This window comes from Phascolarctos cinereus, unplaced genomic scaffold (genome assembly GCF_003287225.1).
Source record: "Phascolarctos cinereus isolate Bilbo 61053 unplaced genomic scaffold, phaCin_HiC Scaffold_2;HRSCAF=192, whole genome shotgun sequence".
NCBI classification, from domain to species: domain Eukaryota; kingdom Metazoa; phylum Chordata; class Mammalia; order Diprotodontia; family Phascolarctidae; genus Phascolarctos; species Phascolarctos cinereus.
Window position 1 is genome coordinate 135,091,190 of NW_027555625.1, and position 51,309 is coordinate 135,142,498.

The following is a 51,309-nucleotide window of genomic DNA, read 5'->3' on the forward strand; positions in this document are numbered from 1 at the left end:
TTGAACTGTGTGATCTCTAACATGCCTTCCATCTCTAAACCCATGTATGACACTAAGAATGTCCCATCAAAGGAAGTTCTTAATGGTAATATACAATGACTGTCATTACACATTATTATACATAATTGACGGTTTTGATGGCTACTGTTAAAAAAACCTTAAAGTACTTTTTTTATTTTTAATAGGATTTCCTGTAAAGGTATTAACACCATTTTACAGTTGTGAACCCTAAATTACACATTTATATGATTTGCTAAGGGTCTTGGAGTTCATGACAAGTCCAGATCTGAGAATTTAGTTCTAATTCCTATTCTAATACTGCCTTGCTGGCTTGTACTTGCACTGTTAATCAGACTAACAGTGGAGATTAATGCCCTCTTGAAAGATGCTGTCGTGGAGGGCCTCAGCATTGCTAGCTGTCTTTTGAAATTCACTGAAGTAAATACCTAGGGGGTAGCTATCAATCAGTAAGCATTTTTAAACTTTACGAGGTTCTGGGTACCATCTAAGCTCTCAGGATACAAAGCAAAATCTCCTCCCAAGTAGCTTACATTCTAATGGGGGACATAATGTTTAAATCAGGGTGTGCAAGATAGAGGATAGAAGGTAACCCTTAGAGGCTTTGGCACTAACAGCTAGGGGGACCAGGAAAGACCCCTTTGATGGAAGACATGATGCTTGAGTTGAGTCCTAAAGGAACCTGGGGATTCTCAAAGTCAGAGGTGGAGGCAGGGAGTAGGGAGACATTCTAGGCATGAGGAGTAGCCAGTGAGTGCAAAGGCACAGTCAGGGTTGGGAGATAGATGGAGTATCCTGGGTGAGGAGGCCACTGAGGTTGGATCATGGAGTGGGTGGAAAGGATAGGAGAAGACTGCAAAGTTAGGAAGGGCCAGGTTGTGACGAGTTTTAAATGCCAAACAAAGGATTTTCAGTTCAATCCTGGAGGGAGTAGGGAGACGTGTTAATCAAGTAGGGGCTGGCATGGACGGATCTGCATTGAACGGTAGTCATACTGCTGTACACTGGTAACAGATTTTTCTTGGTAATTGCACGCTTTCCATACCTGGTCTTTCCATCTTAGTAGCTTTTAAATGGGCCAGAGTATTTTGAAAGAAATAAATGTTAACTATAAGAAGAAAAAAAAAAGAGGAAGAAATGTTAACTGTAATACAACTATTTGTTACAGTACTAGCACTTTATTTCTCTGACCAGTAGGTGGTGACTTAATGCCAGCAACAAGCAAATGATTGAAAATATTTTGTATTTTAAAGGGAGCTTAACTTCAAGCTTTGAAACTTCCTCAAAATGGTAACACTAGGGAGCTTTGTTAAATCCAATTCTTTGACTCAAAGTTGAATGAGAAGGAGAAAGCCTATGACATGCTTTGATAGGCAGGCCTAGGATTACGGGCCAGCTTGTCATCTATGGGTCTCTCTTTCCCTTTTGTTCAATGAGACTCCTAGCACCATTGGCAGAAAATCATACTTATTCACTGGTTGTGGCAGCTTTCTTCTTTAGAAGCCATGTGTTAGCTAGTGATAGCTAGGAAGAAATGTTTGATTCCCTCCTCCGCCTTTTCCCTCTCAACCCCCTTTGGATGTTTCATCCTGAATCATCCTGCCCAAAGCTGCTCTAAACAAGAGTGTTGCTAACAGATCACATCATGCTGTTTGAGTACATTTTAGCGTAACTCACATGACCCCTCCTTGCTGGGCTCCGTGTCTGCCCTATAACTGAGTCAGTGACCTTTTCTGAGCTATTGTCTTTACATAGTCTGTGGTTTCCAGGACTTCACTCAAAGGAATGCTGGAGTCTTTTAACTTTGCATTTCCATCCCAGGAGGCCATACTTCTTCAGTTCATTTCATTAACCAAAGTGTCGGAACAAAGCCTGCCCCATGCATGGTGAGGTGGGGGTGGGGGTGGGGACTGCTCGAATTCTTGCCAGATGCAGTGGCCTGGGATTCTTGCCACACTGCTCTCTTCAATCTATGTTTTTCTTAAGTGCCTCAGTTGTATGTCTGGCACTGATTCAGGGAAAGTTAAAACCTAGCTGTCCTAAAGTCAAAAATCTATGACTCAAGTTTCTATGGTCTGCATGTATTTAACTGGCTTTGGGGACGAGTCCAAATTTTTAGAGGAGTTCTTTTTCCTAAATTGTGCCCCAAGGCTTTAAACAACATATATCTTCTTCTCTCTCTCTCTCTCTCTCTCTCTCTCTGTCTCTCTCTCTCTCTCTCTCTGTCTCTCTGTCTCTCTCTCTCTCTCTCTCTCTCTCTCTCTCTCTCTCTCTCTCTCTCTGTAGCTGAACCTGCTTTTCTACCAAGAAAATGCTGAACTGAACAATTCTGACAATATCTGAAGAGATAGTAGAAAACCGTCACCTTCCTCCTCTCCTTTCTCTCTCTGCAGCTGTGTCCGCATACATTCAACAGCTAGTCCGGGATCATCAGTTTTATTCTTGGATACAGGGTGTTGTTGACTCCAGAGACAACAGGCTACACTGAGGAGGAGGAGGAAGAGAAGGATGAGGGCTAGGCTGCGTCCGTGAGCAAAGGCAAACTGGAAATAAGGCGAGCAGAGAGTAGAAAGAGTTATCCCTTCTGTATAGTGGGGGTTAGGAGCGTGGAAAGCCCAACTCCCCCCTCACTCTGATCTGAAAATTCATGTAAAAATTTTTGGCCCTCCCTTCATACCAGAGAATAAATCTGAATTATTAAAAGATAAAATATGGTGATATTATGCAATATTATACATATATTTTATGCATTTCAGAGTTTCTAAACTTTATCTATGTCATCTGCTGGCCTTCGCAGGTCATTTGTGGCTTCTGCAAAACTCTCCCCAAATTCCCATTTAATTTCTTATGCCAACCCATGGTATATCAAAACCACAGCGGGAAAAATCACAATGTAAAAGGGATAACTGTACTTGGGTACAATATTCCAGGTATTGTTTTTTTCTGGTGGAAGTTTCATTTCATCTCCTCTGACCTGGGCCAACATTAGGGCTATTGATGTGTCATCAAGGTTATGCTTAGGTGTGAGACAGACTGAAGTTACAAAAGCTTGCTAAAGGTGTGATGATAATTGGACAGGCAGGTAGATACCACCACCCCATGCCGGGCAACTGAATACACAGTACTGTTTGTCAACAATGTGAAAAATATATCTTTTTATTATATTGAAGAAATATGGTACAGAGTTGTGTCACTAATGAATACAAGGAAAAAATATGGATCGATAGCTATAAATATGCTGAAGAGAACAGTCCCTAAAATGATACAAATTCTGCCCAACTAAACAAAGCCGATTAAAAAGTAGTAACACATGAGAAGATCTACAGTGTACCCAGAAGCCAGGAATGTCATTCAGCAGTTGTCAAATGGGGAAAAGAAACCATGGGGATGATGGGATTGTTTGGAGGGTTCTTCAGTATTTGAGAAAACCAGAACCCTGTACTGGCCAATCAGTCAGTCCCAGTGGGGCATTCCTTGCATCCCATGGCACACTCTCTTAAACTAATGATCTCCTCTCATTATGGTGATATTGGTTTTATCTTTGTGGTCTCATTTTTCTAATCTCATGCCTGACTTTTTTTCCTTCTCCCCATCTTCCCGTTTGCTTGTCTGTCTGTCTGTCCCTAGGTGGTGGTATTTCCCCAGGGTGATTGCAATGCATCTTTCTGTGTATCCTCCTGACAGATTACAAATTAAAACCAAACCTTAATTCCTGATAACTTCCAAAGTAGAAAAGTACCTTAAAAATATATGCTCACTCCATCTCCCTTTTCCTCTCCTATTTTCACTGTCTGACAGTTTATGGAGAAATCTGATTTAAAAAAAAAGCTGCCCCTTAGTTTTTTCAGTGCTTCATCTGAGAGGGAAGTAGGTGGGAGACCATTAGATTATGAGGATGATTGCAGTTTTTTAAAAATTGTTCACAGCCTCCTCTTGTCCTCGATCCACTTGAGGTAATTGATAACCTTGGTGTATACACCTGGAACATCTTTCTCTCCACATCCTATGCCCCAGCTGATGATGCCAATCAGATGCATACGATTGTCCTTCATACACACAAGAGGACCTCCTGAATCACCCTGCAATGGGAGGACAAATTAATCAATATTTTTGCCATCCAGATGAGTACTGCCACCGTGTCTGGAGATCGCAAGCAGTATTGTAGAGACCCGAATAGTTCTTAATAATAATAATAATAATAATAACAATAATAGACAATTGCCTTTATTCTTTTGTAGTTAATTTACTGAAAATATACTTTCATTTTTTTGCAAAGTCCTGGAGACTCTGCCTAAATAGCTAAATTGTTACTAAGTGAAGGTTAGGGTAAATCAGACCCCAACCCATCCATTTTAGACTTGATATAGAAAAATGGTTGAGGTAAAATATTTCCATTTCAACATATAATATCTATATAGTTTGTATATCTATATAGCATAGTATATATATAATATTGATGTTATATCATATACATTGTATATAGTATGTGCCAGACACTGTGATAAGCGCTTTACAAATATCTCATTTGATTCTCACAACAATGCTGGGAGGTAGGTTCTATTATTATGTCCATTTTACAGCTGAGGAAACAGAGGCAAACAGAGGTTAAGTTGCCCAAGGACACGCAGCTAGTAAGTGTCTGAGGCTGAATTCAAACTCTGGACTTCTTGACTCCATCCCTGTGCTGTCTCCACTGTGCCACTTAGCTTTCCCCCACCTAAAAAAGTGTCTTAAAATACAACATATATGTTTTAAGTGCTTACTATGTGTAAAGCACTCTTTTGGTCCTGTAACATGTATTTTCTTTTAACTATGACAAATCAGCAGTGTTCAAACAGATAAGCATTTATTGAGTTCTCCAGCTTATGGGAAAATGCAAGGAATCCTTCTTCCTTGATCTGCTGGATTGGAGCCTTTGTGGACAATCCCATTTAGCATGCTTGATCAGTCAGTTAGCAAACTGTTCAAGTACTTTATGTGCCAGGCCCGGAACTAAGCATTGAGTATACAAAGAAAGGGGCAGCTAGTTGACAATGGGTAGAAGGCTGGGCCTGGAATCAGGAAGTCCTGAGTTTGAATTCAGCCTCAGACATTTACTACTTGTGTGACCCTGGGCAAGTCACTTAACCCTGTCTGCCTCAGTTTCCTGATCTGTAAAATGAGCTGGAGAAAGAAATGGCAAAACCACCCCAAAATCTCTGCCCAGAAAACCCTAAATGGGGTCACGAGGAGTCCAACACAACTGAACAATAAGAAGAAAATACAAAGAAAGGCAAAGCCACAATCCTGCCCCTCCAGAAGCTCACATTCTCTCACATTAGTACCTACCTCCTCAGGGTTGTTGTAAGGTTCAAATGAGACAATAGCCGTAAAGTGCTTAGCCCATAAACCTATATAAATGTTAGTTATCATCATCATCATCATCATCATCATCATCATTATTATAGTTGGGGAGGCAGTGTGCAAACTCTGGTACCTACAAGATGTATGCAGGATAAATCCGAGTCTCGAGGCATGGTACTAAGGGGGGCAGGAATGGGAAAGTCCCCCTGAAGAAGGTGAGAGTAAAGTTGGGTCTTGAAGGAAGTGAGGGAAGCCAGAGACAGAGGTGAAGAGGAAGAACATTCCAGACATGGAGGACAGATGGTAAAGAGTCGCAGATGCAGGAGACAGAGTGTCTGTCATGTGAGAGGAACAGCAAGAACGCCAGTGTCTGAATCTTACAGTCCGTGGAGGGGAGTAAAGTCTAAGAACTCTGGAAAGCTAGGAAGGGTCCAGGGTGCAGGCCCCACTCCAGAAGTTGGGAGCAGAGGGCTCTCTGATCAGCCCCATTACTTAAGAAATCATTGCATGATTCCTCCTTTGAAAACCATTCAAAGAAAATAAAATGCCTATTTCCAGTGCGACCTTGGGCACATCATCTAACTTCATTAAAGTCTTAATTTCCTCATCTATAAAAGGAAGCAGTTGGATTAGACGGCCAGAATTGCTTTCTGTGCTGTTAAGAAGCATAATTGGGATTTAAACCCAGGTATTTTGTCTCCCAAGTCCAGGACTTGCTCTACTGGAAGCCAGCAAAGTGAAATGGAGTCAGATGAAATAGGTTTTAAACCCGAGCTCTGTCTGTGAAACTTTGGAAGGAAAGAAGGAAGCAAATGTTAAAAATGCACCTACTATGTGCCAGGCCTGGTGGGGCCAAGCGCTTTACAAATATTATCTCATTTGGTCCTCACAACCACCTTAGGAGTAGGTGTTGTTATTATCTTCATTTTGCAATTGAGGAAACAGGAGAACAGAGGTTAAGTGACTTGCTCAGGGTCACAAAGCTAGCAAGTATCCAAGTTCCAATTCGAATTCAGGTCTCCCTGACTCTAGTCTTGGTGTTCTATCCACCTCTAATTGCCCAAGGCAGTTAAAACTACCTCCCTCAGCCTCAGTTTCTCATCTGTAAAAGGAGAGGGTTGGACTAGGAAACTTGTATGTCCTTTGCAGCTCTGAGCCTGCGATCCTATCATTGGGACTTAGAGGGGGCCTTGTTTTACAGATGAGGAAACATCTAGAAAGGAGGGAATTGGCCCCGGTCTCACAGGGAGTAAATAACAGAGCCGGCATTCAGTCTCCAGGCCTCTGAATACAAATTGGAGATCTTTCCCTATGGAGTACATACCTATGCAGCCGGCAGGCCTGGTTGGTGCCCAGCACCGTGTTACTGTAGAATGTCAGCGCTCAATCACACATGAAAGGCAGCCCACAGACCTCCTGGACAGCTTGTCTTTTTTAGAGTTTCACTTGGTCGATTGTGCAATTTCGCTGCCATTGTTCCTAAACACATAGTTTCTCTAGGACAGATTTTATAATCTTCCATAGCCTATTTCCAGCCTCCTAAATTCCTCGAAGCTCTGTGAAGAACTATGGACCTCCTCTAGTCATTGGCACAGTGCTCTGAACGTGGTTGGCGCGTAATCAGTCAACAACCACTTATTAACTGCCCCCTGTGCGAGTTTTTGTCTTTACAAAAATGAAATATTCCTTATTATTCTACCAAGTAAAACAACATGTGAGAGTAAGCTAGGTGGTACATTAGATAGAGTGCTGAGCCTAAAGCCAAGAAGACCTGAGTTCAAATGTGACTTGAGACACTTATTAGCTGTGTGGTTCTAGACAAGTTTGTCTGCCTCAGTTTCCTCCCCTGTTAAAAATAGCACCCACCTCTCAGGGTTATTGCACAGATCAAATAAGATAATACTTGTAAAGTATTCTAGGCAAGTCTCTGCCTCAGTTTCCGCACCTGTAAAATGGGGCTAATAATTGTACCTATCTCTTAGGGTTGTTGTTCAGATCAAATAAGATAATATCTGTAAAGTACTTAGTACAGGGCCTGGCACACAGTCAGCATTTAATTAATGCTGGTTCCCTTTTCCTTAATAAATCCTGGTTCCAGTAGTAATGGCTAGCATTTATATCGCAACACGATGGTGCGATGGATAGAGTCTAGGACTTAGAGTCAGGAAGACCCCAGGTAGAATCTGGTCCTAGACACTTACTAGCTGTGTGACCCTAGACAATTCATTTAACCACTGTATGCCTCAGTTTCCTCATTTGTAAAATGAGCCTGAATATAGCGCCTATGTGAAGATCAAATGAGATCATGTTTATCAAGTGCTTGGCAAACTTTAAAGTGCTATATAAGTACTATTATTACTTTAATAAATTTTTGTCTATGTCTCCTGTTTTTTTACATCATCATGGTTATCCCCAGTATCCCTCACTCATGATAACCGGCAAGCACTTTAAGATTTACAAAGCAGTTTACATGTTATCTTATTTAATCTTCACAACAAACCTATTATCATCCCCATTTTTCAGGTGGAGAGCCTGAGGCCAAAAGAATGTCCAGGTCATACAACAAATGTTGCAGGCAGGATTGAACTCAGGTCTTTCTGACTCCAAGGCCAACATGTTATCCACGACACCACCTAGCTGCCCCCAGGTGAATACAAAATAGGATTTGGTGGGGAAGGGTCCCATCAGTTCAGGGAGATCAGGTGAGGCTTCCCATAAGAACTGGTACCACACTGAGCTTTGAAGGAGGCAAAGGCAAGGAGTCCATGCTGACACATTTTTATTCTCCTTCCTTTCCTGATTTTTCTCATTTCAGTCATTTCTGACTTTTTGTGATCCCATTTGGGGTTTTCTTGGCAATGATAGTGGAGTGGTTTGCCATTTCCTTCTCCAGCTCATTCTAGAGATAAGGAAACCTCGGCAAACAGGGTTAAATGACTTGTCACACAGCTAGGAAGGGTCTGAGGCCACATTTGAACTCAGGTCTTCCTGACTCCAGGCCTAGCACTGTATCCACTGCACCACCTCACTGCTCCTTCTCAGAGGAGATACCCATTCCCCAGGAATTTCTCATAGAACTTTCATAATATTAGAGCTAGAAGAAATCTTAGAGATCATCTAGGCCAATCCTCTCATTTTACAAATGAAATGACAAATAATAGCTATAACCACAGGTAACATTTATATAGCGCTTACTCTATTCCCGGCCCATTTTACAATTATTATCTCATTTGATCCTCACAACTAAATAAACAGGAGGACCAGCAATTGAACCAGCTGGAAACTAAGCTTTCACCCCGTGTCTCTGACGCCCGAGTTCAGCCTCTTCGCCCTGGCCCACACTGCCTGTTTGTGTTTCATTTGTCATTGCAACAGTCAATTCACTGAATGAGCTTGCAGGAAATCCAGCAAGGCAGGAGGGGTTTCCTTCCCAGAAATTAAGGAAATTTCTTACAATTTATTTAGTTTAGGACTCTTTGGTCTTTCCCTACCACTAGTCTCAAGGACGCTCACCTATCCTCCCTGAGGTTTACATTGGCTTCTTGAGATTAAATGCATTTATTCCATCCTGACTGGAGTTTTTCTTGGCTAAAACCTTTTCCTCTACCACAATAATCCGAGTGATGGAGAAGACCCTATTTACCTGGCAGGCATCGTGTAAGTTTCCTTCCTTCCCTCCACTTCTCGTGTCCCCGGCACAGAGCATGTTCTCTGTGACTGTTTTATTAAACAGGTGCCTCGACGTGCAGCGGCTGGACGGGTACAGGCGGACGTGGCCCTCCTTCAGTCTCTCAGAGTAGAAGGGAGAAGCTGTAAGAGAGACAAATGGTTTCATGGTTTCTGGTACAACCTTGGTTCCTTTTTATAGAAATGGCATGGGATGTTTCTCAATCCTTACCATCTGTAGAGTGCTAGACATCTCCTATAATTACTCTTTTATTTTATTGTGAACTTAATTATCAACGTAAACACTTCATTATATGAGCAAAAGCAAAAAAGAAGATTCTAAATACATTGTTCAGACATACTGACTCTTTGTGACCCCGTGGATCACAGCACACCAATACCGTCCATGGGGTGTTCTTGGCATTTCCTTCCCCAATGAATAAAAGCAAACAAAGGTTAAGTGACTTGTCCACAGTCACATAGCCAGTAAGTGTCTGAGGCTGGATTGTCTGAGGCCTTCCTGCCTTCAGGCCCCGTGCTCTACCCCACTGCAAAACTTAGCTGCTTCTTGTAAAAAATGTACACTTTGGTTTTTAAAAGTGAGTGCTAAAATTATCAAAGTTGTAACAGAATTGCCGTTTGTGTTCGCTTTCCGAACGTGTTTGTTTTCTTCTGTGTATTTTTTAAAAATGTTTTATTCATGCTTTTTTTAATCTCTATCCTTCTCACTGACCTCCCCCAACCCCCACTCCCAGTAGGAGCCCTTCCTTTTAACACATTAGTCAAGCAAACATATCAGCACATTCAATATTTCCGAAATTATGTCTCATCTTGTACCTCTAGTCCATCTCTTCTCTGCCAAGAGGTGAGAGGCATGCTAAAATTACTCTTCACACAGCACTTTCATATCCATTCTCTCTTCTGATCTGCCAGATTACTCCATGAGATAGGTAAGCACAGCATCATTGTACTAAGGTACAAGTAAGGTACAGAGAACTGATACCTTGCCTAAAGTCACAGGGAAGGATGGAGTGGACAGGGGCTAGAACCCAAATCTCCTGCCTCCTTGTCTTCTGGGTTCACTACCCTATAGCATCTCATGGTATTCTGCAGACTTGTTATGGTTAGAAACTCCCTATGAGCAGTGGGTGTTACACTTACTCTCCTCGTGTTTGCCATAGCCAGACAGCTCACATTCTGTCCAGTCAGCCATTTGCAGGCCTGCATCAGGAAGGCAGACAGTCCGGACTGACTTGGTTTCCTGGGCACATTGTAATGAGTCAGCTTTAGGTTTCAGCTGCAAGAGAGCTGAGAAAAGAAACAAGGAAGAATGTGCTAAGTCCTATGTGCAAAGTCACACACACACACACACACACACACACACACACACACACACATTTCCATTTTCAGAACAGTAATGTAAAGGGTGAGGAACTAGAGAGGGTGAACATACATGTGTTGACAAGGGCCAGATTTCAGAGATGGAAAATTTAGAGAAGGTCCATCTTACCAATGTCATTGTCAAAAGTCTCTAAAACAAATTTTTCATGGATGATGTACTTTTCCACTTCAAACATTTGTTCATCCTCTTCTTTCTTCTCCCGGTAGGTCCTGCCTAGAACCACCCTAATTTCATGGACTTTGTACCTGTTGAAGAAAAGGGTCCTTAGATGACGATTGTCACAAAAACTTCTCAGGTGACCCTGTGAGTAGGAAAGTGGTATTAAGTGCCTACTTTGTATACTGGAGCAGCTAGGTTGTGCAGGGGATAGAGTCCTGGAGTCAGGAAGACTCATCTTCCTGAGTTCAAATCTAGCCTCAGAAACTTACTAGCTGTGTGACCCTAGGCAAGTCACTTGTTGGCCTCAGTTTCCTCATCCATAAAATGAGCTGGAGAAGGGAATGGCAAACCATTTCAGGATCTTTGTCAAGATAACCCCAAAATGGGGTCACAAAGGGTTGGACATGACTGAACCAACTAAACCATAACAACACCATGTGTGCTTGGTGCTAGTGTTACAAAGACAAAAATGAAAGTCATTACCCTCAAGGATCTTACACTCTACTGGGGTGAGACAACCTGTATACAAATATGTAAATGTGAAGTATATTCAAAGATACAAGGTAACACAGGATAATTTCAAGAGGAAAAGATAAAACAATTTCATAATTAGAGCCATCAGGAAAAAAAACCCATGTAGGGGGTTGTACCTGAGCTGTCCTTTGAAAGAAGCTAGGGGGTTTTATGAGATTGAAGTGAGGAGGTCTTATATTTCAGATATGAGGGACCATTTGTGCCAAGACAAGAAGGCAAGAGAAAATAAATGCTCTTTTTTTCCTTTTGCAAATCGTAATTTTTTTCTTGCAAACTGTTTCTTCCTTGACAACATGACTAATACGGAAACAGGTTTTACATGATTGCACATACATAACTTATATCAAACTGCTTACCATCTTCCAGAGGGGAAAGAAGAGAGGGAATGAGGGAGGGCAGGGAAAGAGAGAAAATTTGGAACTCAAAATTTTATTTTAAAAAAAATGCTAAAATTGTCTTTGTATGTAATTGGAAAAAAATATTATTTAAAATTAAATTGGCAAATATTTAGCAAAATAAACAGTGTTTAAAAAAAAAGAAAAATGCTTGTTGACTTGCAATGGAATCCTGTATACAAAGAAGAGTAAACAAGCCATTTTGGAGCAGAAAATGTGTAAAGGGGAGCAATAGGAAATAAGATTAGAAAGGCAGGTGGGAGGTGGGAGTCGGATCGATTGGAAAGGGATTTAAATACCAGACTAAAGTGTTTGTATTTTATCCAATGGGCAATGAGGAGCTATTGAAGATTTTTAAATAGAGAATGCCACTGAGCAGCAGTTGTGTGGAAGGTATAGTGGAGACGGGAGCACCGGAAGGCAAGAGACCCACTAGAAGGCTAGCTAATGTTAATGCAGGCCTGAACTAGGATGGAGGCCATGGGAGTGGAAAGAAGGGGACAGTTGTGAGGGTTGTGGAGGTTGTGGAGGGAGGATTGATAGGTTTTGGCAACTACTTGAATATGAGAGTTGAGGAAGAGAGGAGTCAGATGCTTCCAAAGTTGTGAACCTTGGTAACTAGAAAGATAGTGGTACCATGATCAGAAACAGAGAAATTTGGAGGGATGGGTCTGTGAGGGAAAATGAATTCTGTTTCGGACACACTGAGGTTGATATGCCCAAGGGACATCCAAGTGGAGATGTCCAGCAGGTAGGTGGAGCAGGCAGTTGGTAAGATATGGGACTGGACTTCAGCTTCATGGACCACGGGAGAGGGACAAGAAGATCCGATCATGGTAGCCTAGGATCCTTTAAGTGTTCAACCCTTCGGGTGAAACATAGCAAAACCTTCACTGTCCCATAGGACAGAAGCTTCCTTGGAGAGTTGGTCCCTTTAGAGAACATCAGACCGTGAATTCAGTAGGAGCCCTGGTGTGCTTGCTTTATTCCTTAATACAACTGTGTGCATCCTTTCCTGGCTCAACAGCCTATGTATGTTATCACCAGATTGTAATGCAAGAGCATGTCCCATGATCTGGGAATGGTTCAGGAAGAAGAAAAAAAATCAACTTATAACTCAGTCTGCCTAACCTCAATGCTACTTTTATCATTTGCTTTTATTCTTACATCCTATGATGGAGTCAGGGAAGAAGAGTCAGTATGCAGCAGTCTAAGAGCTCTATCCTTTTAACTTCTTTTATTTAAAATTTTGAAAAAAATATTTATTGATTGATGCTTTTTGTTTTACACATCATAATCATTTCCAGCTCTACCCCTACACACACACACACACACACACACACATACACACACACACACATACACACACACACGCACACATGCATTGAACCTTCCTTTTTAATAACAATGATTTTAAAATGCTAAGCAAAAATGACCAACAGAGCAGCTATTATCTGTTAGACGATGTTCTGTACCTATGATCTCGACCCCTCTAAGAGGAGGAAAGTGTGTTTTACCACCTAATCTCTAGAACCAAGATTGGTCATTGCAAAAATCATCATTTAGCAACTTCTTATGCTTATTTATATTTCTCAGTTGCTTTTATAAATTGTGCATTTGAACAGCTGTTTCTTTATCTACAAAATGAGCTTATAGACTAGTTTCTAAAGTTCCTTCTAGCTCTCAGTCCTATGTTTATATGAATCACTTTGCAGTCTCTGAATGCCAATCCACCCTTGAAAACCATGTGCATAGAGGGGGCTCGGCTGTGAACTTCCAAGTACAATAAAAATTAAAATATAAAAACTGAAGCAATGGAGGTATACTCCTAGTACCTGCACAATTAGAATTAACTCCCTAGACTGTTACCACTCATCTTTCTTTCTTTTCTTTTATTATTTTAGAAAAGAACCTAGAAAAAAGGGGAAAAAATTCATTTTTGCTGATGTGAATAGACGGGGTTGGACTACCTGCAAGGGATAATGAGAAATCGCCCAATGGTCTGACATCTTGAGCAGTTTCAAGAGATTTGACCCAAGCTTTGGTAGCTTCATTCTCCCACTCTATAATTTCCCCCACCTCCACTACTCTTCAAGTTTGTTTGAAAACTCCAAAGATTGTACAGTTGACACTGATTACTGAAGTGTCTGGAAATTTCCCAACCTCCCCAAGACCAGTCATAATCTGGGACCATTCCAGACTAAGAAGTGGAATAATTGTCTGGCTTTGTACTCCCGGGGCTAGCCCAGAACTAGACCATCTTCAGGCACTGGATCTGGTTGAGCTGTAGAAACTTATCATGGCATGGTTGAGAGGAGGCCTTAGAGGCAAGAAGACCTGGGTTCATGTCCCACTTACGACTCATCCTGGCTGTGTGTCTGGGCAAGTCACTTAGCTTCTCAGTGCTCTTAGACAATTCGCTAAGACTATACTTTAGGGAACAGTTTTCCAGCTGAAGTGGTAGAGGGAGCTTCCTCACCAGGAATTCCCTACACATCCATGAAATCATAGGTCCAGACCAATAAAAGAAAATTGAGAATGACTGCAGACAAATTGCCATTCCCTTAGATGAGTGTTGCCCTGGATGTCAGACTTTCTATAAGAGTTTCCTCTGATTTCAGTGTCTAGGGGAGAATAACTTGTGGGTTTTCCTCATTCTTACCTCTCCTGAAAGCAGTGGGCTGCAGAGAGAACCCAGCAGGAGTCAATCAGTATTCCTCCACACAGAAAATGTGTTTTCCCAGGGGATCTCCGGTCCCTGGTCGTGATGGCAGCCTGCCAAGGATGAGAGGTGATGTCAGCGAAGAAGCCTCCTTTAATTCGAAATTGGCTTTCTTTATACTGCCGCAGGCCACAAGTAGCTGGGAAAAAGCAAAATACAAATAAAAGGGAGGAGGTCAGACTTTACAGAGGTCTGCAAGGGTTCTTGAGAAGCCATTTTGGTTCCCAATTTTAGTCTTCTGAACTCTGGCAAAATAGATAGTTTCTATGAGCATACAAAATGATGGAGAAGACCACAGGAAACATGTTATTCACCTAGCATACAATGCCCTCTCCTCGCCCCTCTCCTCTCCTCTCTCTTCTCTTCTCTCTTCTGTCCTCTCCTCTCCTCTCTTTTCTCTCTTCTCCCTTCCTCTATCCTCTTTTCTCTCCTCTGTCTTCTTCTCTCCTCCCTTTTCCCCTCCCATCTACTCTCTCTTCTCCTCTCCCCTCCTCTTTTTTCCTTTCCTCTCCTCTCCAAATTTACCCATCTGTCATGACACAACATGATTACCACCTGTTCCACAACCATCTCAGGTCACAGAAATGTCTCTCCTGCCCTCAAGGAACTTACGTTCTATTGGGGGACAGATAAAATGTGATTGCCGATAAGAAAATATCGTCTACACAAAATAAATCCAAAGTAATTGGGGTAGGGGAGAGCACTAAGAACCGGGGTAAATCAGGGAAGGCCTCCTCAAGGAGGTGGCCCTTGAGCCAAGGCTTGAAGGGAATTAGGAGTTGCAAGAGGAAAAGCCCCTTGTAATATGGCACTAGCCTACCTTTCCAGACTTCTGTACCCTACCCGCCTTCATGGGTGCTTCATTCTAGACAAACTGGTGTATTCAACTATTCCTTGAACACAATATCCCATCTCCCACCGCCATGACTTTGTATAGGCTATCCCCCATGCTTCTTAAGCACTCTCCTCCCCTCTGCCTCTTACAAACTCTAGCTTCCTTCAAAGGTCACCTCATCTCCCAGTTGTTAGTGTCTTTTCACCAGAAATTACTTGCTTTATGTCTCTCTATCTCTCTCTTTATGTCTCTCATCTGTCTGTCTTGCTCTCTGTCTCTTTCTCTCTCTGACTTCATCCGTCTGTCTCTCTCCATTTCTGTCTGCCTCTGTGTCTCTCTCTGTCTCCTTCTCTCTCCATCTCTCTTCATATATACGTATTTATACACATATACATATACATGTATATATACACACTTATATACACGTGTGTGTATACATATATATATTTGTATTTAATTAAATTAATTTTAATTTAATGTGGTTCCCCCCAATAGAGCACAAGCTCCTTGAAGGCAAGGACCATTTCATTTCTGCTTTTGTATCCCCAGCACTAGCATAGGGCCTATCATTAGAGTTAGGTCTTAATAAATGGTTGTTGAATGAATGAGTAAAGATCATTCTTGACATGAAGGGCAGCTTGTGAAGAATTGAAGAGGCAGAAGATGGAGTGTTGTGTTTGGGGAACAGCAAATAAGTCAATTTAGCCAGAATTCAGAGTGTACAAAAGACAGGCTGGAAAGGTAAAGGTGTCAACCCTTGATTTTCCTCTTTATTATCTTTTCACCCACCCCCTCTTGCTGACCTAGATCTTCTGCACAAGCTGAAGCACACAATAAAAACTGAAAGGAGAGATTTTTGAGGGGGAATGGGAAGGAGGGAGGGGACAGAGTATTCTTGGCAGGCAGAAGAGTTAGATTCACTCGAAACCTTTCCCGAGACTGCCATCAGGAGACTATTGATGCCTCCCACCCACCCCACTCGGTGGGCAGTGGAAACCTGTGTTGACTCTCATTAATTGTCAGGTTAAGGAACAAACATGACAGAATGATTTTTTAGTTTCTTCCAAGTTCCTGACCCACGGAGGAGTGGCTGCTATAATCACAGACCATCTAGAAAGGAAGAGAAAGAGCTAGAGGATGCAACAAAAGAAAATGCCAAAAGTCCATCTCTTACAGCATTTGGGCACATCACAGAATTCCCATGTCACCTGGCTGTCCGTCAGCACGTAACACCAGGGTCTTTTGTCATTGTCTGGATTCCTGAAAGCAAAGAGGTTAGAGCATTTTACCTCAGTTAGCAAACCACAGGATTTTAAAATAAAAGCTCAGAGTTGGAATACTGTTGTGCTATAAGAAATGATGAGCAAGTGGACTGGAAAGACTTGTATGGACTGATGCTAAGTGAAGTGAGCAGAACAAGGAGAATGGTGTATACAGTAACAGCCACGTTGTGTGATGACTAACGTTGATAGACTTAGCTCTTCTCAGCAATGCAAGGATCTAAGACATCTCCAAAAGTCTCATGATGGAAAATGCTATCCACATCCAGAGAAAGAACTATGGAGTTTGAATGTAAATCAAAGCATACTATTTGCTCTTTTTTTTCTTCTGTTTTGTTTTGTTTCCTTCTTTCTTGTGGTTCCTCCTATTGGTTCTAATTCTTTCTTTACAACATGACTAATGTGAAAATATGTTTAATAAGAATGTATATGTAGGCCCTATATCAGATTACATGCTGTCTTGGGGAGGAAGGGAGGGAGGGAGGGAGGGTGAGAAAATTTAAAACTCAAAAGCTTATGGAAGTGAATGTTGAAAACTAAACATGAATTAATTTTTTTTAAAAAGCTCAGAGTTAGAAGAGACCTTGTGACCTTTACATTGATGTCAAACTCAAATAGGAATGGATCCCCGCTGGCCACATGCTGACTTAGGAAACCTCAAATTTACATAACCAATGAAGTATTTTTATTCATTTTGTTAAACATTTCTTATTGCCTTTCCATCTGGTTCGGGATACACTGGGGAGCACATAGAACCCACAGGCCTTACGTTGGATATCTCTACCACAACATCCAAAACATGTGGCTCTCTAGTCTTTCTTGAAGACCCCCGACAACAGAGGACTTGTAATTATCAGGAAGATATAGACGGGGAATCTCCCTGTAACTCCCATCCACTGTTCTTCGTTCTGCTCTCTGGTTTCCTTATCCAAAAGATGACCTTATAGATAATGGAAGATAGCCCTCCTTCTCTTCACTAGCCTTCTTCAATCTATCTTCATAGGACACGAATTCCAGTCTCCATCATCATCTTTCGAATCTTTCCCATTAATCAAATTCCACTTCTGCTATGATGTTGTTGTTGAATCATTTTTCAGTCGTGTACAATTCTTCATGATCCCATTTGCCATTTTCTTGGCAAAGATACTGGAGTGGTTAGCCATTTCCTTCTCCAGCCCGTTTTACAAATGAGGAAACTAAGGCAAACAGGGTTAAGGGACTTGCCCAGAATCAGACAGCTAGGAAGTGTCTGAGGCTGGATTTCAGCTCACAAAGATGAGTCTTCCTGACTCCAGATCTGGCATCCTGTCCACTGTGCCACCTAGATGCCCATGCCTTAAAAAGGGCCTGTGCCCTCTCCTCCCCCACCCTCCCCCAACATGCTCATATAGAGCTTGGAATGTGAAAAATAAGATTTTGAATATCTCCATAATACCTCCTCTCTCTTGGGAAAAATTGTGTTGTTATTTTTAATTAAGATTAAGCAGACTGCAATGCTCTATTGTTCACTAGCTAAAAAGGTCCAGAGAAATCCAGCTGGATAGGGAAGTCAACGGAACTCTCAAATCCCTTCTAGAAGCAGTGTTCATAACAGAATTGTGGAGAACAAGGACGTCTTAACAATAGCTTGACTGACACATGTTGGTAAGGGTAATCAATTCTGTAGAACTATTTAGGGCCCCTTCAGGCTAACTTGAATGTTACCTACCTCTACATAACACACCAATGAAGCATATGTAATCATCTAAAAATATTTTTTTTTGGAATGAATTACATTGTTATATAATGGATGTTGGGAAAACTGTCACAGATCCATGCATTCATTTGTTTGCTTGCTTGTTTATTTATTTATAGAGAGAAAATTTCTTTATTTATAGAGGTAGCTTGATAGCTCAGTGGATAGAGCACTAGAGCTGGATTCAGGAAGCCCCAAGTTCATATGCTGCCTGAGATACTTATTAACTCAGAGAGCCTAATATAGGCTGTTAACCTTGTTCTGCCTCAGTCTCCTCATCTGTAAAATAGGGATAATAATAGCACCTACCTCCCAAGGTTGTTGTGAGGATAAAATGAGTGAATATTTGTAAAGTGCTTTGCAAATCTTAAATTGCTAAGTAAATGCTAGCCACTATTCTTAGAAAGGGTCTTAGAGGAAAACGGGAACCTGGGAAAAGCTACATCATAGAGCAATTCAATAGCTGGGAATCATGACACCTGTGTTCTACATTTGATTCTTTGAATGACTATGTGAGTTCAAGAGAATTGCTTGACCTTTCTGTGACTTGGGCTTTTTTTGCCCCATCAGGAAAATGAGAGTAGAAATCTATTTTCACAGGAAATTTGTGAAGATATGGAAGCTATATGAAAATTTTTTGAATTCTCTGACAGACAAGGCCACAAAAATCTCTTCACATTTTAACTTGAAACATCAAATATTACCCTTACTCTCTCTTTCCCCCCTCCCCCCCATAAAAGCCAGCATCTTACATACAAATACAAACCTACCGGCAAAAATTATGACTGCCCAGGCCCAAGTCACGTGCATTCTCCCTCCGTGCTGTGTAATCTCTAAATATCAGATGTGGTGAATTCCACTTGAGGCAGGAATTGCCTGATTCAGTTTTGCTCCTAATACCCCGGTACGATATGCCATTTCCAGTATAGCAATCATTAGTGGGACCTAGATTAAGAAGGAAAAACAAAAGGATGAAACAAAAAATAAATAAGAAATCAGATGAATAGTAAATCCTTTCTGGGAGGGCTTGGAGCTGAGTAAGATGAATTGGGATGCCAAACTTCTCCTTTTCGGAAGCATCTGAAATTTTATCACTTCCTTTTTATTTTCTCAAGTCCGAGAAGAAACTGCTTCCTTCTCTCTCTAACAGAAACAATTGACAAACTGTCCCACTTAATATTATCAGTTGTTGGTGTTTTGGAGGATTTAGCAATCAGTTTTTCAAACCCCTCTAATTTGCTTCTTGGGAAACTGACCCAGAGAGATTGAATGTCCCTCACAGCTGCATAACAAATCAGGAGTAAAACCAAGACTGAAAATCATAGCTTCTGAGGGATTAGTGATCCACAGAGTGATGGGGTGCTGTGATACAATGGAGTGACTTGTTTCCTCTTGAGTTCCTACCTTTATACACTGTCAGATTCTAGAATAGTTCTGTAGTAATAAAACATGCTTCTGTTAACCTACACTTGCTTCTCTTTCTATTTTGCAATTTCTATATCATTATCCTAGTTACCTAGATGCTTAAATCCTTATTTAAAGTTCTTTCCTTTTCTCTACTCTCCCCTCAATCCTATCAGTTACAAATTCCAATCAATTCTCCCTCCACATTATCTCTTATAATATTTTTTCCATTTCCTCTCCATTCTCGTTGCTTCCACCCTCATACAAGTACTCCTCTCTTGCCTGGATGATCGTATCGTTTGTTGTTGTTGTTCAGTTCTTTTCAGTAGAGTTTGACTCTTCATGACACTATTTGGGGGCAAGAGATACTGCAGTGGTTTGCTATTTCCTTATCCATCTGATTTTACAGATGAGGAAACTGAGGCAAACAGGGGTAAATGACTTGCCCAGACTCGCACAACTAATGTCTGAGGCCAGATTTGAACTCAGGAAGATGAGTCTTCCTCACTCCAGGCCTGGCACTCTATCTGCTGAAACATCTAGCTACCCAGATGATTGTATTAGCCTTCTAAAAAATCTAATGCTTCTCTGCTTAAAAAATTTCGGTAACTCCTCATTGCCTGCCAAGCCAAATCCAAACTCTTTAACCTGGTATTCAAAGCCCTCCACAATACAGGCTCAACCTTATTTCAAACTACTTGCCTTCACATAGTCGTCATTCCATCATTCACTTCTCACCATTCTCCAGTTTGGCCTTTGCCTGCCTTTCTGCTTTTGCACACACTATCCCTTAGGTGGGGATAATAGTGCACTTCATCTCTGCCTGCTGAAATCTTTCTCTTCCTCCAAGGCCCAGCATCAATTATGAAGGAGCCCTCCATTTATGAAGTTCTTCCTAGAAGTGATCTCTTAAAATCTCTTACCCCTGTCCTAGGCACTTAACACCATTTCTCATACTTCTTCCAAAGAGCCATACAAGTCTCCTTTCTAATAATGCAGACGGCAACCCCTCTTGTAATAAAAGGTCTCCTTGTGTTGCTGTTGTAAAAAAAAATTAAATCATCACTTAGTTACTAGTATTATGGTAAAAGGCATTTCTGAACTGAACTAGGTTGATCCTTGGACAGCCAACATAGTCTATTACTGGTTCATCCTCATGGTTCAGTAGGATCTGCCAGAAATTGTGCTCTGTTAACCTAGCCTTTGCGAACCCAGGGTTACTTGTCCATCACAATGAGGCTTTGGTAGAGAAGAAGGCTTTGATAAAACATCATAACGTGCTTCTCTCTGTTACACCATTAGATTACAATCTTCTGATGACAAGGTCTTTGGTTTTTCTTTTTCTTTTTTAAATCCCCATCACCTAACACAGGGCTCTCTATATAGTGGGTGTCTGACAAATGTTTGTTGAATTGAATCAAATTGTGTAGAAAGCCTGCTCTTCCCTTGCCTCTGAAAACCAAAACAACCTCTAACTTTGTTTCCACTGAAACAAGTCAGACACCATCCTGTTCTTTTTTGCTCTTCTCCGAAGCAAGGGCTATCAGCCTTGTTCTCCCAATTGCTTTACCCCTCAACTTGGTGGCTTTCTCTCTCCATCAAGGCCAGTGTGGCTGTTCAGACCAAACACGCCCCTTGGGCACTCACCCTTTGAGCAGGACGGGATGCTGCAGTACTCCCCGATATAAAATCCATCCTTGAAGATGTAACACCAGGGCTTGGAGCTTCTGTCTGGGTTCCTAAATGTCAGAGGGCAGAGGGAGGATTAGAAATTCTACTCTCTAACATAACCGAGGGTTTGGGGGACCCTTCCCGGAGAAGACCTCCCAGAGTCAAAGCAAGTCTCATTCACCTGCAGTAGTTGTGGTTCCCAAGTCCTAGCTTGAGGGCATTTGGCCTCTGCCCATTGTACTGTTTGGAGAACAGGCCACTCAGCTTCCAGTTTACACACTCGGCCCCGCTTTCACTTGTGCTCCACGTCCCCCTATAGGTGAATCCTTTGTCTTTATAGCACGCTGCATCAGTATCTGATTAGAAGGAGAAACATAATAAAATAACGCATTAAATAATCTGATTTTTTTGATAATCATTTTTAAAGCATTTTGCCTCATGTCTTTTGTTTTGTTTTGGTGAGGCAATCAAGGTTAAGTGACTCGCCCAGGCTCACACAGCTAGCGAGTGTTATATGTGTGAGCTGGGATTTGAACTCAGGTCCTTCTGACTCCAAGGCCAGAGCTCTATCCACTGTGTCACCTACCTGCCCCTGCCTCATATCGTTTTAAGCTAGAAAGAAACTTGATTACATTTCGAACTAGAAAGAACCTTGGAGATCATTTAGTCCAGTATCCTTATTTTCTAGATGATGAGAGTTTAAATGACTTGTCCAAGATCACCCAGGTATTGAGTGGCAGACACCAGCAGTTGAACCCATGACTCCCAACTTCAAACCCATTGCTTTTTTGTCTCCCAACGTATCACCCGACAATCACACGAGAATACCCCAACAGCCAAAGCAAACTGAGACCGGGAGTGCTTAAGCAACTCGAGTAACGTCATGCCGCTAGCTAATGACAGAGGTGGTGGCTGAACTTCCTGGGTCCATAGACCATCTGCAGAACTTCTGATCTCTATGCCTGGGAGAGAAGGGGGCTGACAAATCTGGGTCCTAAAGGAAAAGTCTTCAAAAGGAATAAGGGGCAAATTCCTATCCCCAAGAGCAGCTAGGTAGAAGTAGATAGAGCAACAGATCTGGGGTCAGGAAGACCTGAGTTCAAATCTGACCTTGGATACTTACTAGCTGTGTGACCTTGGGCAAGTCATTTAACCCTGTTTGCCTCAGTTTCCTCATCTGTAAAATAATCTTGATGGGGTACTCAGGCCCCAGCCTCCCAAATTCTCATTAGGCCCCTGTCCTGTGACAAAATTTTCTCTTGTTGCAGAACACATTCTTTTATCAGGACAGAGGGATGCCTGGCCCAAGGATTTTTGTCCCTGGCTGGCCCAAGGATTCTCTCTCATGCCAGATCCCCAAGGTCCATACCTCTGACAACTCCTTCAATGTCTGGTATACTCCCTATACTTTCCCATCTATAGCTCCCAAGACACCTGGACACCTAGATTACCTAATTAGTATCCCTGGCATTCCTTTCCCATACACCTTTTCTACATAAGCTCTAGAATCACCCCCATTAGATTGGAAGCTCCCCAAAGGAACTCTGCCCTCTTCTATTGGTGTTGTAATAAATTGTCTCTTGACAGATGACATCTGAAAGATGGCTTGGGTGTGTGAATTCATTCCAGGCAACTCTGCCTTGGCATTCTCGGGGTCCCAGCACCCCTGACCTCTACCCCAAACCTCTTCAAGCTAGAGAAGGAAATGGCAAACCACTTTGGTATTTTTGTTAAGAAAATCCTAGGGGCAGCTAGTTGGCAAAGTGGATAGAGCACTGGCTCTGGAGTCAGGAGGACCTGAGTTCAAATCTGGCCTTAGACTTATAACACTCACTAGCTATGTGACTCTGGGCAAGTCACTTAACCCCAATTACCTCGCACACACAAAAAAATAATAATCCCAAATGGAGACATAAATAGTTGGACATAAAAAAACAACTGAACACCATTGCTAGCTAGCTATATCTTCCCTCCCTTCTTTCTCTATTCTATTAACATTATAACTTGGACCTAGAAACAGAACTCCTTCTACTAGGTCACACAGCCTATTACTCCTAAAACCTCAGTGTTACCCTCTTTGGTCCCTTGACTGGACCTGTGGAGCTGGGGTTTACTCACTCACTCAACCACTCACCTATTTCACATTGTTTTCCTGTAAAACCTCTGGGACACTGGCAGACAAAATCGAAGAAATACAAGGCCTGCTTGCAAATGCCACCATTGTAGCACCTTGGCTCACTGCAAGCTGTTAAATGCAAAGAAAAATGGAGTCAATTTTCAAAGTAATCCTAAGGGGAAAAAAAAGAGGGATAGTGTATAACCAAAGACAGCTCCCTGCCCTCTACATTTCATCTCCTTCCCATCATCTTGTCCTCCCTCTTCTTTCTTGTCCTGTTACATTTTCTTTTTTTTTTTTTTGGCTAGGCAATGGGGTTAAGTGACTTGCTCAGGGTCACACGGCTAGTAAGTGTCAAGTGTCTGAGGCCAGATATGAACTCAGGTCCTCCCGACTCCAAGGCTCAGGAATAGAATCTGTTAGGAAAATGTATACGTTTATATATGTATATATGTATGTATGTGTATATATGTGTATATACATATATACACATATATACACATACATACATATATATATATATATATCCATGCTTAATTGTAGCCTGAGTGGGGAGGAGGGGGGAAAAAGAATGAAGTAAAAAGTGTACAGCAGAGAATAAAAGAAAACTTACAAGGAAGCGAAGATTGACAGCTCTCAATACAAGGCGCAGTATTTAGTATATAGGCTTTCCTGAAATGGAAATTTATTGCTATATGTTTTGAATCCTCTCTTACATTCTGCTGTACACATGACATTTTTTTCTTTTCTTATTTTATATGTGTTTTAATACTTAAGTTTACAATACATTTCTTTTTCCTTTCTTGTTATGTGTTTAAGTGTTAGTATTTAAGTCTAAAATTTTTTTAAAAATTTCAAAAGTTCTGTGGCCTTCCAAGGACAAAATTCCCATGAGTGAGATTGATTATTTGGAGTTTTAAGGGCAAACCTCAATAATGATGCTTACTTTGGACAGGTGTGCTGTGACACCGAGGGTAGCCATTATCACACCTGCAAAATTCTACCCGGTTACTTCTGATCGCAGGACGCAGCCATGATTGCCCTTTCTTGTAAACCATCTGGGTTTCTTCATCTTTGCAAGTACCTATATAACAAGAAGCAGGACAACTCTCTTTAGTGTTCTATGTGCTAAATAGTACCCAGCCCCCTTCATCCCATGAAGAGAAATCCCGCAGTTTCAACCCAATGCCCCCAGAAACAGTAATAATGATAATAATAATAATAGTTGATATTTATATAGTGCTTTAAAGTTTGCTAAGCACTTTCAATGTGTTATATAGGTTAACAACTCTGTGAGATAGATACTAAAATGGAAATTATTATCCCCATTTTACAGATGAGAAAATGGTAAAGTTCCCTTCCAAATGGCATCTTGGACTTTTTTCTTAACTGCAGTGAGTAGAATAGGTGACAGTCAGAGGTGAAAGCTAAATTTTACAGATGGAAAGAAATTGAGGAAAGAAATAGAGGTTAAACAGCCTTTCACCCAAAAAGCAGTTCTTGGTGGAGCTGGGATTACAACCCAGGAAAGAATATTGGACTGGGAGCCAGAAGCTCCGGATCAAAAAGGGTCGGAATTCTGGCTTTGACACTAACCAGCTGTTTGGGCTTGGGCATATCTCTTCCCTTCTCCACACTTTGGTTCCATATCTGTAAATAACAGACTTTTGCCTAGACGACCTGTAATCCCTAACCTCCCTTAAGATTTATGACTACATGACTATCTTGCTCTTATAGGACAGGAACCATACTTTGGACATCTTTGTATCACCTATGGTGCCTAGGACATTTCCTTGGACCTAGCAGATGTTCGATAAATATTTATTGAATGAATGAATTGATGAACAGTGCCTGGTATATAGCAGGTACTTAATATATGCTTGTTGAAGAAATGTTGAACAACACAATGATCATTGTTTAATAATCATTAACAGCCTATAGATATGCATAACATACATATGTGTATATCTATCTCAATAGACTTGTTCTCCTTACAAAACATAACTTTGGCATAGCTTGTGCAAACAGGCTCGCACGTGCCTTAAGAACATCCTTAACTACCCCTCCTCCCCCTTCCCCGCTAGTTTAATTGACTCCTTACATGCCCTGTGCTTTCTCAAACTTCTCCTCGCCAACCCCACCTCTCACTCACCTGTGTAGGATCTAGCTCCTCGTTTGAAACGGTTGTGAAGGTCCTGCAAAGAAACCAGGGGAGAGAAGAGAGATAAGTGAATGCTGGCAGTGTCTCAGGAAATAACTATTTAGTATGTACCTACCAAACCAGGCGGCTGCCTAAGGTAATCTCTCTGGTGAGAATATTATTATTATTATTATTACTATTATTATTATTATTATCTTATTAGCTCCTGTTTTTCTCTCCCTTCAAGCTAATTTCTCCTTACTGGGAATTCTGTTCCACTTCTCCCACCTATCTAAATCCTACCCATCATTCCAGGCCCCAGTAAAGTCCACCTTCTCCAGGAAGTCTTCCACGATCACCTCACCCCCCCACAGATGACACCTTTCTATGGATTCTTGCATTGCGTATTGCCTAGGTCACGCTTCCATTTGGCGCTTCCACCTTGCGTTTGTAGGTATCTTTTCCAGAAGGGTCTATAACCTATCTCCTCAGCTAGACTGTGATCTCCTTTAAGCAAGTGACTGTACCTTATACTTCTGTATCTCCCCAAACATCTGGGCTTTGTGAGAACATGTTATGGGCTCTCAGCAAATACCCGATTCATGATAGTCAGCAGACCTAGGTACTTTTCTTGTCATGATCTCGCCACAGAGACTGGACAAAGTACAACCTTTCTGGGTCTTAGTTTCCTTCTCTGCAAAATGAGGGGATTGAACCAGATGTCACTGAGATTCCTTTGTAGGATGACTTCTTTATAGGAGGAGGTCTGCTGATTCTCTAGGTCCAGGACTCTTCCATCACAAATCAAATATTTGCTGGGGGCCTACTCCATGCTCCCGCATAAAGGAGTTGCCAGCCATATAGTCCAACTCATAACCAAAAAGAAGTCTTTAGCACAACACCCCCAGGAAGAGGTCAGTCAGCCTCTGTGTGACATCCTCTTGTGAGGTAGAACCCATTAGCTCCAGAGGTGCCCAGGCTGCCACTTACTATCTCTCTAACCTTGGGAAAAAGAGAGAGTTGGACCAGATTACCACTGGGCCATTTGGATAGCTCTAAGTAAAGCTGTCATCAATTTGCCTCTTTGCAACTTCTAATCATCACTCTGGATTCTATCTTCTGGGACCTAAGAGAGCATGCCAGCTGCCTCTTCTACTTGATAAGCCCTCAAACATGCCCAGCTGTTTCAGCCGACCCTCATATGACAATATGTATAATGTAGGTGAAAAGGCTCCTTACCTGGCTAGAGAGAGAGACTACTCCATATAACAACAAAAAACCAAAGAATTCTCCTGTCATTTTCACACTTCCCTTCTTTGATTTCCTTCAAGTCCTTAAAAAAAGAGGAGAAGAATGGGATTAATATTGTGAGATGAGGACTGGAAGGTAACCACGAAATCCAGTCAATCAATCAATATTTATTTAGCACATACGAGATGCTGTAGCTCTAATATGACTGGATCCTTCTTTGTCTGGATGCAGAACCAAACTGAATTAAATATCAAATGTTTATTAAGCACTTACTGTATACAGAACATTGCTCTAAACTTTAGGAAAGACGCAAAGCTGAGAGATAACACTGTCTCTGTCCTCAAGGATCTTACAGTCTAGTTGAGGAAACAGATTTGAGAAATGTTGCCAAAGTAGAATTGACAAGGCTTGGGATATGATTGGATATGAGAGGCAAGGGAGAAGGGAAAGTAAAAGATAAAGATTTCAACCGGACCAGGTACATTGTAGTACCCAGTGATCCAAGCACTGATGTCAGACAGAGGAGTAATTTTAGAAGGAAGGTGAAGAATGGAAAATACCAGCACAGATGGTCAGAAGATACGTCTATCTATAGGTTAAAAGAGCAGGTGTTCAGTGACCCTTCTTTATAGGTGCTTTGAGTTCCTGTAGAAGTGATTGTGACTGCTGCCTGGGGCTAACTAAAGTATACTAAAGCAATGCAAGCTAGCTCTCTCTCTTTCTTCTCCCTGTCTCTGTCTCTCTCTTTCTCCCTGCCTCTGTCTCTGTCACTTTCTCCATCTCTGTCTCTGCCTGTCTGTCTCTCTTTCTCTGTCTCTCTGTCTCTCTCCATCTCTGTCTCTCTCTGTCTCTCATTTTTCCAGAGGAAATTATTAAGTTATTTAGATCTTATTGCTGGCACATCAGCACTAGTTGAGCCTCAATTTGTCCTCAGTGCCATCATCACCAGGGAGCTATTCCTGATGCTCACCAGCAAATGTCACTCCTCTCCTTGCCCCAAGCCCACCAAACCGTCTCATTTTCTGTTGATGGTGCCGAATGTGGGAATGTGTAGAAAGGAGAGCGAGCATCCTGTTTGCAGGATCCAACTCTTCTATTCCTGGATCCCAGGCTTCCAGTTTCCATTTGCCTTTCCCTTCTGTCTTGCCCTTGGCACTTAAAGTAGGTTAGTTGGTTGGGGTGTTATTTTGTGGTCTGGCAAGCCATCTCACTCCTTCATCCACCAGAATTAAATCAATGCCTTTCTTCCTTTGACTCATTTCCCTTCAGTCACAACAATCTCTTGATCCCATTCCCCTCCTCTTTTCCTCCCCTTTCTTCCCCCAAGGCTCTAAGGAACTAGGCTTCCTCCATCTGTTCAGAGACAACTCCAGCTGAACCTTTCCTCCCCAAGCCTTTATTCCTGCCTTTTACTGGCTTCCTCTTTGTTCTTTTATAAAACTCCTGCCAAAGTGAAGTCATCCCCCCACCTTCCCACTTGACCTTTTCAGGGTGAATGAGAGACAAGGGGGCTCATTATACCTGACTGAACTCTTCCTGGGCGACCGGCCACTGGAAACAGAAGAAAAATTAAGGCGTGAAGGGCTGATAGAGATGAGGGCTTGGGAGGGTGGGAAGGAGGATACGCAGGGGTATTTGATGTAGAAGGATTCCCCAAAAAAGAATGCACTGGATGAACTCAGAGGGATTTCCTGCTAATGGTGTCTGTCCTCACTCCCAGTTCCTCTCCCTTCCTTGAAGGAAATAAAAGCCCAGTGTTTGGGTCTTTGTCTGACTTGGGCAGCTCAGAACATGCCCACTTCCACCTGCTGCTTTTTGGAATGACTTTACTTCATACACAGGAAAGGGCCTAGGATTTTCATTTCTTGGCCATTCCAAAAGAAAAGAGGGGAAATTCTAGGGTATCACCAGACTGACACACACTTTGTAATATTCTGAGCACAGGGAATTTCTCCTGCTTTCCCTAAATTTCCCCTTTCTCCACTTTTTCCTAATTTTCCCTTTAAGTTCCTCTTCTTGATTTCATCCCCTTGCTAATTCCTCAAGTAGTAGTTCTCAAATACATTTCTCTTCTTAGGATTTGCAGATTTCACATATTTATAAATTGGTACCCCACTTAGTTATTATCTTAACCTGACCATGAAGGCTTAATGTCCATCACAGTATGCAGGATAGTGCCCTGCACATCTCAGATATCTCAATATATATGGAATAAATGAATGAATGAATTTAACTCCTTTATTCTTGCATCCTAAATTAACTAGCCCTTCCATTCTGATTACTCCCTGCTCATCTGCCCCTTCCTATTATCTTGTCTGTCCTGAATCAAATGAAATAACATCAGAAAAGCCTTTGCAAACCTGAAAGCACCATACAAATGCTATTTTCCCCTGGATCTGATATCCAGTTTCATCTTCTCATCCCTAACACTGATCGTATACATAGTACATTGCCCATGGTAGGTGCTTGAACTGGGTTGACACCCGCTAAGTTCCATCTTTCAGGAACCCCAGATGCCATCAACTGAACATAATCCTAAGTGCTGGAAAATGAAGGAAGAATTCACATTTTACCTTTCTGTTCACCTGTTGGCCTGTCTCCCCTAAAGCGCCCCTCTAATGCCTCACTGGAGCACGAAGGTCACCCTGAGTTTTCAAAGTCTCTGAGTCAATAGAACATAAGGCCTGGCAGGTCCCACCAAATTGGAAAGGAAAACCTGACTACAGACTGGGAAACAGACTGTGTCTCATCCAAGCACTAGTCTAGCTAAGCACAGAGAAGGTCTCCATCAGGAGGTTGGACAACAGGAGGGTTTTTTTTTTTGGTTTTTTGGTGTTTTGTTGTTTTTTTTAGCCACAGCAGCCCAGGAAACCACCTACTGAAGTATGGAGGGACTGTGATCTTTTACATAAATGGAAGGAATGCCCACACTTTCATTGTCAATCTTTTGAAGTTTAAAAAAAAAATTAGTCTTCCCTCCGAGGAAAAGATTCCCTCTGTTGAGTATCAGTAAGGAAATTTGGATGAGAATGTCCAACAGCACTGTGGACACAGAGCCCTCTTTGCATTTAGGACACAAGAAAACAGGGAAAGGGGAAGTTATTTTCATTTTCAGCTGCTACCAAGGGTTGGCATTTTCCTGGTTTTTTTAATCTAGCTCTCAGTGAGGGTGCTTCCCTACTGACTCCCATTCCTTCTATCTCCCCACTAACACTCCCCCTCCTCAGCAGCTACACACACACACACACACACACACACACACACACACACACAGAGCTAATCCAGTTCAAGCTAGTCTCACACACAAACAGAACTGTGGCTGAACCCATACTGCATAAACAGAGCCCATTAGAGCAGCTGGAGGGGCTGGTGGGATGGAAAGATGACAAAAGACTTAGTCACCAGGCCAGCAGAGTGAGCCAGTGAAATTGATGGAAGAGAGACAAGAGGAGGGGGGATGGTACATAAAAAGTTTCCTTGTCTGTCCTTTGTCAGAGAAGTTGGGGGTAGGTAGGGGGCAGGGACTGCCTGGGCAAAGGAAAGGGAGAATGCAACCCCCTCCCCCAAAAAAAGAAAAACCCAGTAAGCCACACAATGGATCTGCGGGATAGATTTTGAACATTTCTTAGCTCTCTTGCTGGTATCAGTGGGAAATTCTAAGAGAGGGGAAATGAGGTTGATTCAGAATTGAAATTTTCAAAAAGACAAGCTTAGAAAAATATCTTCAGGTATTCATTTTACAAACAATAAAGTGATTTTTTTTTCTTAGCAGATCATACTTAAAGGATGTCTCAGATCAGAAGTGCACCAAGAAAAAAAACCACTGTGTCGTGCTGCGGATTCCTTCTGTTTTCTGCAGACTCACAGAATGTAGAACTTTAAGGCCAGGAGGGAAAGATGCCTGCCACCAAGTGAGAGAGCAGTCCAGGCCCATGGTCTTAGAAGCTAAAATGCTATTGCAGGCACTGGCAGCAAAGATTTTGGACTCAAACCGAGGGTACATTTCTGGTCTTCTGATAAACCTGTGTTTCATCCTGGTTGGTACTGTTGGTACTCTTTTCTAATGAGTGATGGTGGAAAGAGCACAAGACTGAAGTCAGGAGAACTGGGGAATTCTTCCATTAACTCACATTTTATCTAGTCATTTACAGTTTACAGATCACTTTGCATATAATGTCTCCTTTGATCTTCTTAACAACTCTGCAGAATTAGGTACTTACTGCACAGACAATTTAATTCTCCTTTACAAATGAGAAGCTGTGTGCCATAATGGTTAGACAGCTGGCCTCAGAACCAGAAAGACCACTGTGCAATTACCTCCTCACCCCCACCCACACACTGGCTAGGAGACCCTGGGCAAGTCAGCTGACCTCTTAGTCTCTATGCAACTCTCTAAGTTGCTGACACCTGCTTTGGTAGTTTCCTCACCTGGAAGAGAAGTTCCCCATATCAACAAAATTGTAGGACTAGTCCCTGTCTCCTATCTCTTCCAAACTGAGTTTCAGAGAAGTTAAATGATTTAACCAGGATTATATAATTGGGCATGTCTATAGGAACAATCATCCATCAGTAAGTATGTATTAAGTATCTGCTATATACTGAGCATAGACTGAGCTAGGTGGCGCAGTGGGTAGAGCACTGGATTTGGAATCAGGAAGACTCTTCTTCCTGAGTTCAAATCTAGCCTCAGACACATATGTTACCCTGGGCAAGTCACTTCATCCTGTCTGCCTCAGTTTTCTCATCTATAAAATGAGCTGGAGAAGGAAATGGCAAACCACTCTAGGATCTTTGCCAAGAAAACCCCAAATGAGGCCATGAGTCTAACATGACTGAAAAAATGACCCAACAAAGACCCATGAAGCCATCTAGTCTAACCTCCCACTCAAGATTGAAACAACTGAACAACAATGTACTGAGCACTGTGCTAGCGGATACACCTTTAGAAGTAGGCCACACGGTTCTTGCCCTCAAGGATATTGCATATTGAGGAATGCATGTCCACAGGTAAGTGGACAACCAGGATGTGTACAATCTAAATGCACAGTGCTTTGAGGTAGGGCAGAGGACACTCACGACTGGAGGAATCAGGCTTCTTGAAGGAGCGGGCACTTAAGCTGAGTCCCGAAGTGAGCTAGGGATTCCAAGAGGTAGAGGTGAAGAGAGGGACTGGGAGGCCTTCCATGGATGGGGGACAGCCTATGAAAAGACCCAGGTGGAGAGCAGCAAGCAGTCCAGTTTGGCTGGAGCATGAGGGAAGAGCCTGAGAAAGTCACATGGAATCATCCTGGAAAGACAGATTGGTGCCAGCTTGTGAAGAGCTCTAAATGCCAAGCAGAGGAGTTTGCATTTGACCTTGAGCATCCATAGAGCTTAGGTCTGGAGCTAGAAGAGATCTTAGAGGCCACTTGGTCCAGCCCTCTTTGAGGATGAGGAAATCAGACCTAAAAAGGTTAAGTGAATTGTCCAAGGTCACAGAGCTCGGCAAAGGGGTGGGGGGGGGAGTTATGGAGCAGGGGAGTGATGTGATCAGGAATTTACTTTAGGAATATCACTTTGTGAAGAATGTATTAGAGAGAGGAGGAACTTGAGGCAAGATGACTAATTAAGAGGCTATTTCAATAATCTAGGTGAGAGGATGATGGTCAGAACTAAGACGGTAGCTGTGTGAGTAGAGAGGAAGCAGAGGAGACATGTTGTGAAGGTAGACTCTACCAGACTCAGCAACTGATTGAATATAATTTGTGAAGGAAAATGGGAAGTTGGCATGATTCAAAGGTTGTGAAAGTAAGTGACCTGGAAGGACACTGGTGCCTTTGACAGAAATAAGAAAGGTTTAGGGAGAAAGATAATGAACTCGATTTTGAAGATGCCGAGTTGAGATACCTATAGGACATCCAGTCTGTGAGACTTGAGCTCAGGAAAGAGACTAGTGCAGGATGCATAGACCTCAGAATCATCTGCATAGAGATGATCATTGAACCCACAGGGGCCGAAAAGGTCACCAAGTAAGAAAGTGTAGAAAGAGAAGAAGGGTGAGGATAGAGCCTTGGGAGGAGGGGTGGACACCCATAGTCAGGGGATAAGAGATAGGTGGTGATCCAGCAGACAGGAAGGCAGAGAACAAAGATAGAGCAGCATCAAGAAAACCCCAAGAGGAGAAGGTATCTATGAATAGAGGCTGGCCAACAATCAAATGCACCAATTTTGAGGCAAAAGATAACGTTTTGATTTGAACTTGTGGAACTCGAGATGGCTCCAGGACATTCCATCTGAAATGCTCATTAGGCAGAAAAAGATGCATGACTGGAGCTCAGGAGAGAGACACTAGGGATGAACATATATATCTGGGAGTCATCTCTCTAGAGATGATAATGAAGCCCAGAGACAAGTGAGAGGGTGTAGAGAAAAGAAAAGAATCCTAGAGTCCTGAGAGAGACCTACAGCTCAAAGGGAGAATTTGAAGGATAAGAGGCAATGGGATGTAGTGGATAGGGCACCAGACTTGCAATCAGGACAACCTCGGTTCAAATCCTACCTGGGCAAGTGACTTCACTTTTGCTCTACTATTTCCTCATCTGGAAAATGAAGGTCTTGATGGACTCTAATGTCCCAGTTTTCAATCTAGTCCAATCCTCTCACTTTCCAGATGAGGAAATAAAGCCCCAGAAAGGATAAGTGATTTTTGTTAAGGTCACATAGTAACTGACAGAGGTAGGATTATAACTCGGATCTTCTGACTCCACAGCTAGCACTGCTTCCATTGAACCTCATAGCCAAGGAGGCAAAGCATGGTGTACTAGAGAAACAACTGGAGTCAGAAGACCTGGATTCAAATCTCTTCATTTCGTCTCTCTGGGCCTCAGTTTCCTTATCTGTAGAAATGAGGATGTTGGACTACACAATCTCTTGTTTCCTTCCAAGGCTAATGTTCTGCAATTCTACACCTCATACTTTTACTTTCTATGTCCTTCTGTCTCTGAGGAATCCATTGACCTCCCGCTCATTCTTTCAAATCCTGTTCTCAAACAATAAAACAAAATTACACAGGATACAATAAAGAGAATTACAGAAAGGGACAAAAATAAACATGGCAATTTTGTTACCAGCTTGTTAAATTTAATATGCTCTAGTTAGAAATAAACTATGGGATAGAAGATCGTGGTTTCATTTCAAATCCCTTCTTTTGTTGTTTTATGTGAGAGTTTCGTGATTGTTAAGTTTGTGACCAAAAAAATGATCTTTAAAAAAATCTTCCTTCACAAAAGAATCTGATGAACTTAGTCGACTGCTATACATGATGGATAAAAATAATAAATAGGTGATTATGAAAGAGTCCTGACCTTAGAGCTGGAAGAAGGGGGTTCCCATTTAGCTGTTACACTCTCACGAGATAGGTGAAGAGGTTGTCACATCATTTCCCTGAGCCCCAATCTCATAAGAAAATTTTCATTATATAAGCCCCTTTTCATTCATTTTTAGCTTTTCATAAAGGTCTTTCCTATGTATCAAGTGTTCCTTCTCTGTCTTTTTGATTAATTTTAAAAAATAAACCCTGAGGAAGCTAGGGGAGTGGGAGAGGACTATGCCAGCCTATTTTTCATTATTGACGAAATGGAGTAGACAGAATGTTATTTTAAAAAAAAAAAAGCACTAAACTATTCACCCCAAGTGGAAAGGGGGCAAAATTCTGTCTTCCTCCCCCGAAATTTTTTAAAGTTTTGGTGTGAAATAGGAAATTAGCCAAATTGTCATGGAAACATTAATTCTTAAGTGCTCTATTACCATCCTCCTAGTCTCTAGGTCACCCAGGACTGGTTGTGGAGGAAGAAATAGACTAGATCTCAGGGCAGCTAGATGGTGTAGTGGATAGAGAACTGACCCTGGAGTCAGGAGGACCGGAATTCAAATCTCAACTCAGACACTTACTGGCTGTGTGATCCTGGGCAAGTCACTTAATTCTGACTCAATTTCTTCATCTATAAAATGAGCCAGAGAAGGAAATGGCAAACCACTCTAGTATCTTTGCCAAGAAAATCCCAAATGGAGTCACGAAGAGTCGAGCATAATTGAACTAGCATCACCTAGATTTGGAATTGGGAGAGATTTGGATTTGAATTCTAGTTTTAACACATACTATGGACAATTCAAGTAACCTCTTTGAATCTCAGTTTTCTCCTCTTTAAAATAGAATAATAATACTTTCACTACTTACCTCACAATGGATATCATGGGGAAAATACTTTTCAAATCTCAAAGTGCTATAAACATATGAGGTATTATTTAAATGATTACAGCCTAGCCTAAACTAGTTAAATGGACTGGTCCCAACAATAACACCAAAAATGTAAAATAAGAGGAGTTTAACAATCAAAGTTCCTTCTGAAAACTCTAGTTAATCTGTTCATTGAAATGTTAACTTTGAAGCTGGAATTTAAATAAATCCTGAAAACACCATCAAATAGGATTCTAGTTGAATAATAATTATTGTTCTTCAAGGAAGCTCCACCCTCTGGCTAAGAAAGAATTGGAAATCAAAGGGATGACCATCAATTAGGGAATGCCTGAACAGACTGTGATGTATGATTGTAATGGAATATTATTGTGCTATAAGAAATGACAAGCAGGATGATTTCAGAAAAACCTGGAAAGACTTACATGAATTGATGCTGAGTGAAGTGAACAGAACCAGGGGAATGTTATACCCAGTAACAGCAATATCGTTCAAAGAAGAACTGTGAATAATTAAGTTATTCTCAGCAATACAATGATGTAAGACAATCCCAAAGGGCTAATGACAAAGCATACTATCCATCTTCAGAGAAAGATTTGATATTGATTACAGACTGAAGATGCTATTTTCTACTTTCTTTCATTTTTTTTCTTTTATTCAAGTCATCTTGTACAAAATGAGTATAACCTATATTTGACTCCTTACTGTCTCAGTGAGGGGAGGGAGGGACAAAACTTGGAATTCAAAACTTTAAATAAAAATGCTTTTAAAAAATTTTAAAGGATGCTCCACCCTCCGAAACAAGTGGCAAAATACAGGAAATGAAATACACAATAATACAACAATGCTCCATTTTACTTCCAAGTTTCCATGCTGGACAATCAGGAAATAGAGAACTGAAGCTTTTCATAGTATGGTAACATGAGTTCTTTTTTTTTACTCACCTTCCATTATGTCACATTGAAGTATGAGTAATGTGCAAGGAGGAAGAGGGTTTCAGTGGAAGGAGATCCCTAAATTTGGAGTCAGAAGAGTTGGCCCTAAGTCCTTACTTGCTCCTCAAGCCAGATACCCTCATCTGCCTCTTTTTAAAATGAGGGAGTTAGATTAGATGATCTCTAAACTCCCTTCCAGCTCTAATTTTGTAATTGTGCATGGAAAACAAATTTCTGCAGAAGTGGTTTTTAATATGTTCCAAGTTATAAAAAATGTTTTATTGGTTAATGGCAAAAAGCTGATGGGTATATTTCCTACTACCTTCAATACCCTACATCCTCTTTATCAATTTGTGACTGGTTCTATTGATCCAATAAACCTTTATCTCATACTGCTTACCAGTTGTCTACACTCATAGTGTTTTTTATAAGTAATTTTGTTTCCTGCTCAGGGAGGGTACCTTTACTTGATTTTATGGGCTTTTTATTTGTTTTTCACTGATTCTATGATTCTGATACAGAGGTATTTGCTCTGCATGTGCTGTAACCTTGTGTCCAATCTCTTTTTTGCGGTGGGGAGGGGAGAAAGAAGGGGAAGGCAGTCTGGATCTATGATTTCATCCATATAGAAAGCTTTCCTGGAAGAAAATTCCCCCACTACCAATGCAGGTCTGCAACTGTTCTGTAATTTACAGCCTTAGAGAGTGGCTGGGCATTGAAAGTTTAAGTGGTCACCTTCAATTACAAGAAGAAACTAGGATAAGAAGCTGACTATTCTAGAATCTCACCTCTGATAAGACCCATTTTAGGGACCATAATATAGTCAGGTTTGGTTGGAAACAAAGCTTTACATGAATAAAAATGTGAGGCTGGAAAATAAGGAAACAGGAACTTTCCAAAAAACACCTTCACCTTTCCTTTCCGTGGCCTAAATGGGTGTCCCTGGCTTGGGCATAACCTCAGCTATAACCAAGCACAAATAATAGGTTTCCTTTTCCTATGATCATAACAAGCAGGGAAAAGAAGAAAAGAATAACATTTCCTGTGTGGTGTTTTTTTTTCCTTTAATGATCCATACCTTGTGGCCAGATTTATAATCTGCCCTCCTCCCCTCCCTAGCTATTTTTGAGGCTCTCCAGAGGAAAAGGATTTAGAATTTCCTTTGATATATTGTCGCTCCACTCTAATGTCTGACGAACCTGCCACCGCTCAAAAGGATTTAAATACCCATCTGAAATCATTCTTCAGCTTAAGCTATGAAAGGTTCTATTTCTTAGCTCCCTTGTAATGAAGACCAGTGTACCAAAAACCACCATCTCCTAAGAAGTTCCCAGTAGCTCAACGTTTTTCTCTGAAATAGTAAAGCAACAATGAGCCCACAGGTAAGGGTGGCAGTTCAGGGCAAACGCCTTGGGGGATGGAACACTACTGGGGGCAGGGGAAGAAAAGGAGGAAGGTCAACGGGTAGAACTCAGAGATATCTGGGGATCCTCCAAGAGGAGGTTCTGGAATCCTCAGAGATCCCCTACACTTAGGAAATTGTTGACTGACTTCAGACTAATTTCTCTGCTACCTTTGTGCTCATAGGAGGTTGAGGCAGAGTCCACAATAGAGGAGTTCTGTGCTATCTCTGGTGTCAGCTCAAGCAAATGGCAGACCACTTGAAGAAGCCACAATTCAAAGTGGATTGCCAGGTTCATCCTATCCACAACGCACAAGCCTGAAGCCTCCCTGACTATGTAAATTTATAAATCAGGAGCATAATAGACCCATTTTCAGCACACATTGCCCAAGTCATCCCTCTTTTCTGTTTTCAGCTGCCTTATAGACAATTCCTGAGCTCATCCAATTAGCAAAGTGCCATGCAGATAATCCATAGCGCTATTACAGTTGGGTACATTTTAGCAGTATATCCTTATTCAATTAAGTACCTATCTATTAACATACAATAAGGTTCTAGTCCCAGCTCTTCTACCCCCGAGCCATGTGACCAGACCTCCTTTTCTTTGACAGTAAATTCCAAGGATTAGACTAGGTGATTTCTAAGGCCATTTTCACCTCTGAGAGGCTAGGCTGGGCTAGGTTCATGCTAGGTTAGGGCATAGCAGCCTAGGACCGGACAGGTGACTCAGGTTCAAATCCCATCTCTTAAACATACTAGCCAGGCAAGTCACTTTACCTTGCTTAGGCACAGTTTCCCCATCTGTAAAATGGGAAGAATAATAACACTTATTGTTGTGTGGCTCAAAGGAAATAATGTATATAAAGTGCTATGTTAAACCTTAAAGCTGTTAAGTACAGTAAATGTCAACTATTATCATCATCAGTATATTGAGGTAGGCCATGCTTGATTAATTAGATTAAGTTAGGCTATGCTAGGCCAGGCTAGATTATGCTAGCCTGGACAAGACTAGGCCAAGTTAGGCCTAGGGTAAGGGAACATTTTTCCTCTTTCCTTTCAGACCTTACTCTCTAACTAACTATAATCATTCTTGTTCCTGGTCACTTGATTATCTCCAGCGAAGTCTATTTCACATTCAGATTAATGAAATTGATGAAATTTTACTGTGCTTTGTAAATGAACGGTCCACACAGTAGAATAAGTAGTCTAGATCATTGTGCACTGTTCTCCAATAATGATGATAGCTCTTGATATAAACTATCTTCATCCTTTCACCTGGTCTCCCATAAGACCGACAATAATCATAGCTTCACGTTGCTAAGGGAGAGAAGCAGATTCTGTGACTGAGAAAAGAGGTTTTTTTTCCATGTAGGGCTTATCAAATAGTCCTAGCTGGATTTGGGAGTCAGAAAGACTTGAGTTCAAATCTGGCCTCAGACATTTACTAGCTGTGTGACCTTGAACACGTCATTTAACTTCCGTCTGCCCCAGTTTCCTCATCAGTAAAATGGAGGTTGCAATAACATCTACCTCCCAGTGTTGTTGTGAAGATCAAAAGAGATGTTATTTACGAAGTGCTTTGCAAATTTTAAAGTGCTGTATGAATGCTTGCTATCATCATAATGATAATGTTAGTAACACGGACTAATAACAAGAACTAACAAAGTATTAGAGTGGAACTTAAACACCTTTAGAGGCCCCTAGGTGGCACAATGGATTGAGCGCCAGGCTTGGAGTCAGGATGACTCATCTTCCTGAGTTCAAATCTGGCCTCAGAAATTTACTAGCTGTGTGACCCTGGGCAAGTCACTTATCCCTATTTCCCTCAGTTTCCTCCTCTGTAAAATGAGCTGGAGAAGGAAATGGCAAACCACTCCTGTATCTTTGCCAAGAAAGCCCCAAATGGGGTCAGGAGGAGTCAGACACAATTGAAAACGACTCAACAACAAACAGGTAGTAGGAGTTTTATTCTATTGTCATTAGAAGTGTTGGGTTTTGAGTTAAAATCCATTCTGCCCATTTACTTTTTGGCTTGGTCTACACAAGGCCAAATAACCAGATGAAAAAGGGGGAAAAAATTGCATATATCCAAATATTTGAGGTTGTATAAAGAACTTATCTGAATTCAAAAGCTCTGCCCTATTCACTCCTGACAATATGAGTACGATCGATAGTAGAAAACTAGCTCCTGTTACATAGCTCTGATTGAAAACAACTTGCGTACCTTCAAAGGAACATATGGGAGCTCTTGAACTAATCCCATGTTCTCCCAGTTGGACAAACCTAGAGACATCACTTGTACATGGCTAAAGAATCACAGAGTCTCAGAGTTGACCTCAAAGGTCATCCAGCCCACACCTGTACAAGGATGCCCTCTACCGCATACCTGAGAAGTGGTCAGAAGGTCCTTACTTGAAGACCTTCAAGGAAGGGGAGCTCACTACCTCCAATGACAGACAGCCCATCCACTTTGGGACAGCTCTAATTGTCAGGGAGGTTTGTTGGTTGATAGATAGATAGATAGATAGATAGATAGATAGATAGATAGACAGATAGATAGGTAGATAGAGATGGATGGATGGATGGATGGATGAATAGATAGATAGATAGATAGATAGATAGATAGATAGATAGATAGATATAGATAGATAGATAGATAGATAGATAGGGATACATGCACATATCAAGTTAAATCTTCCTCTCTGTAACTTTTGAACATTGATCCTAGGTCTGCTCTCTGGGAGCAAACACAAAAAATGTAACCACTCTTCCACAGGATAGTCTTCAAATACTGGAAGATGCCTATCATATACCTCCTTCACCCTTCTCTCCTCCAGGTAAAACACCTCCACTTTCTTCAACCAGTCTTTTTATGGCACAGTCTCAAGCTTCTTTGCCATCCAGGTTGCCCACTTCTAAACTCTTGTCAGTTTCACTCTGTCCTTCCTAAGATGGAATACCTAGGCAACACCACAAGTGTGGTCTGACGAAGGTAGAGTACGGCAGGACTCATCACATCCTTAGTTCTGGGCCCCGTGCATCTCTTAGTTTAACCCAAGATTGCACAAGTTTTTTTAAAAAAATACCCATTGCACTAAAAATGCATGCTCATTGCTCTTTACTCTTTTTTTGGCTACATAATCCTATTGACTCATGTTGAGCTTTACAATCCACTAAAATCCCCAGACTTTATTCAGACAAATTGCTGCCTAGTCATGACACCCATATTTTGTCCTCGTAAACTTAATTTTTTTAACCCAACACTTATCCCAATTAAATGTCATTTTACTAGATGTGGCGCCATGTTCCAGTGCTTAGCACAGTGCCTGGTTCAGAGTAGGCACTTAATAAATGTTTATTGACTGATCGACTGATTGATTGCTCTAGCTTCTCCAGATCTTTCTCAATCCTGATCTTGTTACCCAAGTATTAGTTCCTTCCAGTCTTATGCCATTTGAAAATTTCATAAGCTTGATAAGCTTCATTCAAGTCACTGATAAAAATGTGGACCAACACAAGACCATGAGGCATAATAATGGAAAGAACATAGGCTTTGGAGTCAGAGAAACTGGGTTCAAATCCTGGCTAGGATATTTCCAACCTATATGACCTTGGACAAGTCACCTCGCCACTCTGAGCGGGCTAGAAACTTCAAGTAGGAGAAGGAGCCGAGTATATTTTTTGGTGGTTGAGGGGGAGAGAAGACAGGCATTTGGCAGCATGCACCTATTGGTGTCCTACCCTTAAGTCCTTGGATGGAGCCAAGGACTGAGACCACCGAGAGGAGGGGCAGCCAATGGTCAGATGACAGCTGGGAAACGCTGTCCTGCTACAGGGTCATAGACCTGGAAGGGACCTTCGAGATCATCTGGTCCAATCGTCTCATTTTGCTGAGGAGGAAACTGATGTCCAGAGGGAGGAAATGACTTGCCCAGCGTTACTCAGGGGACAGGGGTAGGACACCAATAGGTGCCCTACCCCTGTAGCCCAGGGCTTTGTCCTGTTCCTTCTTCGCCCTCTACACTCTTTGTCTTGGTGATCACATCAGTAACCATGGATGCAAAGATCATCTCTGTACAGATGGCTTCCAAATTTAAATATCCAGCCCTCATCCCTCTCTCCTGAGCTCCAATACATCATCACCAGCTGTCTGCTGTATACTTCAAACTGATGCTTAATAAATACATTGAATCTAATTATAGAATTAATCTTTCTTCAGTTTTTCCCCAGATGTTTGGCATCATGTAGCCTTGGCTTTAGCTGATCATGCTTTAACCACAAATGAGAGGGCTGATAACACTATCATAATCTACTCAATTAATCAACATTCATTTACTGAGTAAGGCTCCTCTGGCCTACAGGAATTTACAAGTTAATGAGTCAGACCCGTCCTAAGGTTCTGCTGTGCCTGGTTGTGTCTCTGTCTCATGAAACACCATCTCTCTATTATCTCAGATGATACTGTGCTGTGTCCGTGTCCCAGGGGAGCACAGGTCACTTCCACAAATGCTATACTTACAAATGAGGAATTATCTCCAGTGTCTGGAGAAACTGGCTCCAGGTATTTGGAGATAAACTGAACCAACCTAGGGGAGATAGGACTAGGAATGAGCCATGTGGATTGAAGAAAGCTATAAATTGCTTGGATTAAATTTCAGAGACTCTGAGGCTGGCATCTTTGAAAAGGAAGCCTAGCCCACACAAAAGGGAGGAATGGTGCTAGTTTACAATTCAATAGCCAAGGTATCCTTGCTAACGCAGCATTTTTCTTTTTTAAACTGGGTGTTGACATATTGATCCAAGACCTTCTCAGTGCCTCAGATGCCCCCACATATCCATGGGAATGGGAGAGTGTTCTTCATTGGGTTGAAAATATTAAAAAAATCAGCAGACTATTTTCTTTTTTCCCTGTTCCTTTTTTTATATATAGTTTCCCCTCACCCACCCACCCAGAAGAGGATTAGTGAGAGGAAGACAATATTAGTAGCTTGAGCTGTCACCAAGGAGTCAGGAGACCTTAGCTGGTAGTCCAGATCTGCCACCAAATTAGCTGTTTGACCTTAGGTAAGTCACTACCCTTCTTCGTGCTGTTTGCACCAATGGTCTGAGGGGTCAGTATGTTTGCCTCCTTCTTTCCTCCTTGGTAGGTTGAGAAAATGAAAGATTACACGAGTGAAAATCTACAGAGGCTTATGAGCTTCCAGGGGGTAAGTGCTATATGACTAAAGGCTATTCATCTTGTTATTTTGCTTCCACAATTGGAGAAAGAAATTCTTGAAGGACTCTGTTTATCATTAGCCAGGTAAGGAGGTTCGGGACAAAACAGTAGGGAACATAAGGAGGAAATCCGGGGACGGAGCCCAGAGGTCTTTGTGTGTGCAGACCATTTCTCCTGCCCACTCCTCCACCCCCAGCCCTGTCACCCCAACCCAGCACACTTCAGCAAGAAACTCAAACCATGCTAAAGGGACTTTCCCCTTCCTCCTTTACTTTCTAATTCCGTCTACTAATCAGGAACCACCCAGCCAGCATTAGACAGGTAAACTGGCATCATGCTAATGTCCCAGAGGAAGATGATTTCAGGTCCATTAGTCATCAGCTGTTTTCCCACCATTTTTGCATACCACTTTTCATTTTTTCCTGACTCTGCATATCAGACGTTTCTTCCCCAAGGGCTTTACCCATTAAACTTCCCTACCCATGCCCCAGAACTGGAAGGTTGTGGACTGGCATTCTGTTCCTGCCTTCTTTCATTCCTTCTTTCTTCCTTTCTCCCTTTATCTTCCTCCCTTCCTTTTTTCATAATATAAGCAGCACTCTCGGTTACCCCTACCGTGGCCCCAACATTTCATTAAGCCCCAGGGCAAATGGTGAGAGCTGCAAGAAAGAAGTCCCACTTCAATACCTCTTCTGCCCAAAGTGCGAAGCTAATACTAACTTTCAGAAATCCCTTCATTCTTGGAGTTTCCTTGGGACTCCTAACAAAGGGAAAAGGGGAGCCCGGCTGACAGACAGACCTACCTCCCCTTGTCTTCTGCACCCCTCCAAGGGCTTTCTCCCAAGTTGCAGGCTCGTGGCTGAACCTCAGCTCTGAGCTCCCTGAACAGCTCCTGGCTCCTTTAAATTCCAGGCGGAGAGGTGGGGTCTGTGGCATGGAGTGGGCGGGTTTTTCTCCTCCAGGAAAATGCCTAATGGAGAGGCTGGAGTGATGGAAGCAAGCTGGGGTGGGCCTGTTTTTTTGCTAAGGAGGGGGAGGAAGTATGAGATAGTCAACAGAGCCAGTCCTGGCTGGCCTTGGGCCACCCTGTATTATTCATTGGGCTTGATTTTGTAAATTCACACTTGCTTTTCTAAGTAAATAAATAAATAAACAAGCAAGTACAGGGAAGTTGCTTTGTCCATACCTGGGGTCCCACTGCAGTTACTTGGCCTCCATTGACATGTGATGGGAAGGGCTAGAAGGCTGGATGGAGCCAAGGACTGAGACCACCAAGAGGAGGGGCAGCCAATGGTCAGATGGAAGCTGGGAAATGCTGTCCTACTACAGAGTCATAGAGCTGGAAGGGACCTTCGAGGTCATCTGGTCCAATCGTCTCATTTTGCAGAGGAGGAAACTGATGTCCAGAGGGAGGAAATGATTTGCCCAGCGTTACTCAGGGGACAGGACCACCCAGGTCTAGTGTTCTTTCCATTACACCACACTGCCAGTCACCTATGGCTAAAGCAAGGTCCCCACCCCAAAGTATCTCCCACCTTCCGTCATGGCGCCTAAAATGCCACCATTTGAGTTATTCCATTTGTTCTTGGCAGATTTTCAAGTTTCCACATCACAAATATGAATATCTCTGTTATCAGCCAGTACCCTAAAGGGGCCTGTACCGGTACTAGCAAAGAGACCGTGGGTGTGGGCTCAGGGAAAGGAATCCTGAAAAGGGAAATAGGAGAGACAAACGGATGAAGAAAATTGTCAAAGGCAGACTTCTTTGCCCATTTGGCAAGGCGTGCTTGTGAAGAGCCATCATGAAAAGGGGGCACCTTGGAACAGAAGATGTTTAGCAAGCTGGAGCAACCATCAGAAATGAGGAGCTATGATGAGCTAATGCATTTATTTGCATAAGAGAGAATGTTGTCTACTGAGTCACTCTAGTGCTTTGGAGATTAGAAGAACTGGCCTTCAAGGCCCGCCACAACCTGACACCTGACCATTGTTTTAGCTTTGTCTAATAACTCCGCTCCACACCTCGACACTCCAGACAAATTGGGCCCTTCTCTAACAGCCTCCATGCCTTTGCTCATGTCTTTCCCTATGCTTAGAATGCCTTCCCCTCCCCTTCTTCAATTGCAAAAGTCCTGTCTTATCTAAGCCCAACTCAAATGCCACCTTCTCCACAAAACTAGCAATGACCTTCTATTTGAGACTTCTCATAGCACCGTATCTTGTATATCTCTAATGCAGTTATCATGTATTACCATTGTCTGTGTCTTATTTTCTCTACTGGTCTGCAAGCTTGATGAAGGCAGAGCCTATGTCTCATCTAAAGTTTGCATCCCCCCCCACCCCTGCAGGGCCTAGCACAGTGCTCACCCTCATAAGTTGTTCATTAAATGTTTGTGGAATTGAATTTAATTGATGCTGGTCATTCAGACCTCCTGGCAGCTCCATTGGCTCTACCAATAAAGGAATTACTCAAATTCCAATGAATATGAAGTAGTTTTCCCCACCACCAGCAGAATTCCAGGAGCGCTTTAGAACAATACTGAATTATTAGCTACTGAATTGATAGAAATGAATCCTGCTTTTAATTGTGACAAAGATGGAGGGAGGAGAAGAAAAAATTAAAATTAAACCTGATTCGAGCACAGTCCAAGGCAATTTCATTCAAAAAAAAAAAACTTTTTGGGGGCAGCTAGGTGGCGCAGTGGATAGAACACTGGCCCTGGATTCAGGAGTTCAAATCCGACCTCAGAAACATAACACGTACTAGCTTAACCCCATTGCCTAACCAAAAAGCAAACAAAAAAAACCTTTTTGTGTTATTGCTTATCTGTGAAATTACAGATCTCTTAAAACATTTTTTTGTTTTATTGTTGAAATGGCAGAGTACGTGGGAGGAAAGAAAAAGAAAGCAAAAAGAGGTTAAAAATTATAGGAACCAAGCACCCACTCTATATATGATTTGCTGTATGTCGACATAGCCCCTTCCTGGCCTATGTGACCTTGGAAACAAATCCCCAACGAGAAAGAATGACTTCTCCAGGATCAAACAATACATATTTCAAATAACAAGGATACTTTTATGAACAAGACTTAATAGAATCCTAAGGAGTGCTAGGACAAAGGGCAGCTGGAAAGGAAATGCTGTCTCTGAGAGCTCCCAAGTTTGGCATGAGTTCTGTGGTTCTGTGACCTTCCCCCCGCAGGTCTCATGAGTCACGGTCATAGAGCAACATCTTGAAGAGCGACTAACAGTGATGGGCCCCAGTTATCAATTAAATAGGCAGCAGGACATGGCATTAGAAAGCAGAACTAAAATCAGACCCTAATCATCGGAAAAAGAAATGACATCATGTCTACAGCAACCTGAAGGAGAGGAGAAGTGGGTAAACCAAGAGTTTTGTGACAAGGTGGCTTTAGACGGAGGAGGAAGAGAGAAAATAGCATCTGACCTTGGAGTTTATGTGGGATATTCCAGTAGTCAGTTGGTATTGAGAGGAATGGATCTTTATGGTTTTGAAATCTGCTCAGTGTCTTTCTGGAATGGATGGATTTTCCTAAATTTTTATCTACACACAAGGAAGAGAGATCATATTTATACCATGAGATCCCTAAAAACAAAACTAGGACCAGTGAGTCAAAGTTACAGGTAGGCAGATTTGGGCTTGATAGGAAGGAAAACTTTTTAATGATTAGAGTTGTTCCAAAGAGGAAAGTAGTGAATTCCTCATCAGTGAAAGTCTTCCAATGGAAGTTGGATGACCACGTTGATAGCAAGGATCCTCTGGTGAAGTTATTTATATTTTCAATATGCACCCCTGCTTTAAGGTGTCAAATCCCATAAGTTTACTATCTACTGTGTAAAATACTTTTGCCTTCTATCTTCCCACCTCTGCTTTTTCCATTCCAGTCTTCCCATCTCTGCCAGGTTAATGCTTTTCAATCAGGTTACTCCTATGCTTAAAACCATTCATGGAACATGATGCTTTGGAAAGTAAGTGGGACTTGGAGTTAAGGGAGACCTGGGTTTGAATCTAACCTCTGACATTTACTAGTAGCATGTCCATGATAAAAATTTTTAAGCTTTCTTAACCTCTACGTCCTCATCTTATAAATAAAAGTAATAATACTTCTGACACCTACCTCCTAAGACTCATGGGATACCATATAAGAGGCACCTTGCAAACCTTAAAGCACTCTATAAATGTCAGGTCTGCCAAATAAAGTTCAAGTCCATTAGTCCCTTTAGGCACCACCATGGATTGGCACCACCAGGTTTATTTCAATCTACTCTTGTTTAAGTATTTTATTCGGGGTTGTGCTGGTAAATGTTTGACAATTGGCTCTCAAAAAAATGTATGCAGGGCACATTTGGAGGGGTTGTGTGATAATGGGGGTTAAATGACTCACCCAGGGTCACACTGCTAGTAAGTGTCAAGTATCTGAGGTTGGATTTGAACTCAGGTCCTCCTGACTCCAAGGCTGGTGCTCTATTCACTCTGCCATCTAGCAGCAGCCGGCGGGCACACTTTTCAGTTTAATCTGCATCATTAACATTTTCTTTATCACTTTCTTAAGTCTGTTAAATCAATAAAACAATAAATCAAACCCTGGTTTGTAGTGATTTCTAAGGTATAAATCTCACATTGAAAATTTAACAACCGGCTCTCAAGAGCCAATACAAGTAGAATCTAGCACAACCCCTGTCTATGATACAGATGAAACAGATTGCTTATCATCTTCTGTACACGCACCATGCTGTTCCTGCTCTGTTTCTGCTTTCTATGTTCCTGGAAAATCTTCCCTTCCTCCCTGCCTGTTGAAATCCTACCTGTACTTTTAATCCCTGCTCAAATACTTCCTCCTCTATGAATACTTCCTTGATTCCACCAGGTGAAAATTCCTTCTTTTACCTCAGGTATCATAAACTATTTTGTTATTTTCTCATGCATTCATGGTATATTATACCAATTTTATCTTGTCCGGAAACTTTTCTGAAGTTGTTATTTCAATTAATTTTCTGCTGACTCTCTAGTTTTCTAAGAACAACATCTTATCATGCAAAAAAAAAACCTGATAATTTTGTTTTCTCTTTGTCTATGCTTAATCTCTAAATTTATTTTTTTTGTCTTATTGCTATAGCTAGCATTTCTAGCATTGTGTTAAATAGTAGTGGTGATATGGACTTCTTTGCTTTTATTGAAAGATCTATGACTTTTCTCTACCACATATAATATTTGCTCTTGGATTTAGATTAAAAACTGTAAATTAAGGAAAAGTATATTCATTCCTATAATTTCTAGAGTTTTTAATAGAAATGAGTATTAGATTTTGTCAAAGCCTTTTCTACAACTATTTATATAATCACATGGATTTTATTATATATGTTATTAACATAAGTTATTATGCATGTAATCTTCCTTATGTTGAACCAATCCTGCATTCCTAGTATAAACTCAATGTGATCATAGTGTACAATCTTTCTAATATGTTATTGTAGCCTACTTGCTAATGTTTTATTCAAAATTTTTCATATCAATGTTTATTAGGGATATTGACCTATAATTTTCTTTCTACACTGTGTTTCTTCTAGGTTTAAGTATAAAGACCATATTTGCATCACAGAGAAAGATTGGCAGGACACTTTCTTTTCTTCTTATTGTAAAGAATTTGCATCACATTGGAACTAATGGTTTTTTAATGCCTCATAGAATTCTGAATCTATCTGGTCATAAAGATTTTTTTCCCTTTGGGAGTTCATTTATAGCTTATTTGATTTAGTTTTCTAAGATTAGACTATTTACATAGTCTATTAATTCTTTTGTTAGTCTATTATGTTTATATGAACATTCATCTCTTTCTTCTAAGTCATCAGTTTTGTTAGGAATTTTATTAATCTGCTTAATTTTCAGAATCCTACTTGGCTATTTAGTTTGGGATTTTTGATTTGCTGTTGAAGATTTTTTAATTGTATCCTCAATTCATTGATTCGTTCTTTCTCTTTTTTGTTAATGAAAGCATTTAGAAACATAACATTTCCCTTCAGAATCACTTTGGCTGCATTCCATACATTTTGGTAGAGTGTCTCATTGTTATAATTTTCTTTGATGAAATATTCCATTTTTTGTGTAATTTGTTCTTTGACCCACCAGTTCTTTAGAATTATGTTATTTCATCTATAATGTAAAGCCTTTCTTACCTTCCTTCCTTCTTTCCTTCTTTTCTTTCAACTAAGCCTTCCTAGCTCCGCCAGGCTGGAAGCACAGCAACCACTAATGAGACCAGTTGCAATCTCAAAAAGCATAGAAGCTTTGACCTGCTCTGTTTCCAACCTGAGCCAGTCCGTATGTTCTCAGGCAACCTGGTGGCCCTCTGCTCCCAGGGATTTTCCATACTTGTGCTGGAGCTAGTATGTACCCTTTTAAACTCATTTTAAACTCTACTTCTGCTCAGAATTCTGAGTTCAAACTATCTACTAGCCTCAGCTTCCTCGTAGCAGGGATTATAGGCATGTACCACCATAGCTGGTTAAATTCTTTCCTTAAGGGACCTTTATTTAATATGATTTTATTGCATTGTCAACAGTAAATGATATGTTTAGTATTTATACTTTTTTGTTCTTTTTTTTGGTGAAGTATTTATAACCTAAAATACAGTCAATTTTTGTAGTGATGTCATATACAGCTCATAAGTATGTAAATTCTTTTCTATTCCTATTTTAGTAATCTCCAGGGATCTATCGTCTCTAATTTTTCTAAAACTCTACTCAAGTGTATAACTTCTTTCTTATCTATACTTTGTTTAGATTTGTCTAGGTCTGAAAGAAGTACATTAATATCCTCCATTATTATAGTGTTATTTTCTATTTCTTCTATTTCATAGTTGATACTATGGTATTACATGTATCTATAAAGTATTGATACTAATTAATGAATAATGGTACTTTTTGGTATAAGACCATTTCATTGCTTCTCTCTTTTATCTTTCCTATACTTACTATAGTTTTATCTGAAATCAGGACTGTTACCTCTGCTTTGAGGTATCTTTGAGTTCACCTGAAGCTTAATAGACTTCATTTCAGTATCTCATTTTAATTCTGCATGAATCTTTGTGTCTCAAGTGTTTCTTGGAAACAGCATATTATCAGAGTCTACTTTCTAATTCATTTTGCTATCCTCTTCAGTTTTATGTGCAAGTTCATCCCATTCACATTCACAGTTACGATTGTTAATTGTATATTTTCCTCCTTTCTGCCACTTGTACTTTTCCCTCTCTTTACTACCACCTCCCTCTTTAGAAATAATTAGGTATTAAAAGAGAGGAAATTTGCCTGATATTTGTGATCTTATGAAACAATCTCTTTCCTCCCTGTTTAGCTCTTCTTTTCTCCCTGCCTCTATCTTTTTTACTCTTTCTTCCTTACCATTTAATCTTCCCTTCCCATTCTTCCCTCCAACATTTGAGATTGTTTTGTTTATGACTAACCCTTTACCTATCCTGCTCTCCCTCTTAAGCCTTTCTCTACTTCTCCTTTGTTCCTGTTCCCTCCTATTTCCTTTTTGAATTTAATGTATCTCTATACTGAGATTTCAATGTGTTTTGATGGGAGTGAGTGGGGAGGGGTTTCTTTTATCTAATTCAAATGGAAGTGAGGTTCCTGAGATACCCATTTCCCCTCTTTCATCTTCCCTGGCCATATATTTTTCATTTCGTACACCTCTGTTATGCAATAGTGATTTCCCTCCCCTTCTTCCTCCTTTCTTCCCAGCATAGTATCTTGTCCCTCCTATTTTTATATTCTCCTAAAATCAGAAAAACAAAAGAAAACTAACTGCAGACCTTTTGTTATTTTAACTTGTCTCTATTAACCTTAAAGATATTTGGGTTCTGAGAAGCCATTTGTTTATTATACTCTAATAATACATAAGCAATTCATCCTTAAAAAATTCCCTTTCAATTATAAAATTTTATGTACCTTTCTGTGTTTATCTTCACACCTACGTTTGTCTTTCTAAATATCTACTCAGTTCTGGTCTTTTCATAAAGAATGCTGGAGAATCCCTTATTCTACTAAAAGTTTGTTTTTCCCCTTTAGAATTATGCTTAGTTTTATCAGAATTTTTTTGCATTTCTTTCTATTTTTTTCATTATTCTTTGGAAACTTGATTGTAAACTTTTATCTCTTGCCTTTTGGAATATTATATTCCAAGCTCCCCTCTTCTTTAAATTAGTAGCTGCTAAATCTTATGTCATCTTTACTCTAGTTCCTTGGTATTTGAACATCTTTTTAACTGCTTGTAGCATTTTTTCTTTCACTTGAAAGTTCTGGATTTTGGTTTGAGAGGTTTTTATTTTGGGTTTCTTTGTGGAGGTGACTAGTAGATTCCTTTTATTTTTCAATTTATCCCCTCATTCTAAGAGTTCTGGGGAATTTTCACTTTTAATTTCCTGAAACATGGTGTCCAGGCTTTTTTTTCCGATCATAATTTTCAAAGTCTAATTATTCTTAAGTTATCTCTCCTTGATCTGTTTTCTGGGTTAGCAGTTTTTAATGCATATCTTAGTTTTTTTCCATTAAATTTTTTTTTTTGCATTTTAAAATATTTCTTGTATTGTTGAGTCACCGTTTTTTGTCTAGCCCATTCTAATTTTCAAGGCTTTCACTTCCTGAGTAACGTTTTCCATTATGTGTTCTAAGGTGTCAATTTTCTTTGCTATTCTTCCCTCCCTAGTTTTTCTGTTCGGTATCTCTTCTTTCATTTCCTCTATGTATTCCTACAATCCTTGTGGCCAGGAAATTTTTTTTTCTATAAATCCTTGCCTTGCCTTGTTGTGGGGTTGCTATCCTTTTTA

The 51,309-nt window shown here is 41.1% G+C and overlaps 1 protein-coding gene across 2 annotated transcripts; it reads right to left on the bottom strand.

Annotated features, from left to right (window-relative positions):
• Positions 1-3,158: 3,158 nt before the first annotated feature.
• On the bottom strand, positions 3,159-43,370 carry PLAT (plasminogen activator, tissue type). 2 transcript variants are annotated; one of them, XM_020969611.2, is made up of 14 exons: positions 43,263-43,370; positions 26,660-26,753; positions 25,433-25,475; positions 24,227-24,364; positions 23,299-23,409; positions 21,346-21,520; positions 21,141-21,232; positions 18,860-19,034; positions 16,249-16,334; positions 14,180-14,378; positions 10,538-10,674; positions 10,189-10,335; positions 9,005-9,171; positions 3,159-4,097 (listed from the first exon to the last, which is right to left on the bottom strand). In XM_020969611.2, exons 2-14 carry the CDS (start codon positions 26,717-26,719, stop codon positions 3,939-3,941), a joined length of 1,689 nt encoding a protein of 562 aa, XP_020825270.1. In that variant the 5' UTR covers positions 26,720-26,753; positions 43,263-43,370; the 3' UTR covers positions 3,159-3,938. The 2 variants fall into 2 exon arrangements, with proteins under 2 accessions (XP_020825270.1, XP_020825271.1); XM_020969612.2 differs by lacking the exon at positions 23,299-23,409.
• Positions 43,371-51,309: the final 7,939 nt, after the last annotated feature.

Coding starts and splice junctions, on each gene's coding strand:
- PLAT (XM_020969611.2), bottom strand. CDS start 26,719: ATGACAGGAGAATTCTTTGGTTTTTTGTTGTTATATGGAGTAGTCTCT. Junction 16,335..18,859: donor GGCAGTCATAATTTTTGCCG/GTAGGTTTGTAT, acceptor CTTTGCTTTCAG/GAATCCAGACAATGACAAAA. Junction 14,379..16,248: donor CTGTGATGTGCCCAAATGCT/GTAAGAGATGGA, acceptor GCTTTTTCCCAG/CTACTTGTGGCCTGCGGCAG.